The sequence below is a fragment of the Lepus europaeus genome, chromosome 3 (assembly GCF_033115175.1).
Source record: "Lepus europaeus isolate LE1 chromosome 3, mLepTim1.pri, whole genome shotgun sequence".
Lineage (NCBI taxonomy): Eukaryota > Metazoa > Chordata > Mammalia > Lagomorpha > Leporidae > Lepus > Lepus europaeus.
Window position 1 is genome coordinate 121477493 of NC_084829.1, and position 72089 is coordinate 121549581.

Consider the following 72089-nt stretch of genomic DNA (forward strand, 5'->3'; position numbering starts at 1 on the left):
TCAGGTTTTTCGAAGACTTACTCAAGAATTTTATTTTTTTCATCAATGAAAAGTCCTAAAAAAATTTATATACAAAATAACAAAGCAAGCAATCTTGGTAGAAATGTTAACTTAATTCTTTAAACTTCAGAATTATGGTTTTTTTTATGCTGTATCAGTTGGTAACTCAGTTTTCAAATTTGTTGAGACAAAATTAGAAACCACTTAAATTGCAAAAAGAATTTTTCTTTTATTGAGTTAATACTGTTTTTCTCACCAGTATTTTGAAATGTCTCTTTACTGAATGTTTAGGTTTGGTTTTTTTTTAGTGTCTTTGGATAAGATTCAGGATGAATATTTGTTTTATTAAGTAGCAAAGAGTAATTGATTAAAAAAAAGTGAAACCTTGTTCTGAGGCCTCTTTTTAGGCTGATCAATATTAGGAAAGAGTACAGATCTGGAAATAGATGCCTTTTAAGGTAATCTAACTTGCATTTCCCAGAGGAAGTATGCCATATACGGTCTAGGAAACAAGTTCCACCGTTTGAAGACAATTAACTTACAGGCTAATGCCTTCCTTAGCCCTTAGCCTAATCAGTACATTACAAGGGCTATGATTTGGCACAGCACAGCAGGTTAAAAGCTAGGGCACTCAACTCTGTAGACTAGTGACAATCCTCTTATATTCTCTCCTCCCCTGAGAGGAAGTACATACCCACTGCAGCCAAGGGCTAGCCCAGCAGCAGATTCCTCTGCAAGTCTGTTTCAGTTTCAGTTTCAGTGGACACAGGTGGTTGTGCTCATCTGCCTGAAAGCCCCACCACAGCTCCCTTCCTAATCCCACCCCAATTTAGTAGGTACAGGTAGCTGTGCAGACATGCCTGTTATGCTAATTAACCTTCCTGGCTTTGATGGGTACCTGGGACTACTCTAGCTCCACTGACTCCCTCAGTAAATCTTACATCAGTAAGACTTCCCAAAAGGCAAACAACACTCCTTTATACCTTACACAAAAATCAACTCAAAATGGATCAAGGATCTAAATCTAGGAGCTGACGCTGTGGCATAGTGTGTAAAGCTGCTTCCTTCAGGGCTGGAATCCCATATGGCTACCGATTTTGAGTCCTGGCTGCTCCATTTCCAATCTAGCTCTCTGCTATGGCCTGAGAAAGCAGTAGGAGATGGTCCAACACCTTGAGCCCCTGCATTTACATGGAAGACCCAGAAGAAGCTCCTGGCTTTGGCAGCCCAGCTCTGGCTGTTGTGGCCATTTGGGGAGTGAACCAGTGGATGGAAGCCTCCTTCTCCCCACCCCCCAACCTATGCCTATCTGTAACCCTGCCTTTCAAATAAATAAATCTTTAAAAAAATGATCTAGATATATGACCTGATACCTTAAAATTATTAGAGGAGAACATTGAGGAAACTCTACAACACACTGGCATAGGCAAAGACTTGCTAGAGAAGACCTCAGAAGTACAGACCATCAAAGCAGAAATAGAAAAATGGGATTACATCAAGCTAAGATGCTTCTACACTGCAAAGAAAACACTTAACCAACAGAATGGGAGAAAATATTTGCAAACTGCAACTGATAAGGGATTAATATCCAGAATCTATAAAGAGTTCACAGACCTCAACAACAACCAAATAATCCAGTTAAGGAATGGGCAAAGGATTTGAACAGGCATTTTTCAAAATAGGAAATCTAAATGGCCAATGCCACACGAAAAAATGCTCAGGATCACTAGCCATCAGGGAAATGCAAGTCAAGATCACAATGAGGCTTCACCTCACCTATTAGAATGGCTCTCGGTCGGGGTGCCAGCGCTGTGGTGCAGCAGGTTAAAGCCCTGGCCTGCAGAGCCACCATCCCATGTGGGCGCTGGTTTGAGTCCCAGCTGCTCTGCTTACCATCCTGCTTACCTGCTAATGCACCTGGGAAAAAAAGAAGTAGGAGATGGCCCAAGTCTTTGGACCTCTGCACCCGCATCAGAGACCCGGAAGAAGCTCCTGACTCCTGGCTTCAGATCAGCTCAGCTCTGGCCATGCGGTCATTTGGGGAGTGAACCAGCGGATGGAAGACATTCTCTCTCTCTCTCTGGCCATGCAGTCATTTGGGGAGTGAACCAGCAGATGGAAGACTGTCTCTGTCTCTCCCCCCCCCCCCGCCTCTGCCTCTCTCTGTAACTCTTTAAAATAAATAAATCTTTAAAAAAAAAAAAAACAGCTCTCATACAGAAATCAACAAACAATAACTGCTGGCAAGATTGTGGAGGAAAAGGTTCCTTAATCCACTGTTGCTGGGAATACAAGGTAGTACAGTCATTGTGGAAGGCAGTATGGAGATTCCTCAGAAATTTGAAAATAGATCTATCATATGATCCAGCCATCTTACTCCTGGGAATTAACTCAAAAAGAATTGGCATCAGCACATGAAAGAGTTATCTGTACCCCCTGCTTATTGCAGCTGAATTCAGAATAGCTAAGATCAATCAATGCAACTGCCCATCAGCCTGTGACTGGATTAAAAAAATGTGGCATATATACACTATGGAATGTTACTTAGCCTGTCTTTTGCAACAAAATGGATGCAACTAGAAACCATTAGACTTCGTTTAATAAGCCAGCCCCAAAAAGACAAATACCATGTTTTCCCTAAACTGTGGTAACTAATAGAATATAAAAAAATGTAATGTATAATTATTTGCATTGTGATTTGAATAAAATTACTCCTGTGCATAAACTGTAGAGAAGAAATGGCTTAAAGTCTAAATGAACTTTATTATCTTGTAACCACATGGGAAATATTTAGACGTTACACTGCCATTGGTTCAATTTCATTGGAAAATAATAAATGACTATTTGACCAAAAGAAAAACAAACCCACCCGTATATGGGTGAAGTGATTTTTTTTTCCCATTCAATTACAGTTTATAGCCATTGTCTATATTCCCATTAAACTGGGGTAATGTTGCTTTTTACTTGTTAAACTTGGTACTCAAGTATTAAGCCTTTGTACTGCTATGTAAGTTTAAGTCATGTTATTTCAAAAACTAAGAAGGAAGGAAGGGGTTATCATTATTTTTTTTAAAGAGCTATTTATTTTACTTGAAAGAGTTGCACAGAGAGGGAAGAGGCAAAGAAAGAGAGGTCTTCTATCCGATGGTTCACTCCCCAATTGGCTGCAACAGCTGGAGCTGCACCGAACCGAAGCCAGGAGCCAGGAGCTTCCTCCGGGTCTCCCATGTGGGTGCAGGGACCCAAGGACTTGGGCCATTCTCCACTGCCCTACCAGGCCACAGCAGAGAGCCGGATCAGAAGAGGAGCAGCGGGACCAGAACCCACACCCATATGGGATGCCGGCGCTTCAGGCCAGGGCGTTAACCTGCTGCGCCACAGCACCGGCCTCCATTATGTTCTTAGACTTGTATCTACAAATCACTGAATATTAAAAATTTAAAAATGAAATTGAAGACAAATTGTAAAAAGTATCAGTCTGGGCCGGCGCCGTGGCTCAACAGGCTAATCCTCCTCCTTGGGACAAATATTTTGACATGTCACCTCTCTCTCTCTCTCTCTCTCTCTCTCTCTCTCTCTCTCTCTCTTACACACACACACAAATATATACATCTTAAACCCAAGAACAAACCAAACCTAAAGCCACTAGAAGGAAAGAAATAACAAAAGACAAGGCAGAAATCAATGAAATAGAAACTCAAACACTACAAAAGATCAATGAAAACTGGCTTCTTTCAAATTATAAAACTGAAAAACATGTAGACTAAAAAAAAAGAAGAAATAAGAATCAATAATGAACTTTCTAAGCACACAAATGACCTATTCCAGATGGGTTCACTGAAGAATTCTACCAAACAAAACAGAGAAGAAACTATGATTATCTACAGTCTCCTTCAAAATCAGAGAAAATTCTTCCTAACTCATTCTATGAAACCATCATCACTTTAATACCAAACCAGACAAAAATACTACTAGAAAACTACAGGCCAGCATCTTTTGTGAAGATAGATGTGAAAACTCCCCAAGAAATATTAGTAAACTAGGGGGCAGGCGTAACAGGTAAAGCTGCTGCCTGCAACACTGGCATCCCTTTTGGGGGCAGGTTCATGTCCTACTGCTCCACTTCAGGTACAGCTCCCTGGTAATGGCCTAGAAAAGCAACAGAAGATGACCCCTGCCACCCATATGGAAGACCTGGAATAAGCTCCTGACTCCTGACTATTCCAGCACTGGTTGTAGTGGCTATTTTGGGAGTGAACCAGCAGATGGATGATATCTCCCCCCCCCCCTCAGATAAGTAAGTAAACCTTTAAACAACAACAAAATATTTGTAAACTGGATCAAACAATGTATAAACGAATTATAGCAGGATCAAGTGGGATTTATCCCAGATACACAGAGGTAGTTCAACCACTAACAATCAAAAACCATATTACCAAACTAAGAATAAAAGCCACAAGATCTTATCAATAGATTACTGGACAAAATCCAAAACTCATTCATGATTAAAACTTACGAATGGAAGGGAAATTTCCCTAAAAGAATAGAAGGGAAATTTCCCAACTTGATGGAATATTTACAAAAAATCTCCTGCAACTAACGTCATATATGGTGAGAAATTGGCAGCTTTCCTACTAAGAAACTTTACCTACTGGAAGAAGGGAAAGATGTTCCTTAACCACTTCTTTTAAACATTGTCATTTAAGTCTTAGCTAATGGAGTAAGTAAAGGAAATAAAACAGAAGATGACATGATAATCTATCTATAGAATCCCAAAGAACAGATTAAAAAAAATTCTGGAACTCTTAAGCAATTATAGCAAGATGAAAGGATCCAAGTTTAATATACAAAAAGTCAACTGTTTTCTTATATACCAGCTATGAATAGTAGATGTGTGACTAAAAAACCCAGTACCATTTATATTAGTACACTTCCCCCTCAAAACGAAATACAAAAGCATAAAATCTAACAATGTATACAAGATCTACATAAAGAAATACCAAAATTCTGAATAAATAAATAAATGGAGGAATATTCCATGTTCGTTGATAGGAAAACTCAGTATTACAAGATGTCAGTTCTTTCAGCTTGATCTGAAGATTCAATGAAAATCCCAATCAAAATTCCAGCAATAATTTGTGGATATTGATATTGATTCTAAAGTTTATATAGAAAGGTAAACAACCAACAACAGCCAACATGATACTGAAGGAGAAAAACCAACACTGGAGAACTGACAATACTCATCTTAATGACTTAAAATTACAGTAGGCAAGAGAGTGTGGTACTGGTGAAAGAATAGACAAATGGAACAGAACAGGAAACTCAGAAATAGGCCCACATAAATATAGTTAACTTATCTCTGACAGAGGGAAACGGAATACAATAGAGCAAAGAACAGCTTACACAGTAAATGGTGCTGTAACAACTGGACATCCATATGCAGAAAATCAATGTAGACACAGATCTTACATCCTTCACAAAAATTAAATGGATCACAGACCTCAGTGAAAAGCACAGAAATATAAAAATCCTAGACTTAATTACAGGAAACATCTAGATGAATTTGGGTTTGATGATTACTTTTTATATACAATACTAAAGACACAGTCCATGAAGTAAAGAATTGATAAACTGAACTTCTTTAAAATTAAACATTTCTGTCCTGTAAAATTCAGTCAAGAGAATGAAAAGACAAATTATAGACAGGAAGAAAATATTTACAAAAGACATACCTGGTAAAGGAATGTTCTTCAAAATATACAAAGAACTCTTAAATAAATTCAGTAACAGCCTACTAAGTGGACTTATATCATTATCAGATACCTTATTATAGAAGATACACATATGAGAAGATACTCCACATGCCATCAAGAAAGTGCATATGAAAACAGATTCAACTATATAGATTCAGCATCTATGAGGATGGCCAAAATCCAACACTAACACCACTAAATACTGGCAAAGAGGCAAACAGGAAGTTCTTGTATATGGCCTCTTTGTAAATAGTTGACAGTTTAATACTATCCAACAATTGAACTCTTTGGTATTTGTACAAAGGAGTTGAAAATTTAGTCAACACTACAACTTGCACATGGATGTGTATACCAGCTTACTCATTAACTGCCAAAATGGAAAGAATCAGGATGTTCTTCAGCAGGTCAATAGATCAACAGTGGTACATCTAGATAATGGAATAAAATTACAGTCCTAAAAAGAAAGGAGCTATCAAGCCATAAAGATATGGAGAAAATTTATGTGCACAACACCAATGAAAAGAAGCAAATCTCAAAAGACAACAGACGCTGGTGTTTGATGGAACAATTAAGATGCTGCTTGGAATATCCACCTCTTATCTGAGCACCTGGGTTTCAGTCTTGGCTCCACTTCAGAGTCCAGCTTCCTGCTAATGCACACCCTAAGAGGTATTAGGTGGGGACCAGCACTGTGGAACAGGTTAATCCTCCACCTTCAGCACCAGCATCCCATATAGGGACCGGTTCTAATGTCAGCTGCTCTTCCCATCCAGCTCTCTGCTATGGCCAGGGAAAACAGTGGAGGATGGTCCAAGTGCTTGGGCCCCTGCTCGGGTGTGGGAGACCTGGAAGAAGCTCCTGGCTCCAGGTTTCAGATCAGCTCAGCTCTGGCCATTGCAGCCATTTGGGGAGTGAACTAGTGGATGGAAGACGTTTCTCTCTGTCTCTTCCTCTCACTGTCTGTAATTCTATCTTACCTCTCAAAAAAAAAAAAAAAAAAAAAAAAAAAGGTACTAAGTGATGGCTCCAGTATTTGGGTCTCTGCCACCAATATGGGAGATCCAGACTGAGTTCCAGGCTCCTAGATTTGGCCTGGCTCAGCCTTGGCTGTAGGTATTTGGAGAGTGAACCAGTAAATGGAATATCTTTCTCTGTGCCTTTCAAGCCAATAAAAACTAAAGGCAAAAATAACCAAATGGTATAAAGATTAGTGGTTAGAAGAAATGATGAATAGACACAGAGGATAACATAGAATCTTTAGGGCAGTGGAATTGTTTTGCGTGTTACTGACAGTACATATCAGTCGTACACCTGTCCAAACTCATGGTGTGTATGAAATCAAGTAATGTCTGATAATAAACTTCTAGACTTTAGATAATGATGATGTATTAATTTAGGTTCATGAAGTCTATCATTTCTCACCCTGGTGTACAATGCTGACAATGAGGGAGAGGGTGATGCCATGTAGGGGCAGGAAATAAAATAGCCAATCTCTGTACACATGACCCATTCATAATGATCCCTAGCCCAAACAACCACAGATCGATTCTGTTTCAATAATTACAAGGGTATCATATAAATGTAATTACACTGTATGGGATCTTTTCAGATTGTCTTTTATGACTATTCATTTGAATTGCTGCATATACCAATAGGTCAATGCCCTTTAAAAAAATATTTTATTTGAAAGGCAGAGCTACAGAGAGAGGTAGATACAGATCCAGAGATATTTTCATTCCCCAAATGCCAGCATGTCGGGCCTGGGACAGGCCAAAGCCAGGAGCCAGAAGCTTTATCCGAGTCTCCCATATGGTTGCAAGCAGTTGGGCCACCCTTCTGCTTTCCCAGGCACATTAGCAGGGAGCTGGATCAAAGTGGAGCACTTAGGACTTGAGGCTGGCGCTGTGGCTTAACAGGCTAATCCTCTGCCTTGCGGCGCCGGCACACCGGGTTCTAGTCCCGGTTGGGGCGCCGGATTCTATCCCGGTTGCCCCTCTTCCAGGCCAGTATCTAGGACTTGAACCAGCATCATAGGATGTTAGTTATTCAACAGTGTTTAACCAGTCACGCACTAAAGGATATCTCAGTTGTTTTCAGTTCTGGCTGTTACAAATAAAGCTGCTATGAACACTCATGTACAGGTGTTAACACTTAAATTTTATTTAACTTTGATAAACCCCAAGAGTCTTACAGGTAGTGCCTATAATACTGGAAAAACTCAGGCCATTTCCAAATACTTAATAAAATACACTGAAGTTTGAAGAAGTATTTTAGCACTAGGACTACGTGCCTACTTTTTTTTTTTCCCCTTAAGGAAGAACTTTTATACTATCTTAAATGTCAGTGAAAGAAAAGAAGCATTAGTTGGCAATCAGAAAAAAACGGCTCAAGGATACATCAGGTGTAGAATAGCTACTGAAGGAATTAAATATACTCTCCAAACCAACTAGTTCCATGTACTGAAGGCTCTCTAGTGGGACAATACCACTTTACCTTTGATATCCAAGTTCAGGGGTCATTTACAGGCAACCAAATAAAAATCACCTTCAAAACAATTCAATTATCAAGACAGAAAATGGGCAGTTAACCCTCTAGTGTCAGGTTCTTTCTTATACAAGAAAAAAGTAGGATTGAGTATTACAGCCACTTAAATTTGAGTGGCTGAATAATTAAGACAATATACACGTTCTCTGAATTCATTTATTTAGAGATAGAACACAGCCATTCAAAATTGTGGAATACAATATCAATATACAGAATAAGGCTGGGGAATTAAGTTGAGTTGTTATATATTTTTAAAGAAGCAAATGTAGATTTTAAAAGCTTCATTATACACTAATAACACATAAAACAACTAAGATTTTCTGTCATACTACTTGATTTTCAGGTTGAAAGAGTATAATAATCTATATATTTCAATTTCATGGCAGGAAAAACAAAAGCAAACCTTTTGAATTATGTAATCTATTAACTGGAGTTTTATTCTACAACTTTCTGTCATTCTCCTGACCTCGATGAGTAAAAAGCATCATGGACACCAGCAATCCATATCACTTAATTATGCACCTCTAACAAGGTTTAAAATCATCAATTCGAATGTATTTTGAATACAAACTATTTTTCAATGTCAGAGAATGCTAGCTATTTTTAGAAGGCTTGGAATTCCCTAGCTTTGCCACTAAATTAGCTATTTAAGCCTGTACTTCAGCTTCTTCACCTTTAAAATGAGAGAGCTGGACTAGATTTTACCTAAGTACTTACTAAAGCTTCACATTTGCAGTTTCTTCTTGCCCTGAACAAACCCAACTTTCAAAATAATTTTCAACAACTTCCTTCTAAATCCATGATTATCCTGTACAAAATCCTCATCTAAATCTTTCAAAATTTCTAGCATATGTGTCGAGCACATACTTTTGTACAGGTTTATAATGACCCAAACAATGTTTTTCAGTGAAGGCCATCTCTACTCAGATTACAGTCTCACTGGGTATTTAATTTAGTACCCAACCACCAATGATCTTTCTTTGAAGGCTCTATGCTTCAACCTCTGTCCATAACCTACAGTGTTTTCCATCAAACATTCCCTTTCTATTTAAGTTCCTACCTTCATTTCAAAGGAAAAATCTGACAAGATTTTTTAGACAACTGGTACTTACTTAAATAGCTATACTCTTTGCCATCTTCTATGAGGCAACACACCAAATGCAAGGATACCTCAAAAAGTTCATGGAAAAAGAAATTAAAGATAGGTTTATTTTGGTACATAAAAATTCTGAAATCCATCCATGTTTTCATAATACATATTTTCCATAAATGCTTTGAAGATCCCTTGTACTTCAAAAGGCAGCCAAACATTTATATTTTCTAAAAGTTTAAGATCTAACACAACTGTAAAATCAAACTGACAATTTTTTTACTTTTACCTTTAATTTCACAGGTACAAAGCAGAGATTAAATAAACCTACTGATGTCCACTTTTCTAACTTACTACCATACTCACAATGCACTTGGCAAGAAAATAATAAATAAAATGGCAAGCAGTAAAATTTAATTCATGCCAGAACAACACTGGGGAAGTTACATGGGAAGCACATGCGTGCACACACACATACACACACACCTTTTAGAAAAAGTTGGGAATACTGTTAATTAATTTCAAATAAGCACAGATCAAAGTGGGACCCGCATGCCAGAAGTCCCATTCAGTCAAAATCACGATTTGTAAGAACAAGTGGTGCCACCAATGTCCAAACATATAGCACGATGCCAATCCAACTGGAAGAGATTTTCACCCAGACAGCTGTCCACTGACTTTTCATCTCACGAGAGGGTTCATACCTAAAATGTGGTGGAAAATAAGAAAAGGGTAGGGGACAAGGGTTAGATTATCAGCCATCAGTTAGTAAGTTTCATTAATACAGAGTATTCTTTGTAGGTTATTTGTGATACCAAAATATAGTTGCTGCCTCTAATCTGTCTTGCTTTCCATACTGATAATAATAGCTAGTGTAAAGATAAAATTCAAGAATTTCCTTTAATGGAGTAAAATACATGGGCCTCTGAAATAATTCCTTTGCACCTTGCTCTGAAGCACTATATGTATTTGTGGCATTTTTATTAGAAAGAAATGGATTATGACCTCTAGATAACATGTTACAATTACATAAAAGACAGTTGAAAGTATACATGGGGACCCACTTTACCTCCACTATCCCTGCCCTCTCAGATTAAGAGACTAGAAAATAAACATATCCCAAATTTAGCTGTTGTTTGCATTACTGAAAAAAATCTTTTTATCTAAAATTTTAACATTTATCATTATCTGACAGCCAAAATTTCTGAATTATTGTGAACTACTGCATTCTCACAGCTTAATATGCTGCAATATAGGGATTTTTTATAATATATATTTTAATAATAAATACCAATAAAAGCTGCTCATAAAAATGCAGTGAAGAGTAATGTTTTTCTTCATTTTTTGAGGCTACTGAAAGAATCTTAGTTTAAGGGTGGAGCCAATATTGTGGCATAGCAGATAAAGCCTCCACCTGCAATGCTGTCGTCCCATATGGGCGCAAGTTCAAGTCCAGGCTGTTCTATTTCGGATCCAGCTCCTTGCTAGTGAGCTGTCTCTCTCAGTAACTGTGCCTTTTAAATAACCAAAATAAATCTTGGGGCCTAATATTGTAATAGGTTAAGCTGCTACCTGCAATGCTGGCATCCCATTTGGAGGCTGGTTGGAGTCCCAGCTCCCACTTCCGATCCAGCTCCCTTCTACTGCACCTGGGAAAGCAGCAGAGGTTGCCCCAAGTCCTTGGGCCCCTGCACCTAAGTGGGAGACCCAGATAAAGCTTCTGATGTCGACCTGGCCTATCCCTGAATATTGTGGCAATTTAGGGAGTGAACCTGGCAATGCAAGCTTGCTCACTCACCCTCCTCCATCTGTTAACACTGCTTTTCAAATAAATAAAACAAATCTTTAAAAAAAATACAAGTTGTTTAAGGATATTAAAATTTAACAAAAGAACTGCCCAAAGCATATAGTTCAACTTAAGTTTTACAGCAAATCATTCAATAATTACTTAAAATCGGCCGGCGCCGTGGCTCAACAGGCTAATCCTCCGCCTTGCGGCGCCGGCACACCGGGTTCTAGTCCCGGTCGGGGCACCGATCCTGTCCCGGTTGCCCCTCTTCCAGGCCAGCTCTCTGCTGTGGCCAGGGAGTGCAGTGGAGGATGGCCCAAGTGCTTGGGCTCTGCACCCCATGGGAGACCAGGAGAAGCACCTGGCTCCTGCCATTGGAACAGCGTGGTGCGCCGGCCGCAGCGCCCTACCGCAGCGGCCATTGGAGGGTGAACCAACAGCAAAAGGAAGACCTTTCTCTCTTTCTCTCACTGTCCACTCTGCCTGTCAAAAATAAAAATAAAAATAAAATAAATAAATAAATAAAAATAAAATTTAAAAAAAATTACTTAAAATCAAATTTTAAAAAATTGTCTTCCTCTTACCAGAAGAGATTAGTTCTGAAATGATAAAAAGAGCATAAATTATTGAATTCTAAGGATCCATCTGCATTAATATAATCAAACTCAATTTAAAAATTTTCAACATTTAATAAAGTTCAAACAAGAGAAGAAAAAAGCTATCTTTTACTGTCTATGTTGAGAACAGGTTTACAGTACTAAAAAAGTAGAATTGTTGTGTTAGGTCAACTATAAACATGAATTTCTGTCAAAAAAATTCTCATGACTTCAACATCTAGAACCATTTCAATGTTTCTATTACTAAATCAAGGAAATTAAGTATGCATTTTTCACACTGGTTTCACTGTGTAAATATTTAGCTGTAAATTTTGAAATACATTAAAGTGTAAAAGTATTTCACAGCACATCATGTTCTATGAAAGAACCATGTAAAAGCCATCAGAAATTCCCTTATCCAAAGTTTCTGTGAAATGTAAGTACCTGTACCAGTTGGTAAGAGTCATCATGATATAAAGTGAAGCCAGGAAAAGCATAAAGTGAAAGAAGGAGTAGCTGTAAGTGACACCATCTCTTTCATTATCCACGGCTCGGTGAACATCATCACCATCCTCCAGTGATCCATCACTTCTGGCTCCACCATCTTCTATTAATGTTGATTCATCACTCGTGAGTGTCAGTTTATTAACCTGACTATTGTTCGAAGTACGAATGCTACATGAAAGAGAGTTCAGGAAGAGAGAAAAATGTATTTTTAAAGAAATGATTTCTAAAACAGATGGAGTTGTTTAAAAAAAAAAATCACAGCTTTATATATATATTTTTTTACCTTGAATAAAACACACACAATAAAAAGAGGATTAGTCCTACAATTCCTTGAGCATGCCACCACTGGACAGACTGCCCATCCTTTGGGATGCTGCTTGTTGTATTGAAGCCAATTATACTTAACAGACTTGGGTTGCAATTTGTTTCTGTAACATAAATTAAGGTGAAATTAAAATGTCAGAATAATATAATAAATTTAATATTTTAGGGCATAATTAGAGCTGTTTAATTTAATTCTTGGTATCCTTGAAAATTCAGACATTTTGCTGGGAAACGTACAAGGCAACTTGTATTTATTAATGATATCTTTATGATATTTTTGTTGTTGTTATTAATCTTTTTAAACTTTATACTGCTGGGTACTTTTATAGAAGTCCATGCAAAGGTCAATCAATCATTCTATTTTCAACCCCATGTTAGAGCTGAAAGATACATGACATTTTAACTCCTCAGAAAAAAATCTAAAATTCAGATGACCTCCCTAAAGTCAGTAAAATTCCATGAAGTTAGATATAAAATGCAGATGGTTCTAATGTACTAGTTTTTCTTTTTCTTTCTTTTCTTTTTTTTTTGACAGGGAGAGTGGACAGTGAGAGAGAGAGACAGAGAGAAAGGTTTTCCTTTTCCGTTGGTTCATCTCCTAATGGCCGCTGTGGCCGGTGCACCGCGCTGATCTGATGGCAGGAGCCAGGTGCTTCTCCTGGTCTCCCATGCGGGTGCAGGGCCCAAGGACTTGGGCCATCTTCCACTGCACTCCCGGGCCACAGCAGAGAGCTGGACTGGAAGAGGAGCAACCAGGACAGAATCTGGCGCCCTGACCGGGACTAGAACCCGGTGTGCTGGCGCCGCAGGCGGAGGATTAGCCTATTGAGCCACGGCGCCAGCCACTAGTTTTTCTATCACATTTTATGAGGAGTCAGTAACTGGCTTTATATTAAATTTGTCAAAGTTCAATGTTCCAAAAAAAAAAAATATATATATATATATATATGTATATGTATATATATATATATATATATATATATATATATATATATATATATATAGCTTAACATAGAAAACCATTTGTGGAAATTACCAAGCAAGGCCTCAGGACATAATGCTTATTTTTTTTGTATGTATTTTAAAAAATTTATCTATTTTCATTTATTTGAAAGGCAGGGAGACAGAGAATAATCTTCAATCTGCTGCTTCACTCCCAGATGCCTGTAACAGCTAGGACTGGCCTGGTGATGGAAGGCAGAAGCCTGCAACCTAATGCAGGGTGACAGGGGCCCAGGTACTTACGCCATCACCTGCTGCTTCCCAGGGTGCTTATTAGCAGGAAGCTGGAATTGGAAGTGAAGCTGGGACTTAAATTCAAAGTACTCCAATATGAGTACTTTGCACAAGTTAGGCAACCTCTAAGCCAAATGCCTGCCCTGGACCTAATGTTCTTTGTTCTTTTCTAAGCACAGAAGCAACATTAGTTAAATATTCAGCAAAGTGTCTGAAATAAGTATTTTTTCCTTTTTCAAAGCCAGATCTCTCAAACTCCATCTTATTAGTGAAAATGGTTAAGACTACTCTCTAAAATAATTTATCAATAATTATTTTTTAAATCAGTTATTTGGAAAAAAATTGAATCATTTAATATACTAAAAATAGAAACCCCTATCTTTCTCCATTAACTGATTAAAGCACCTACGGTGCTTGTAAACTCACTGAAATGAGATTCAGGTAAGACAGTTTATAATTATTTTTCTTTAGGAAAAGAGATCATTTTCGTCCTTTTCTAAAAACACTTATTACCTTTTCTCCTCCCAAATAAAATGTATTTGTTTCTGTATTTATAGAATGCAACAAAACTGGCCTAAAAAGAGATTTATGACAAAGCTTATTTATCAGGGGTGGTATCTAGCCCAGGGATTAAAACACCATTTGGAAAGCTCACATCCCCATATCATTCAGAGTGCCTATGTGCGAGTCCTGGCTCCACCTTAGATTCCAGCCTCCTGCTAATGCACACCGGAGGAGGCAGATGATGAATCATGTACTTGAGTGACTGCCACCCATGTGGGAGACTTGGATTGAAGATTTCTATTTGCTTTTCAAATAAACATGGAAGGCCGGTGCCGTGGCTCACTTGGCTAATCCTCCGTCTGTGGCACCGGCACCCTGGGGGGTTCTAGTCCCGGATGGGGCGCCGGGTACTAGTCCCGGTTACTCCTCTTCCAGTCCAGCTCTCTGCTGTGGCCCAGGAGGGCAGTGGAGGATGGCCCAGGTGCTTGGGTCCCTGCACCTGCATGGAAGATTGGGAGGAAGCACCCAGCTCCTGGCTTCAGATCAGCATAGCTCCGGCCATAGCAGCCATTTGGGGGGTGAACCAACGGAAGGAAGACCTTTCTCTCACTATGTATAACTCTCTGTCTCTCTCACTGTCTAACTCTGCCTGGCAAAAAAAAAAAAAAAAAAACATGGAAAAAGAAAGGTCAAATTATATTCAATTACCAGCAGTCAGAGGAAAAAATAATATGAAAAAATTGTTTAAAACATACAAATAATCATTTGAGGAGCTTTTATTTCTTTATGTAACTATCTTATGCACTGTGAAAATTAGATATAGTTTTTGAAATTTTCATGTAATTTCCTAAAGCATTCAGACAACTGTTAGTGAAGGAAGAAATGAAGTGGAAAAAGATATATTAATACTTCAAAGATGAAAATGCTATACTATTTTATTCCTACAGCAGGCTACTTTTAAGTAGCTTAATCTCACAAAACGATCATCTTTGAATAAAAATACTGCAGAACTCATTAAAAACAAATACGAACAAAACAAACCTGGTTCATTGGTCATAGCAGACCATGTCAAATACATTGTGTAGACTGTAATTACTGATGACTGTAATAAACCAGATCTTGGTTGTGACTCCTACAAAAGAAAAATATTAAGCAACACAGATAAATATTGACACCATTCAAGATTTACGAAAATTTAGAAAGGCATAAATTTCAGAGAAACTAATATGATGAACGGCATACCTGGATTTTTGGCAGTATAGACATTACAGAAGCACCAATACACAGGAGCATGTTGACACTGATAAATGCCTTATTTTCTGAACAACCAGCTGGATGAGTGTAGTACACAAAGAATAAGACGATAGCAACTAAAGACAGCAGATAATTCAGAGCTGTTGCTGATAATAAGGCTGTAAAAGAAACACAATGGAAAAATAAGATGTTACAATTATTAGGAATTAGACATGTTTTAAAACAGTTTTAAAACAGTCATTTTATCAAAATATATTTTAAGTAACTAGCATTATCAGTGTTAGGCAAACTATACAAGCAGGAAAGAAAATTCTGAACATGACTCTTTAAGGATTCTAGTTTTTTCACACAGCTCACTATTTTCAAGAACAGTTAAGTTAGTAATAGACTTTTAATTATCTGTATTATACAGCTTACAAACCATCTACGTGTCAGTCATTTTTTAAATAAAAATAACTAGAATTATTTCTTAGTGTTAGAAAAAATAATCATTTAATTGTAAAGAAAGGCATTAAGAAACTAAATCATTTTCATTGTTAATGTTAAGCCCTCAAAATAATGCTTTTCCTAATCAATTAAAACCTTAAAAATATATTATACAAAAGTAATTATTATTTAATAAGATAACCTAAGTCACTTCTATGTAAACTTCAATATACACAACATGGTTTTTAGTCTTTGTGCTAATTCATGTTCAACATAGAAGTACTTAAATAGATTTGCCTCACTGTTGGGGGAATCCTATCCAACAGCTATTTTTGAATGCCTAAAATGTCCTAGGACACATATGGCGAAAACAAAACAGATAAAAACCCTTGTATTAGATTAACATTTAGTTAAGCTATTTGGGTTCTTTTGAATTCTTTCCTAATTCTTGGTATATTCCCAGTTAATCTGTCAACAGATCTCTCAATGTACTAAGTTGCTGATACAAATGTGGTATGATGCTGCTCAACTAAAATCTCCTCATTACAGAAGACAGACAAAAATTTTAAGTAACTTCCCTAGATGGTACATATTTGTTCAGAACCCAACTATCTTGATGTTTTGTGAGATAGAAGCTTACCTGCATACCAACATCTTGAATTCCCTTCTTCCATTTTTTCAACCCACGATTCATTCCATGAATGGGCAAAATCAATAAGTAAGACTAATTGTATAAGAATGAAGCAAAAGGCACCTGCCATGCCTACATAAAACCACACTGAAAGGAAAAAAAGCATACATACAAATCAAAGGCTGGTTTAGTTTTCGTTATTCACTTTTCTTTTTACAACCTCAGTATACACACACACACACACACAACACAACTTTATATATGCCTCAACTCAATCTGAACACAGTGTTGATTACTAGAGGCTAGGAGAGATGAGAAGGGTAAAAGGAGTTTTGATTAAAAAATACAGGGGAAGCTGGATATGGTTCATTGAGACAAAGATACTAATATTATGTTAATAGGAGAAATGGGATGAAGGGTATGAGAGAACTCTGTGTAAGCACCCCAAAAACTCTGATTTGTGAATTTAAAACTATTCTGAAAAAAAAAGAAAGAAAAGGAAAATTGGGAAAGAAACAAGCAGGCTCATGGTCCCAGGCAACAATTGTGTCAGTGTTTTATAAACCATCAACATCAAATAATTTAAAAAACAAAAAAAAAGATTTCTTACCAGTTGTAAAAGTTCCTTCTGGAATAAAGAATGCCCCAATAATAATTGCAATCGCTGCAGCAAATTTAAAGAACCAGAATCTAAAAACAAAAATATAATTTTTAAATGAATAAATGTAACTTCAACAAATAATTTCATATATGAAATCTTTAAAGAGTGTCGAGGAACAACTTACTATTTTATTCCTTTTAGTATTATTTTGTTCTACTTAATACCATTGGTTTAACTCTTTAATTAACACACAATTATTCTTAGGTGTTTAAATTTAACTGAAAAGTGATCCCTGTTAAATTTAAGAGTGGGAATAAGAGAGGGAGGAGATGTACAGTTCAGCACATGCTCAATCGGACTTGCCCCAAATGGCAGAGTTAGAAATGTGCCAGGAGATTCCAATTCAATCCTATCAAGGTGGCATGTACCAATGCCATATCACTACTCAAAGTGATCAGTTTCAGTTCATAATTGATCATAATAATAGGATTAAGTGTCAAAGGGATCACATAAACAAGAGTAGTGTCTGCTAGTAATAACTGATAGAATTAAAAAGGAGAAATCGATCCAATATGGGAAGCGGGATTCACAGCAACTCATAGAATGGCAGAAGTCCTAAACAACACTCTGGCCTCAGAATCAGCCCTTAAGGCATTCAGATCTGACTAAAAAGCCCATGAGAGTATTTCAGGCATGGAAAGCCAAGACACTCTGGAAAAAAAAAAAAAAAAAACTAAATGAAAGATCTCTGTGAGATCCCAGCAGAAAGAATGGGCCATCAAAGAAGGAGGTACCTTTCTCTGAAGGGGGAGAGAACTTCCACTTTGACTATGGCCTTGTCTAAATAAGATCAGAGTTGGCAAACTCAAGAGGTTTCCATAGCCTTGGCAGCTCATGATAAGCGCCTCAGGTGATTACTGATGTCATAAATAAGAGTGTCAATTGTTAAATCAACAACAGGAGTCACTGTACACTTACTCCCCAAGTAGGATTTCTGTCCTTAATGTGTTGTACTATGTGATTTACCAGTAAAACTATTACTCAAACAGTACTTTATACTTTGTGTTTCTATGTGGGTGGAAACTGTTGAAATCCTTACTTAGTTCACTAATTCATTATGATAAAATGAGATTATAATAAGTGGGATAGTATGTCAAAATATAAGGTACAGTATACAAAGGAATAGTTTTAATAAACACATGAAAAATGCCTCAATTCAAATGTTTAATAATGTAAACAACCAATAGCTAAGGAGACAAAATTAAAGAAAATCTACCTGTCACACCAAATTTTCCCATTACTAGTTATATTCCATTAGCTTGTGCCTCCTGTCTTTGGTGGCACATGTAATTAGATAAGCAACAGCAGATACTTTTTAAAAATTTAACTAGTTGGTGGGGAAATAAAAACAGGTAAAATAAAACATAAAATTCCCAGCATTCAAGTGGAGTACCAAATGTATAACTCTATGTTAAGGGAAATTGATAAAGTGAGCTCAGAAGTTTCATTCTGGGTTCTCCAAGGCAATTAATCATTTTTTAAAAATCAATACCCTTTTTACTGTTAAAGTTTTTTACTTTGGCTGCACTGTAAGTCTAAGAAACAGAGTTCTACGTAGTGGAACTCATCCACAAAAAGTTAAAAGGAGATACAGAAACAGCTCTTCTTTTAATAGTTACAGATGTACAGATCCTCTATTTAGTATGAAAATACAAAGCAATATGAACCAGAGGTTATGTTAACAAATTATCTAAGCTATTATTTAATATCGAGTCTGACATTCTTTGGTAGAGAAAGAAATGATCTTACCTTGTCATTCATGGACAAAAAGTATTTATTAGACCTTAAAATTTTGGGGGGCAGACTCAAATTTACTAAGCGTCTGTTCAGACTTCTGTATTGAAATTTACCCAAAAACTTACCCATTGTGTACTGCAGCTCTAGGATCACTGCTGCTCTTCACTTTGATCATTAGTAAAGAAAGGAGAAGATAGAACATAGCCAAGCCAAAGCACAAACGGTATACAGCTTTATAGCCAACCAGAATATTACAAGGGACAACACCTTTCTCATTCTCACAAAATCCAGGAATCTAGAGAAACAAAGAAAGAGCTTATGATCCATGTTTTTTCATTAAATAAAACTGAAAAATCCTATGCAGAAAGTTTAAAGTTTTGTTTAACATTTGAAAAATGAAGTGTACATTACAGTGTATAATGAATACACAATCAAGACAAGTCTGGTAAGTTTTAATAATAAAATGAAAAGAAGAGTTAAATTTCCATATAAGCAAATAATAAACTACCAATGTCATCCTAAACTATATGTTTACTCTGGGCTATAGATTCATTCTAAATTTTTAAATCTTATACTCTTTTGTGCTAAATTGTATATCTAAAAAGAGAAAGTCAGTAAGTTTAAAGGATCCTAGAATAAGTCGGTTTCTAAGCACCAAGGAAAATAATAATGGCTTTTAAAAAGTCAATGCTACTTAAATATATTTTGGGTTTTGATCCCTATTCTACAAGTGCTATTTTCAATTTTAAATGCCCTTGGCTAAATGGCATATGAGCTGGTAGTAGTTCTATATTTTGAGTCAGAATCCTGTAAAGGACTAGTGACCATTTCAGAAAGTCACATTGTAATCAGAATGCAAAACAGATTTTTTTCTGTGTGTGAAATAAGTAGGAATACTGTTCAAAACTTACATGCTATTCATATGTATGAGACGTAATTATTTTTTTTCCATTCCTTCCAGCCCCAGCACTTTAAAGAAACTATTTTTATGGGATACTAGTTGTCAAATACAAAGGCTAATTAACTCTCACAAAGTTCTTTATTTCTTTTTTATACAGACACTACACCATTATTCTTAAAACTCTTTCCCTAAAGACTGTATGTTCTCTTGATTCTTTGTTTCCCAATAATTCTTCAGGTTTCCCTTTCTCCACCAACTCTCATTAACGGAAAGGCTTTGGCAAAGTTCTAGCACTGTGTACTCTGAATGGCCTTCAGTGTAAACTTCTACTGTTTCAAACTTTCACTCACTCCCAAAGACCGTTACTAGCTCTGATTTCTCTTTGAGTTACATATATGTTTTCTACTTCCTGCTGGAGTACTTTTATGACTTTATGTTTGTATCAAATCAAAATTTATATGTAACCTAACCCACAGTGTGATGGTATTAGGAAGTGGGGCCTTTAGGAGTTAATTAGATCATGAGAACAGAGTTCCTACTAGAAGAGGGGGAGAAAGCTTGCTTCTTTTTCTCTCTTTCTGCCATGTGAGGAGACAAGAAAAGATGGCCATCTGTAAGCCAGGAAGAGGACCCTAACCAGAACTTGACCATGCTGGCATCCTGACCTCAGACATCTAGGCTTCAGAATTATGAGAAGTAAATTTCTGTTGTTTAAATCACTCAATCTAAGACATAATACAAGTATATGAAGCCATACTTCCAAGTCAACATGTTAGACATTTAATTTATTTTCCCTAATTTATTTTGCAACCTGATTCCCTTGGGGAGGGGGGGGGGGACCAAATAAAACAAAAACAAAACTCTCAAATTTTTCTTTTTGTTTCAACAATACTTTCCTTCCAGTTTTCAAGAATCAAAACCTGCCTTTTACTTATGATTCCATGACTGCCAATTTTTAAAAACCAGACTCAGTCAATTCTACATCCAGAAAAACCTATTTCAAGTCCTTTATACTTTTTTTGATTACCACTGCAACAGCCTCTACATTTAACTGCCTGACTTCTATTCTTTCTTAACTATTAAATTAATCTTCCTAAAACACAGATGCTCTGTTCAAAAAGCTTTTTCATATTCTTAGTGCTTCCTAGATTCCAATCTCTACATACAAAAATTCTACTCATTTGTAAAATATCTTTTTCCATTTGAGAACTACTAAGATTATGCCATTTGCTGAGTTAGAATTACTTCTTTTCTTGTATTACCACATTTTCTGTAAGTTTCTATAAGTTAACAAGATTTATGTTTCCTTGTCTTTCATAAAAGATTGAGCTATTAATATTGGGATTACATACCATCTTTTTACATTATCCTCTCTTCAATACCTAAGAATTAGTTTAACACAGACACACACACACACACCCCACTTATTCAATAAATAAGAAGAAAGACTAACCTTATTCAGTTGTTCTTCCATTCCTGGTATTAACATTACACAAGCCACACACACTCCAACTAGCAAGAAAAGTGCATAGATCAATCTAGTTACGGTGGAGTTGTTTCCACTAGGACAGCATCGGCACAGCAAACATGGTGCACTACCACACAAACAAGGTATCTGGGGAAAACAGTATTAAAAAATCAGTACAATATAAAATGATGCAACAAAATCTACATTCTACTTCTTCAAAAAAGAAAAAAAAAAAGACTGAAAATAATTAACAGCCAAAAATATTTGCTTCATATATGTTATCTACAAACTAAAAAACAGTAATTTCTGAGCAAAGTTGGAAGAAAGGTAAACACTAAAAGCTCTTGCCCTCTATACCAAGCAAAATAAAGTTAAAACAAGAGAAGAAAAAAACAAGAGCAAAGTTTAACTAAAAACGTGGAGAATTTATGATTAGCACAGCTGCTAAGCCCACCTCCAAATCCTGTCCCCTTGCTCCCAGATACAATAAAGGTAAATCTACAGAATTCTGACGATGTCAGCAGAGGAATAAAAAATGAGTTGATATCCTATCTCTTCTGACTTGGTGGTGATAATAATGAAAACTCCAACTGTAGTCAAGCTACAAAGGATAAGTGAACAGTATGGATCATCTACTTTCTCTAATGAACGCCACACTAATGAGTGAAATACATCACAGGAATTAGGATATCTTTCTGTCCAGGAAGGTAAGTATTGGTACAGGTTATTTAACAATAAATATCTCAGAAAAGCAAAATACCAAGTATTCTCCTTAGGGTTGATCACAACGTGGGAAGAGACTAAACACACTGCCAGACTTCAGAAAGGTGGACCATCTGTTTCAGTGCTATACTCCACATATTTAAGGAGGCAGAGTATATCTACAGCATGGTAAAGGAAATACAATTTATAAGGCCGATATCAAACAGAAAAATAAAATATATGAATCCCTTATACACTAGTAAATCAGCAGAAAGTGAATTAATCTGAACACAGCAACAGACATGATCCAAAATGAAAGCAAGTGAAATGAAAAATAAAGAATCAGAGTATTGTGACATAACTTCAAGCAGCTTAGTAAGTGACACTGTAGTCGTGAGGAAGAAAAAAAGAGGTTATTTTGAGGAATTAACTGCCAAGATTTCTGCTAAATTTAATGAAAGATATAAATTCACAGATCCAAGCAGCTCTATGAAGTCAAGCCAAATAAAGATGATGAAAACTTCACCAGGTCACTCATGATAATTACTTAAAAACAGTGATAGTCAGAAAAATCACTTAAAGTTCAAAAGTCAATTCGTAAAGGAAAACAGAACTTTTTATTCAATGGAAATATCTTTCAAAACCTAAGAGAAAATAAAGATATCTTCAGGCACAGAAAAGACAAAAGAATATAACTAGTGATCTAAACTACCAGAAATATCAAAGGAAAACCTTCAAGTAGAAAGAAAATTACACCAAATATAAATCTAGTTCTACACACACAAAAGAATGGAGATAATGAAAATGGTAAATATATTTTCTTCTTATTTAAGATATGTGTCACAATTATTAATACTAAATACAAATATATAAAAACAACAGGTCAATACTCCTCATGAATATGAGGTAACTTCAGAGGATTCGCGGAATATTGGAATAAAGGCCGGCGCCGCGGCTCACTAGGCTAATCCTCCGCCTTGCGGCGCCGGCACACCGGGTTCTAGTCCCGGTCGGGGCACTGATCCTGTCCTGGTTGCCCCTCTTCCAGGCCAGCTCTCTGCTGTGGCCAGGGAGTGCAGTGGAGGATGGCCCAAGTGCTTGGGCCCTGCACCCCATGGGAGACCAGGAGAAGCACCTGGCTCCTGCCATCGGATCAGCGCGGTGCGCCGGCTGCAGCGGCCATTGGAGGGTGAACCAACGGCAAAAGGAAGACCTTTCTCTCTGTCTCTCTCTCACTGTCCACTCTGCCTGTCAAAAATAAAAAAAAAATAAAAAAAATTTAAAAAAAAAGAATATTGGAATAAAATAGTTTGATGCTAAAGAAAAGTGAAATTCAGGCACATGAGTCCTCAGGAAGATCTTGGAAAAATGTGTGTTATGAAAAAACAACAGCTTTCATAATTTTTTTGCTCCAAAATAAGCATTTTGGAGCAATAAACTTCTTTTTAAACATAAACTTTTAAAAGTATCTTTGTATAAACATAAGAATTCCCAACAAAATTCAGTAAGTCAAAAACAGTAATATAAAATGGACAGGTTAAGCATCCCTAATCCAAAAATCCAAAATGTTCTGAGATTTTGGAGCATTTAAAATTTTGTATTTTCCAATTAGGGATGCCTAACCTGTAGAATCTATGCAAATACCCCCAAACCTAAAAAATTTCAAGATCTAAAACACTTTGGTTTCTGAGTATTTTAAATAAGGTATACTTAACCTATAAAAAACTATGATGAGGCCAGCGCCGTGGCTCAATAGGCTAATCCTCCGCCTTGCGGCGCCGGCACACCAGGTTCTAGTCCCAGTTGCCCCTCTTCCAGACCCGCTCTCTGCTATGGCCCGGGAGTGCAGTGGAGGATGGCCCAAGTGCTTGGGCCCTGCACCCCATGGGAGACCAGGAGAAGCACCTGGCTCCTGCCTTCAGATCAGCGCAGTGCGCCGGTCGCAGCATGCCAGCCGCGGCGGCCATGGGAGGGTGAACCAATGGCAAAAGGAAGACCTTTCTCTCTGTCTCTCTCTCTCACTATCCACTCTGCCTGTCAAAAAAAAAAATAAATAAATAAACAAAAACAAAACAAAAAAAAACTATGATGAAGTGGAGTTAAGTCTTGGAAAGCATTATCAATTTCTGAAAATTAAATTCAATACCATAATAACAGAGGAAAGAAAAATCCCTATGGTCATCTCAATATATGTAGAAAAATCATTTGAAAAAATTCCATACCATTTATGATCAAAGATTTCAGCAAACAAGGAAGAGAACATCTCTGTTGGTAAATGGAAGTGATAAAGGATATTTACAAGTTATTTACAGCTTTTTTCCATATTTAAGTCTGAATGATTTCCTCCTAAGATCTGAAACAAAGCAAGGATATCTGTTCTTGCCATTTGTATTCAGTTTTACACTTAGGATCCTAGCAAATACAATGAATCAGGCAAGAAATAGAAAACACCAATTGGAAGAGAAGATACAAAACTGCACAACTGACATATAACACAAACTGTCCACACACAAAGTCCAAAGAACTTACAAAAAATGCACAACACCAAGTTTTGTAAGGCCACAGGATACAAGGTCAATAATCACATTAAAAGAAATATACATATACACACATGTCACTTCCATATGCCAGCTAAAAACAACTGGAAACTGAAATTGAACATAACAAGAAGTATTTAGGTATAAATTTCACAAAATATGTATGAGATGCCAAATGATGAAAAAAGTACAAAACACTGACTCAGTGGCCTAAGTAACTGTCAAGACACACTGGATCTATGGACTGGAGGACTCAATTTTTTTTTTTTTTTGACAGAGTTATAGACTATGAGAGAAAGAGTGTCAGAGAGAAAGAGTGTCAGAGAGAAAGGTCTTCCTTCCCTTGGTTCACCCCCCAGATGGCTGCTTCGACCGGCGCGCTGCACCAATCCAAAGCCAGGAGCCAGGTGCTTTCTCCTGGTCTCCCATGCAGGTACAGGTGCCCAAGCACTTGGGCCATCCTTCACTGCCCTCCCAGGCTACAGCAGAGAGCTAGACCGGAAGAGGAGCAGCCGGACTAGAATCCAGCATCCATATGGGATGCCCGTGCCGCAGGCGGAGGATTAACCAAGTGAGCCATGGTGCCGGCCTAAGGACTCAATATTTTTTTTTTTCATTTATTAAACTTTTATTTAATGAATATAAATTTCCAAAGTACAGCTTTTGGGTTACAATGGCTTCCCCCCTCCCATAACTTCCCTCCCACCCGCAACCCTCCCCTTTCCCGCTCCCTCTCCCCTTCCATTCACATCAAGATTCATTTTCAATTCTCTTTATATACAGAAGATCAGTTTAGTATATTAGGTAAAGATTTCAACAGTTTGCCCCATATAGCAACATAAAGTGAAAAAACTACCATTGGAGTACTAATTATAGCATTAAATAACAATGTTCAGCACATTAAAGACAGAGATCCTACATAATATTTTTTTTTAATTAATTAATTTTCTATGCCATTTCCAATTTAACACCAGGTTGTTTTTTTTCATTTCCAATTCTCTTTATATACAGAAGATCGATTCAGTATATAATTAGTAAAGATTTCATCAGTTTGTACCCACGCAGAAACACAAAGTGTAAATATACTGTTTCAGTACTAGTTATAGCATCACTTCACATTAGACAACACATTAAGGACAGATCCCACATGGGGTGTAGGTACACAGTGACTCCTGTTGCTGACTTAACAATTTGACACTCCTGTTCATGGCGTCAGTAATCTCCCTAGGCTCTAGTCATGAGTTGCCAGGGCTATGGAAGCCTTTAGAGTTCGCTGACTTTTCTTTCAAGATCGATCTACAGATTCACCTAATTCTAATTACAATCCCAGCAACAGTTTACAGAAATAAAAATAAAATTTTATGTAGAAAGGCAAAGAACTAGATAGAATAGTTCAAGCAGTCTGAAGGGTGAAGCTGGAAGACTCCTATTACCTAATTTTAAGACTAATTTAAAATCTATAGTTACCAAAAGAGAGTGCTATAGGCAAAAGGGTGGACACATAAAATAAAATGTTCAAAAAGAGACAAACACAGTCAAGGAAATTTTGTCAAAGTGGTCAAAGTATTTGAATAGAATCTTCTGAAATAATGGGGCCAAAATAATGCGTTGTATTTTAAAACAATAAACCTTAAGCCATTATCAAGTCACGTATGAAAAGTAACTTGATTGCCTAGCCATAATACATTACAATAAATAAATAAATAAATCTTAAAAAAGAGCTTAATAGGAATTTTCAAATACAAAGAACTCGGGAATTTTAGTACCCATGAAGTCTTCTTGAAAAATCTACTAGACGACAAAATGTGATCAATTAAGAGATAAATTACTGTTCTAAAATTAGCAAAAACCTATGGTAAAAAGGATTGGCGATGTGAATCAACCTACGTTTATAGTAGTGGTTCTTAAATTATAGCTGCCGTAGTATTATCTGAAAGGCTTATTAAAATACAATTCTGGGCTCCAGTCAGTGTTTCTTGTAAGTTTTCAGGTGTGCTGATGATACTGGGTCCAAGGAAAACACTTTAAAAATGAATGGTGGGGCCAGCACTGTGGTGTAGTGCTTAAAACCACTACCCTATATGGGCGCTGGTTCGAGACCCAGCTGCTCCACTTCTGATCCAGCTCTCTGCTATGGCCGGGGAAAGCAGCAGAAGTCCTTGGGCCCCTTCACCTGCATGGGAGACCCAGAAGAAGCTCCTGGCGCCTGGCTTCAGATCAGTGCAGCTCCAGCCGTTGCAGCCATTTGGAGAGTAAATCTTCAGATGGAAGACCTCTCTCTTTCTCTCTCTGCCTCTCCTTCTATCTCTGTGTAACTCTGACTTTCAAATAAATAAATAAATCTTAAAAAAAAAAAAATGAATGAATGGTATTTGAATTAGGGCTACAAGACATAATGGCAACATTAAAATAATAGTATGCAGGGCTTCTGATTAAAGACCGCAGACTGAATATACAAATTTATCTCTGTTCCAAAAAAATGAAAAAAAAAAAAAAAAAAAAAAAAAAACCAAAACAAAAACAAAGGAACTTTACTTATTTATTAGCTATTTGCAAGGCAGAGAGAGAGAGACTGACATGTTAAGGGAGCTCCTCCCATCCATTTGCTCTCTTGCCAAATGCCTGTAACTTACCAGGGCAGGCCAGAGCCAGAGCAAGGAACTCCACTCAGTTCTCTCATAAGGCTAGCAGGGACCAACTACCCAAACCATTACCTGCTCAAGGGTGTACATTAGCGGGAAGTTGGAATGGAGCTGGGACTTGAACTCAGGTAATCTAGTATGAGATACAGGCATTTGCCTGCCCCCAAAAGGGATCTTTTTTTCTTTTTTAAGATTTATTTTATTTATTTGAAAGAGTTACAGACAGAGGTAAAAACAGAGAAAGAGAGGTCTTCATCTGCTGGTTCACTACCCAAATGGCCGAAATGACTTTAGCTGAGCCGATCCAAAGCCAGGAGCTTCTTCCAGGTCTCCAACACAGATGCAGGGGCCCAAGGACTTGGGCCATCTTTCACTCCTTTCCCAGGTGCATTAGCAGGGAGCTGGACAGGAAATAGAGCAGCTGGGACTTGAACCAGTGCCCAAAAGGGATGCCAGTGCTGCAGGCCGAGGTTTTAACCAGCTGCACCACAGTACTGCCACACCCCCAACCCTTTTCTGAAGATTTATTTATTTGAAAGAGTTACAGAGATGGGGAGAGACAGAGGGGCCCCAAAGGGATCTTTCTAAAAGAAGGAAGAAAATTAAAAGGTTACAAAGACTACAAGAACAAATCTGGAGGGTGTAAAGCACAAAGTACTAAACACCATAAGAGTACAAGAAAGTTGAATTCTAAGCAATCAAAGGAGAAAATTAAGAAACATCATTTGTTCAGCAGAATCCCTAAACACTGTATCAGGAACTGGTGGCACAAAGCACCTCCACGCAGTGACACTCAAGGTAGAAATGGAAATAGGTATGATTGGCTGAATGTCTTTCCAAAGAGCAGTTAAGATCCAAAGACTTCATTCTATTTCTTATTCTAGTTAACTGAAAAGAATAAACAGAGGGGTCTTAACAGATAATACCGAGTGGAAAGCAGGGGCATCATATTATAAAAATTAAATTAAATCAAACTTTATAGACTGAATGTGTCCCCATTTGGTTGCCAGAATGCAGGTATGTTCTCCAGGCAGGAGACTAGGACTTTGCTGTGGATACATCAGTAGCCCTGGATATGCTTCTACAAATGGCACAGCTAGATTATGTCACTGTAATGTCAAACTGACAAGTCCTACCAAACTCTTTAGTGTCCGAATCCTAAATATGAACAGCCAGCCAAGGACAACTGGACACCAACAGGAACTCTAACATGAACAAAAAGAAATATTAGGGAGGGGATCTAAAGGAAACAAACTATAAAGAGAAATAAAAGCATAAAAAATTCATATTTTATTATAAAGTAACATGATGTAATTAAAATGGAATAGAGAACAAGAAAAATTCTTTCAGTGGAAAAATAGCCAATAAGATCAAAAATAGGAAAAGAGAAACCTAAAGGTTGAGTCCAAGAAGCACAAGAAACAAAACAGAGAAAACACAGGTAAGAAAATAATTAAATAATTCAAGAAAGGTAATCACCTGGTGGGGGCGTGGGAGAAAAAAGATGAAAAGGTCACACTGAAAAGTTTTATATATATGACTTCAAATCCCCAAAAGCCATACTGGAACACTGCAAATCAATTTGCAAAGGAGCAATTCCTTAAAAATCTGATGGAAAATGACTTCCAATCTAGAATTCTATACCCATCCAAAGTGTATACCCTATAATCTTTCCTCAAGGAGCCCTACTTCAAAAGATGAATATAAACTAAAAAAAAAAAAGGAAGGAAATGCAGAAAAAAATTATTTCAGCCCAATACAGAGGCAATACACATGCTCAACTGAGACTGAAGTGAGACCCTGGATGAAACAGTGAGTACTAGGGGCTGGCGCTGTGGCATAGCGGGTAAAGCTGCCACCTGCAGTGCCGGCATCACATATGGATATCAGTTGGTATCCTGGCTGCTCCACTTCCAATCCAGCTCTGCTATGGCCTGGGAAAGCAGCAGATGGCCCAAGTCCTTGGGCCCCTGCACCCATGTGGGAGACCCAGAAGAAGCTCCTGGCTTCGGATTAGCACAGCTCTGGCTATTGCAGCCAAATGGGGAGAGAACCAGAAGATGGAAGATATCTATCTCTCTTTCTGACTCTCCTTCTCTGTGTAACTCTTTCAAATGAAAGAGAGAAAGAGAGAGAAAAAGAAAAAGAAAAGAAGAAACGAAACAAAACGAAAAGACAAGAAAAACAGTCAGTACTAATACAGACTAGAGCAGGTCTGAAGACGAGAGAGAACCTTCACTGTTAGATTAATCATCACATGCATAAATGTACTGAGATATGTACACTGTTGGAAAAAAGTTTGGAATTAAATTACATAGTAAACAAAGCAAGCAATAATTTCAATGAATACAAAAATTGTGTTTGCAAGGAAAAAATCACTATACATTTATTATATGGTCTGAGTGAAGAGTATTACATAGTAATAAAAGCAATAAAGACAGGCAGACATTTGGCTTAGTAGTTAAAGATGCTTGCATGCCAGACAGGAGTGCCTAGGTTCCAGTTTCAGCTGTTTCTGAGTCCAGATTCCCACTAATGTACACGCTGTGTGGCAGAAGTAATGGCTCAAATACTTGAGTCCCTGCCACTCACATGCGAGACCAAGATTTAACTCCTAGCACCCATCTTCAGCTAGGCCCAAAACAGGCTGTTGTAGATACCTGAGGTGTAAACCAGAAGAAGAAAGCTCTCTCTCTCTTTCCGCCTCTTAAATCACTGAAAATGAAAATAATACTTAAGTGCTTACAATTTTTTTAGTAATATAAACTCACTTAAATAAAAACAATAATGGTCATTTAACCAAACCTGTAAGTTTTATACAAAGGTAAGAGGTAATCATGAGTGTGATTTGTGCGGATGTGGGGGATGAGAGCCAGCTGAGATCAACCAACACATGCTAAATCTTCATCTTCTCTGGTTAATAGACAATATTGGGCCAGTGCTGTGGCGCAGCAGGTAAGGCCACTGCCTGCAGTGCGAGCATCCCATATGGGTGCCAGTTTGGGTCCCATCTGCCCCACTTCTGATCCAGCTCTCTGCCATGGCCTGGGAAAGCAGTGGAAGATGGCCCAAGTTCTTGGGCCCTTGTACCCACATGGGAAACCCGGGGGAAGCTCCTGGCATCGGATCGGCACAGCTCCAGCAGTTGCAGCCATCTGGGGAGTGAACCAGCAGATGGAAGACCTCTCTCTCTCTCTCTCTCTCTCTCAGCCTCTGCCTCCCTATAAATCTGCCTTTCAAATAAATAAATAAATCTTAAAAAAAAAAAAACATTTAAACCAAATAAAAAATTATGAACAAAAAAAAAAAATCAAGAATAGACTATATGAATTTTATTTAGAAATATAAATACTTAAAGGAACACTGCCCCAAAGAGCAGAAATGGGAATGGAGTATAGTTTTCCTTAAGTTACATAGAACCATGTGTATGCTGAATTTTGATTTCAAAACAATTTGATAAATGGGAGCCAGCACTGTGGCACAGCAGGTTAAGCCACTGTCTGCAATGCAGGCATCTGATATGGGTGCCAGTTCAAGTTCTGGCTACTCCACTTCCAATCCAGCTGCCTGCTAATATGCATGGGAAAGCAGAGGAGGGTGACCCAACTTCTTGGGTCCCTGCACCCATGTGGGAGACCCAGATGAAGCTCCTGGATCCTGGCTTTGGTCTGGCCCAGCCCTGGCTAATATAGCCATTTGGAGGGTGACCAGCAGATGGAAGATTTTGTCTCTCCCTCCCTAACTTTGCTTTCCAAGTAAGTAGATAAATCTTTAAAAAAATCTAGGAACTAAAAACATCCTATACAATTACAGGTTGGATGAAAGAGCATGGGAGAACATTAACTTCTTCCACCTTTCATAGCAGTCAATCTAAAATTAAAATGTCCTTAAAAATTTAATTTCATGTTAAACTTAATCTTTAAACTTAAAACAGGATTTCTAAACCACAGCACTATACCATTTTGGATTGAATACTTTTTTGTTGTTGGGGGCTACCTGTACATTAAAGAATGATTAATAGCATCCCTGGCAGCTACCCACTAGATGCTAGTGGTGCCCTCACCCAAACTGTGACAATGAGAAATATATGCAGACATTCCAAATATCCATTGGTAGGCAAAATCATGCCCAGTTGAAAACTACCTGCAATAAATACACATTCTTAGGGGTATCATTATAGCAAACTCTCCCAATGAAGAAATGTTTACTACATTCAGAAATTTATTTTTCCTTTGTTAAAATCAAGATAAATTAGGCTTAATTACTTGTTTATGCTGTTCATGATTACGTTTAGCATGCAACTAACTCTAAGAATATTTTTGTTCATCCATCCATCCATTTATATACATACATTGAGACAGAAGAAATATTAGTGGTGCTGGGATTTTTTTGGTGGCATTTTCTTTCTTTTTTCTTTTTTTTTATTTGAAAGGCAGAGCTTCAGAGAAAGGGAGAGAGAGACAGAAAAAGAGATCTTCCAACCACTGGTTCACTCCTGAAATGGCAGCAACAGCTGGAGCTGGTCCAGTCCAAAGCCAGGAGCTAGGAGCTTCCTCCAGGTCTCCCATGTGGGTGCAGGGACTCAAGCACTTGGGCCATCCTCTGCTGCTTTCCCAGGCATATGATCAGGGAACTGGATCAGAAATGGAGCAGTGGGGACCCAAAACAGCACCTATATGGGATGCTGGCATCTCAGGCAGCAGCTTTACCCACTATACCACAGCGCTGGCCAGCCCCTGGAGACATTTTCTTTTTTTGTACTATGCACTACTTCACTGTTTATAACTATGAATCATTTCTACAAAAACAAGTCATTGTATTAAAAAATGAAAACCTAGCAGAGGCTGGCACAAGAAAGGCACTAAGTAATTACTAGCTATTTCTTAACAACATTAAATGTCTTGGAAAAAGAAATGATGGTTACTATATTCAAGGTCCACTTATTTTTAAAAAATCAACTCTATTCACTAATACCAATATAGAGATTGGCATAGGGAAAAACACATAAGTAGTTATAAATGGCTAGTAATGTAGTTATAGCACTAAGTATGAAGTCCAGAGATGTCCATGATATTCTTAGTAATCATTCATCAACAAGACATAACAATGTATCAGTTAAAAGTGATACTGTCATCAGCCAAGGATTATGATCAGCCTATCAGTTTAATTCTGGGCATCTTAATAGTGAATAAAAAAAAAATTAACACCCCAACCTCTGCATAGTGGCATTACATAGAATTCTTCTCTTGTTTCTCTCATTGGGAATTCTCTACAATTATCTTATAAATGAAAATTTTTATTAAATAAGCCTGCAAATTTTTTATTTGTACTTTTTCATTTTATTTACAGAGAAAAACAGACAGACCCTCCCCACATCCACTGATTCACTCTTCAAACACCCCCAACAGAACAGGCTATGCCAGGTGTAAGCTAGAAGCCCAGAACTAGATCTGGATCTCCCACATGGGTGGCAGGGGCCCAAGTAGTTAAGCCATGACTTTTGCCTCCCAGAGTATACATTAGCAAGAAGCTGGAATCAGGATCAGCCCTGGAACTCAAACCCAGGCACTCCAATTTGGGATGCAGGTGTCCAAAGCTGCTTCTTGACCACTGTGCCAAATGCCCATCCCCCTGGTTTATTTTTAACTCTGGCTTACCTGCTCTAATTTAATGATCTGAATGCTACTTCTGAAAATGTAAAAGACTTTTTAATTTGTCCAAACCACTAGATCAATGAAAGAACATAATGGCTGATAAGAATGTGGAAGAGATAGATTTGTACATCAGAAGGCAAATTCTTTCATTAGTATCCACCTGCACTAAAAGTAAGATAGGAGCACAAGAAGAAAAGGGAAAAAAGGATGACTCAAAGTGCATGCTATAAAACAAATACTTTCAGATCAGTCAAGCAACCTAGAAGCATGATGAGCAACCTTGGCCACCAAGCTTTCCTATCTGTCAGAGATCGAACATCAGAAGATGGAAAAACAGCTTTGTTGTTAGTAACTTTCTAAAGCATTTTAGTACGAAGAGCAATTAAAAGTGTCAATTTTATCATGAACATTTCTAGTTAATAAAAATGGGACCCTGAATTATAAAAATGTAAGAATGTAATTTTTGCCCATGATGTTCCCTATGAACACTGAAACACACACATACATACAAAACAACTAAAAAACTACTAAAAAATTAATTTTAAACCATCATTGTCCTTGACACAAAAAAGGTTGCTCATAACTGGGGAATGAGAACAAATAGAAGATATGCATCCCTTCTTTCAAATCTCTACAATATTTGAGAAATACAGCACATCCACTTGATAACTGGGCAAATTCTGACATACAAACTAAATTACATAACAAGTTCCAAAAAATAAAAACAATCGTAACAACTGTTATGCATTCTTAATGCTTTTTTATTTTTTACTCTAAATTTGCCTCTTTTGTATAAAACAGTCTGCATATTCAAGCCTCTTTTGTCTAAAACAGTCCATATATTCTCTAAAGCTTTTTGAGATAAAATATGTCAGGTTTCCAGGCTTAGTTACAGTAAGAAATACAATACAGTCAAGAGAATGGCATGGCTGGAGTAATAACCTCCACAAATTTGATTAAAATACGTTGGTTAATATACACATGTGCAAAATGGTATCAAGTGGGATGTCAGACAAGCAATTGTTAAAAGTAGAATTTACAATTCACAGATGAAAGAAATATGATCTGGAGTCAGCACTGAGGCAGAACCAGGTAAATTGTCACTGGGGTGTCAGCAACCCATAGGAGAGTGCTGATTTGAATCCTGGCTGCTCTGCTTTCTGATCCAGCTTCAAGCTAATGAGCCTGAGAAAGAAGATGGCTTAAGTACCTGGGCCCCTGCCACCCATGTAGGAGATCAGTATGGAGTTCCTGGCTCCTACCTTCACCCTGACCTAGACCTGGTTGTCGCAGCCATTTGGGAATAAACCAGAAGATGAAAACATACCTCTCGGTCTCTTACTCTATCACTCTGCCTTTCAAATAAATAAATAAGTCTTCAGAAAATTATTTGAGCCTAAATCAATCACTCCAAATTACAAATATTTATTAACTATCTTGTCAGTGTTTTTTCTATTTTTTTTGGAAGGAGAGATTATCTTCAATAAATTGAAGTTTAAATGTGCCACCTGAATCAAGAAATCTTGCCACTATAATGAAAATGGTTTCACTCCAACAACTCTGTATCTTATCAAAACACAGTACAAACCTAATTAAGCATCGAATTTCAGATAACACACATTCTGTATGTCAAGACACATGATATTTAACATCACAGAAATAATCAGCTTTTCCAAGTATTTAAATTATGGCTGGAGAAGTAAAGCCAAAAAAAAAAAAAATTAAAAAATCCCCGATACCATTAAAGGTGAACACCTATAGGTAAAGCTAGGGCTTCTTATTTCAAGAAACAATTTTTCAACATTAATAATACTGTCAGGCTGTCCCAAATAAAGGGCGCTTCTTAATCAGCATCTGCATAATCAGAACAATGAGGCCGACAGGCCTCCAGGGAAAGCAATGCTGTAGCCTGAGGTCGCAGGGAAAAAAGGTGGAGAGGGGGTGCCCCACGGAAGGAAAGGGCTGAAGACCGTGGCAGAGACGGCCTATGCAGCTACAAAAGGAAACAGCCAGACGGGACCTGGAAGAACGGTACGCAGCATTCAGAAAGGGGGAGCGAGGCGGGGATGCCCGCTGCTTCGCCTCTTTCGTTCCAGTCAGGCTCACATTCCCACCGCACCCCCACCGCATCACAATCACTCTTTCGCAATCCCCAAGGCCCCGAAGCTGAGTCAGAGTCACCAGAGAAAACAGGAAGAAAATGGGCACAGAAGGCCCCTGCTGGGTGGAGTATCACGTCCCCACCAGGCCATACCCAGGAGTATACGATTCGCTTTCTTTTCCCATTCTCATGCTAGCGCCCTAAACCCGCAAAAAAACAAACACCTTACCCAGCTCGCCATAGAGCAGAGCCCCAGGACGCCCCCCATCTTCACAACGTCGCCAGAGAAGGAGATGCCAACAAGATGGAGACAGCGCCTTCTCTGCCTTTCGAGACTTATTTACTATCCAGAAGACACTTCCGGCGCAGAGCTCACCCCGCCCTGCAAGCCGTGCGTCACTTCCTCCGAGGGCAGTGGCTGGAGCGACCAAGGGCTCAGCTGATATTGCGCATGCGTGTGCCTGGGATTGTGCGACATTCTGTGTTCTAGCGAATTTTTCCCAGATTGCTGGCCGGAAAACTACGGTATAACGGCGAGTCGACTCCAGTTTGCCAAATTAAGAAAGCGCTGTGAGAAAAAAAAAAAGCCTTTACTTACTTTAATTTGAGCATTAGTAAAGTTGAGGTAATGGTTGACCTTTTGCCCCCCTGAATCAGAGAAACCTCTCAACTACTCTTTGAAGGGTTGCTGCTGCTGCTTAGTGATTATCTGTCCACCTCCACCTATTTCCCATTTTCCCCATATGTGCATCTGTTTTTCCACTTACACTCGCACTTTGTTCCTGCAGACCACTGGTTGGGACAAGCTTGTGATGTTTACATTCATCTGGTTGCTTTTTCTGTTTTGTTTGCTGTTGATTCACATTTTGATTTCATCTCCCAAGATGTTACAAGAAGTTTGAATATTCAAAATTTTAAATTAGACAAGACATGTAAATTATAAAGCTTAAACATTAATGACTTTATTGACTGTCAGGAGCTGTTTAGACATAGGGAGAAACCCTTGTTTCTTAGATGATAATGGCCATCTGCAGGTAATGTATTTATATAAAGATCCTAGTTCTTATTTTTAAAAAATAGTGATTGGGGCCGGCGCCGCGGCTCACTAGGCTAATCCTCCACCTTGCGGCGCCGGCACACCAGGTTCTAGTCCCGGTTGGGGCACCGGATTCTGTCCCGGTTGCCTCTCTTCCAGGCCAGCTCTCTGCTGTGGCCAGGGAGTGCAGTGGAGGATGGCCCAGGTCCTTGGGCCCTGCACCCGCATGGGAGACCAGGAGAAGCACCTGGCTCCTGCCATCGGATCAGCGCGGTGTGCCGGCCGCAGCGTGCCAGCCGTGGCGGCCATTGGAGGGTGAACCAACGGCAAAGGAAGACCTTTCTCTCTGTCTCTCTCACTGTCCACTCTGCCTGTCAAAAAAAAAAAAAAAAGAAAAAAGAAAGAAGGAAAGAAGGAAAGAAGGAAAGAAAGAAAATAGTGATTGGTCCAGGAGAAAAATTTGGCCTACATACACAACCTAAACCCGAAATAGTCATTGCTGTAACTAGTAATAAGTTTCTTGCAAAATCTAACAAAATTGCCAGGGTGGATGGAGACAATAACACCTAGGAATCTACTGTCAACTGATAGGAAGCAAAAAGGAAGAAATAGATCCAACTTGAACATGTTGAATTGAATTCTGTGAAATTTTACCCATCAGCACCTGGACCTACAAGCTTGAAAATCAGGAGTTAGATCCAAAACATTAAAATAATTTATGTGGCAGTTATAATTAAAGATAACAGGATTAAGGAAGATAACCAAAGAGAAATGTTGTAGAGTTATAAAAATCTTTAATACAGAACCGAACTTTCTAACACTGGCAGAATTAATAAGTGGGGAAAATCTATTGACTTAGCTTTTTCTTCTCACTTTGGTTGTTGATGTCATCTCTCACACCCCTTACCTCAAGTTTTACAGAATCTCAGTATCCACTTGAATAGCATAAAGTTAAATAACTAAGGATTAAATAATGTGACATGCTGTTAAATAGCACCATGTAAAGAATGCTGTGAACAATCAATATAGGCAAGTTTCCTTCTCTTTTTCCCAGGCTAAGACTAACTTTTGTGACTTGTCGACCTAGCAGATACATATCCTCAACGAAGGGCTCAAATGATTTCCCCAGGTTCCCTAATATTTCCTGTTCTGTATCCTAGGGGAGGAGATAATCTTGTGACTCATAAAGCAGAAGTTTGTTTTCCAGACACTTCAATTTCACAAGTGAGGACTATATAGCATTTAATCTCTGTTAATCTCGGCATCCCCTATTCATTTTCATTCCGTGATCTAGGAGAGATTTTTTTTCCTCAGGAAGAACTATAGTAATCTATATGAGACTGCATTTTCTAAACAGACCCAATAGTAGAATAACATCTGAACTATAAAAAATTATGGCTTCTTTTTTTTCTTATTAGAACTTTAATGTTTTGTGTTTTTAACAGATTCAATATACTTCATAGATTATAATTCTAAGAATATAATAACTTTCCTCCTTTTATTTTTTTGGTTCTATTTTAATTTTAATTTACATTACATTTTACATTACATTTTAATTTACATTACATTTTAATTTACATTACAGTCAAGGGCTTAATTATTCATCAAATAAAGAGGTCAACATGTAAAAAGTAAACTGATTCTAGTTTAACAAGAATATAGGCAGGAACTATAAACAAGAGTCAATTGTAAAGATGACCATTTTAACCATATATAGTAAATTTTAAAATAATCACAAATCATTAGAACTATAGTAGTGTAACATTCTTTTTTTTTTTAAATTTAGATTTACTTATTTGTTTAGTAAGAGTTACAGAGAGGGAGATACAGAAAAAAAGAGAGATCTTTCATCCACTGGTTCATTCCCCAGATGGCTTCAAAGGCCAGCTGTGGATCAGGCCAAAGCTAGGAGTCAAGAGCTTCATCCAGGTCTCCCACGTGGCAGGTGCCCAAAAGCTTGGACCATCTTCTGCTGCTTTTTGCCAGTCCCTTAGCAGGGAGCTAGATCAGAAGTAGAAAGGCTGAGACATCAACTGGCATCCATATGGGATGCTGGTGTCACAGGCAGCAACTTTACCCATTATGTTACAATGCTGGCCCTTAGTATAACATTCTTAAACATTGGTTTGACAAAGTATGAAACAAAGTTTGACAGACTATATTTGCAGCAATACTGATGCACACAGCATTTCTTTCTTCTTCTTCTTTTTTTAATCATAGCATCTGTGCACAAGTTTATTCCATCACACAAGTCTTGGAAAGACATTTTGGGGAATCTGCAATTATGAGATACCAGAAGAAGCTCTACCAAAGAAAAGAAGGAGTAGTAAGTCTACAGTAGAAAATTTCAAGAAAGTGTTCCAGACCCACATTTGCTTCTCCATAAGGATAATCATCTAGATGCTTAATGTGCACTTACATGTAACATGTCAAAAAGTGACCTGTGTAATCACCTGTTGAAATTTGAAACATTTAGGACTATAAAAAGGTAAGGATAGTATTACAGCCGTGAAGTTTTCACTGTCTTCAAGATATAAAACCTTAAAAGTAGAATTGCTTGTGATTGAATTGCTCCTGCCTCACTTCCCCAAGATATGATCATGGTGAATTAATATTAAGTACCAGTGAACAGTCTGTGCACAATGCCTTTAATTTGCTGGCCGTAAATTTCAAAATGGTTTTCCCAATATATACTTTCTCCAGCAGTGTTTGAGAGTTGCTCAAAATATTTGCACCTGCTATGCCACAATGCCAGTCCCTTTAGGGTATCTTTTGATGAAACCTCCAGTATAGTTTAAAAACCATTGTCATTGGAGTGAATGTTTAGTCTAGTGGGTAAGATACCAGTTAACATGTCAGTTAGGATGAGTTTAATTCTCTGCTCTGGTTCCTGATTCTGGCTTCTTGCTAATGTTGACCACCTGGATGGCAGCAGGTAAATAGCTCAAATAACTGGGTTTGTGCCACCTATATGGGATACCTGGATTGAGTTTCTGGACCCTGGTTTTAACTTCAGCAGAGTCACAGCTATTGCAGTCATTTAGGGAGTGAACCATAGAGCATATAGCAGCTCTCTTCTCTCTCAAATATATTTTTTAAAAGCATTATATAATTGGATTTAGCAAACTTATCTCTTAATTTACTTTATTTGTTGTTGAGAATTTCTTCCAAGTCCCCAAATTTAGAGATACTATCCTTCATGGTTTTTTTTCCTAAGTCTCTCTCTCTTATTTTTTTTAAGATTTATTTTATTTATTTGAAAGGTAGAATTAGAGAAACAGAGAAAGAGGTCTTCCATCTGCTGGTTCACTCCCCAAATGGCCACAATGACCAGGGCTGGGTTAGAGCTTCAGCCCAGTCTCCCATGTGGGCGAAGGGGCCCAAGCACTTGGGCCATCTTCTGCTGCTTTCCCAGGTGCATTAGCAGGTAGCTGAATCTCCAACCCCTTTTCCTATGTCTTAAAGTTTGTTTTCACACTTATACTTTTAATCTATTTAAACTAATTTTGGGGTGGGCTGGCTATGTGGCATAGCATATTAAGCCATTGCCTGCAGTTCTGGCATCAAATAAAGGTGCCAGTTCGAGTCCCAGCTGCTCCTCTTCCAATCCAGCTCTCAGCTAATGCACATGGGGAAGCAGCAGAAGATGGCCCAACTGCCTGGGCCGCTGCACCCATGTGGGAGACTATGATGAAGCTCCTGGCTCCTGGCTTCTGTCTCTCCCAGCCCTGGTCATTACATCCATTTGGGGAATGAACCAGCAGATGGAAGACCTCGCTCTCTCTCTCTGCCTCTGCCTCTCCCTCTCCAAAACTCTACTTTTCAAATAAATAAATAAATCTTTTTAAAAAGGCAACTGATTTTTGTGTATGACATGAGATAGAAATGTAATCACTGTTGTGCTGACAAACTGGCTCTGGTGAGGCAAGGGATTCCCAATATTTAGTAGCATTTGCTGATATCCGTTGTATAAATACTTCTACCATGGCTGATTCCTGGGATATCAATGATTTGTTTATTTATTTTTAAAGATTTATTTATTTATTTATTTATTTGAAAGTCAGAGTTAGAGAGAGAAGGAGAGGCAGGGAGAGAGAGAGAGAGAGAGAGAGAGAGAGAGAGAGAGAGAGAGAGTGTCTTCCATCTGCTGGTTCACTCCTAAGATGGCTGCAATGGCTGGAACTGCACTGATCTGATGCTAGGAGCCAGGAGCTTCTTCTGGGTCTCCCAAGTGGGTGCAGGGGCTCAAGGACTTAGGCCATCTTCCACCGCTTTCCCAGGCCATAGCAGAGAGTTATGCCACAGCGCCAGTCCCAGATCGTTTATCCTTAAGTCTCTCACACATAGTTTTAATTATAGCTGCTTTCAAATAAATCTTGATAATCTGGAAAATATCCGAGTTTTTCTATATATATATATATAAATGTATTTTAAAAGATTTACTTGTGTATTTAAAATAAATAAGAATGATAGGGAGGTAGAGAAGGAAAGAAATAGATCCATCTTCCATCGATTGGTTCACTTTCCAAATGCCTGCAACAACCAGGGCTGGGCCAGGCTAAAGCCAGGAGTTAGAAACTCCATCTAGATCTCCCACTTAGGTAGCTAGTAGTTGTACCATTTTCTGCTGCCTGTCAGGTGATTAACAAAAAGTTGGATTGGAAGTGCAGAGGAGCCAGGTCTCAAAGTGTTATGGAATATGGTCATCCCATGCAGCTGGCACTATGTTTTATTCTTCTCTTTATACTTGTTTTTCTGTTTTTGCTCCTTTGTTCTCCCATAAAAATTGAAATGTCAAGTTTGATTAATTATATGGTCATTGTAATCATATGAGACTGTGCTCATATTTTAGAGTATCTCCTAAATTTGACTATGACCTTGTATTTCTCAATGAGGATATTTTTAACTGGACAATATTTTATTAGGTCAGATTCTATTATAAGAGGCAGATAGGACAGCAATCTTGACCCCCACCCCTTCACTAAATGCCATAATTGTCTTTTTTTTTTAAGACTTTATTTATTTATTTTGGAGGTAGAGTTACAGAGACAGGCAGAGGCAGAAAGAGAAGTCTTCTATCCTCTCTCTGGTTTACTCCCCAGATGGCCCCAATGGCTGGAGCTGAGCTGATCCCGGGTCAGGAGACAGGAGCTTTTTCTGGGTCTCCCACATGGGTGCAGGGGTCCAGGCACTTGGGCAATCTTCCACTGCTTTCCCAGGCCATGGCAGGAAGCTGGATTGGAAGAGGAGCAGGACTAGAACTGGTGCCCATATGGGATTCTGGTGCTGCAGGCGGAGGCTTAGCCTACTATGCCACATTGCTGGCCCCATAATTGTCTTTTTTTTTTTTTTTTTTTACAGGCAGAGTGGATAGTGAGAGCGAGAGAGACAGAGAGAGAAAGGTCTTCCTTTTTTTTTTGCCGTTGGTTCACCCTCCAATGGCCACTGTGGCCGGCGCATCTCGCTGATCCGAAGCCAGGAGCCAGGTGCTTCTCCTGGTCTCCCATGCGGGTGCAGGGCCCAAGGACTTGGGCCATCCTCCACTGCCTTCCCGGGCCATAGCAGAGAGCTGGCCTGGAAGAGGGGCAACCGGGATAGAATCCGGCGCCCCGACCTGGACTAGAACTAGCAAGGCGGAGGATTAGCCTGTTAAGCCACGGCGCCGGGCCCCATAATTGTCTTTTAATTATTGAGATTTCCCTTTAGGGGGAATCTTGCTTCTTGCTTCATTCTTTGTTTTATCAGTGATTTATTTATAAGAAACATTGGTTGCGGACCACTAACAGAGCAAAAAAAGAAGCAGGTATTAGTTATAATTAATAAAGCATACTTTAGATAAATAGGTAGAAATGAAAAGTACAAAACTTGTTTAATACATTATTTGTGGGGAAAAGGATTATTTTATGTCATATACTTAAAATTTTCAAAGTACAAGAAAAGGTGATAAAAATATTTATATGATAGTAACTTTAGAATTGTTCCTTACCTAACATTTCTAAAGTTAGTTGACCTTGGAAAACTTCTTTTCCATAAAAAACATGTTTAAATATATAACAGAATTAAAATTCTATGTCATATGATTTACAACATTCTTATGGAGGGAAGCATGGACTGCATAACCTTCTGGCAATCCACCTAGAATATCCTTTTTTCATAACCACACTTGTGACCAAAATGTGGCATCAGAGTGCACAAGCTTATATTCTTGGGCCAGTATCTGACCATGAATGCTTTATATTGCTAATTAAGGGCAAAATACAAACTTTAGCATTGAAACAAAGAGTTAAATTAATAGTCTTTTAGGGAAACCTAGGAGTTGGAATAGGCATGCACAGAAGTTGGCTGAGAAAATTCTGGAGTACTATGGGCATTTAATATTTTCCTCAGAAAACAGCCTGGGTTCATTCTCACACATGAATTAATTCAAGAATCAAAAGTTCTTAAGAGGGCTCCAGCACCGTGGCATAGTAGGTAAAACTGCCACCTTCAGTGCCAGCACCCCATAGGAGTGGCGGTTTGAGTCCCGACTACTTCACTTCTGAGCCAGCTCCCAGCTAATGCACCTGGGAAAGCACAGAAGATGGCCCAAGTGTTTAGGCCCGTGCATTCTAGTGGAAGACCTGGAAGAAGCTCCTGACTTTGGATTCACCCTGCTCCATTGTGTCCATTTGTTGAGTGAACCAGTGGATGGAAGATCTATATCTCTCTCTGTCTCTGTAACTCTGCCTTTAAAATAAATGAATAGATCTTAAAAAAAAAAAAACAAAAAAAATACAAAAAAAAAAAAAACAAACAACTAAAGAAGAGCATGGTTGTGATCATTTTAACTGAGAAAAATGTAAAGCAGCATTGCCAAGTTTTCCTAGTCATATTAAGAATTTCAGTAATGCATTCATAAAAATCAATATTAACTAATGGGGCGGCACTGTTCAGTAGTGGGTAAAGCCATCGCCTGCAGTGCCAGCATCCCACATGGGCACTGGTTCAAGTCCGGGCTGCTCCACTTCGACCCAGCTCTCTGCTATGGCCTGGGAAAGCAGTAGAAAATGGCCCAAGTCCTTGGGCTCCTGCACCTGCATGGGAGACCCGGGAGAAGCTCCTGGCTCCTGGCTTTGGATCAGCTAAGCTTCGGCTGTTGTGACCATTTGAGAGGTGAACCAGCGGATGGAAGACCTCTTTCTCTGCCTCTGCCTCTCTGTAATTCTGCTTTTCAAATAAAATGAATAAATCTTTGAAAAAATATTAACCAATATAATCATCAGGATTATTGTGATATAAAATTTAGATTTATGTGACTAAATAAATCATTCTGAAATAGCCAGTTTTTGTCTTCAGTCACTTAAATGTTGAGAGAATATCTATCAAAAATAACTTAGATTTCAGAATTTACCTGCATGGCAATAAAACCACAGCTTCAACATAAAGGAAAATAAGAGCCTGGAACCTTCCGCCTACCCCTGTAATACCTTGTCCAAATCCGTGAGGAAATGACTTAGAGTCTTACATATTACATTAAAAATTCCCAGTTTAACTTAGAATCAAAATCCTGTACCAAGGATAATCAAAAGTAGACTCACTCTTGGTCCCATAATCCTTCCTGCCTTTATACAGATCTCTATATAAGCACTAAAATTAACATTTTAATTGATATGAAACATTGTGAAAATGGGTCGGTTTTTTAAGGAAATAATCAGGATGTATATTTTTAGAAATAAGAAACTACACCACATAATTCCCTTGTCCTCAGTAGATCAACAGTGAAACTAATGAGGGCTAAACCATCTTAGACCCCCTAAAATATATTGTCAAAGGTTGAATAAAATTTGTGTTAGTGTTGTATAACTGTGAGAGCTGGCGTTGTGGCGTAATGAGAAAATCCACATCCCATATGGGTGCTGGTTCGTGTCCTGGATTCTTCGTTTCTGATCCAGCTCTGTGCCAATGACCTGGGAAAAGCAGCAGAAAATGTCCCAAGTACTTGGGCCCCTGCCACCCACGTGGGAGACCTGGATGAAGCTCCGGGTTCCTGGCTTCGGCCTGACTCAGTCAGCCCTGCCTGTGGCAGCCATCTGGGAAGTGAACCAGAGGGTGGAAGATATCAGTCTCTCTTTCTGTTAATTCCTCTCCCTCCACGTCTTTCTCTGTAACTCTGACTTTCAAAATGGATAAACCTTTTAAAAGAAGTATCTTATGGCTTCCATCCTAAAATGATTAAATCCTAAATGTAAACATATTTAACCAAATGTTCTGTGAGCATAAGCCAGGATTAGATCAGGGGTTTAAAAGTAATTAATCAGAAATATATAAGTAACCTATGCAATGAAAAGTATGTTTAGTTGTTTAACTCATATCACCTGGATAATTACCTTAATATTCTCCTTCAGTGTTTAGGCCTGCATTGACCAAGATGGGAGCTATTGAGAACTTCCATTGTGGCTGATCTGAATTGAGATGTTTTGATGAATTGAGACCCATAGGGGTCAGTATAAACTTAGAATTGGAAACAGCTATACCCTGATTAAAGACATGCTTTCATCAATGAAGACAAGCTTTAATATTTTTGAAAAAAAATTCAAAAACTAAAATATAGTGTCAAATGTAGAAAAAAACTTTCCTGAATTATTACCTTAATGTTAAAATAGCAAATAAACAATGTTTTTCCCACACATATTTTCTTTTGCTAAGATCTAAGCCAGTATGTCTGCTAAAATATATTTATTTCATGTTGTACATGCATAAATTTAGGAAAAATTGTGAATTTGCCGTGCAAATAATAAAGTGGGTAGAGAATTCAAGTATGTTTATAATGTTTAATCTCCTGTTGTATAATCCTTAACAAGGGAGTACTTGAAAAAGGAAAGCTAAAGCTAACATTTTGTTTCTTAAGTTCAATTAGCTAAAATAGTTTAACATTTGTTGATCTCTCATAGGAGTTGATAAAATATAATGGAATTGTGTATTAAAGAACTTCTATTTAAAAAACAAGCATACACCTAAAATGTTATTTATTATGCTACAGACATTAATCAGCTACTACTTTGGTACTCATCAGTTTTTTAAATTTTTAACGTGTTGTCTTTTTTTTTTAAGGTTTATTTATTTATTTAAAAGTCAGAGTTACACAGAGAGAGAAATAGGTCTTCCATCCTCTGGTTCACTCCCCAATTGGCAGCAAAGGCTGGAGCTGTGCCGATCCGAAGCCAGGAGCCAGGAGCCTCTTCTGGGCCTGCCATGCAGGTACAGGGGCCCAAATACCTTGTGCCATCTTCTACTGCTTTTCCAGGCCATAGCAGAGAGCTGGATCAGAAGAGGAGCAGCCAGGACTAGAACCGGAGCCCATGTGGGATACCGGCACTTCATGCCAGGGTGTTAACCCGCTGAGCCATAGCGCCGGCCCCTTAATGTGTTGTTAAAGCAGTATCTAAGTACTTTTCTTTCTTCTTCTTCTTTTTTTTTTTTTTTTTAAATTATTTGTTTGACAGAGTTAGTGAGAGAGACAGAGAGAAAGGTCTTCTTTCCATTGGTTTACCCCCCAGATGGCCACTACAGCCGGAGCTACGCCGATCCAAAGCCAGGAGCCAGGTGCTTCCTCCAGGTCTCCCATGCCGGTACAGGGGCCCAAGCACTTGGGCCATCCTCCACTGCCTTTCTGGGCCACAGCAGAGAGCTGGACTGGAAGAGTAGCAACCGAGACTAGAACCCAGCGCCCATATGGGATGCCGGCGCTGCAGGTGGAGGATTAACCAAGTGAGCCACGGCGCTGGCCCTAAGTACTTTTCAATAGAAATTAAGTGTAAGCCACATTTATGATATAAAATTTTCTAGTAGTCACAGAAAAATGAAAAAAAACATTCAAAATTAATTTTAATGCTATATTTAGCCTACGCATCAAAATATTATAATTTCAGTATTACATTAATATAAAATTATTAATGAACTGTTTTCCATTATATTTAATACTAAGTCTTTTAAATAAGTTTGTATTGCTCATTTAACAGCACAACTCAATTTGGTTCAGCCATATTACAAATTCTCAAGAGCTCCCATATTGGTCAGTGCAGGTATAAATGAGAAGATTAAGGCAATTATCTAGATGCTACAAGCTAAACAAATAAGCAGATATACTTATCTTCACACAAGTTATTTAGATATTTTGAATCAAGGAGTTTTAAATCCTTGCATTTGCATAAAGTGTGGAATATAATTCTTAATTGATTTTAATTTTTTCATTTATACAATTAAGTATTTTGTTTATTTATTTTATTTATTTGGTGGAGCAAGCTCTTCAATCTAGTGGTTCATTCTCCAAATGCCTGTGACAGCCTGAGATGGGCCAGGGCAAATCCAGGAACTCGGATTCAGTCTAGGATTCCCACGTGTGTGAAAGGACCCAACTACTTGAGCCATCTCCTGCTGCCTTCCAAGATTACATTAGCAGAAGCTGGATTGGGAGTGGAGTGGAGCTGAGATTCTAACCCAAGAACTCTAAATGGGATGCAGGTGTTCCAAACTGCCTCTTGACTGCTGCACCAAATGCCTGCCACTAATTTGTCTTTTTGTATAGAAGTCAGTTTAAAAATATTGTAACAAGGGTAAATATTATGTTCATAAATTTGATCCTTCTATCATAGCACCATTTTCTAAGCATGAAATTTGCCTGGTTTGATTTTATTTTCAACTACTCCAAATACTCTAGAATGCTAACTTAGCCAATGTATCCTAAAGTTTAAAAAAGTCATCTGAGTTTCTATGGAATTAGCTCTCTCCACTCCAGAATTAGTTCTAACAACAGGATGGTTGCTAAAAACTCAGACATTTTAAGCAGTCTTATCTCAGGCAACTCCAGAGTGATTATGGATTTTCACCCAGTTCTCTAAGCATCATTCTATAGCTCATACAGTATTTTCCATTATTGCATAAGACTTTTGCCAAAATTGTGTATTAATTTTCTTTCTGATGAATGTTCAAGAACTTGGGGCACTTTTTCCTCATTTTTTTTATCCTGTTGAAGAGCTGCATTAATTTCAAAAATGATAAAAACTGAAAGTGTGAACACCCTTCCAGTTTTTACCCAACCCATTAAGTAACCAGCAATATCTTAATTTCTCCATAGAGCACCCCAGTGTTTTCTAGTATTAAGGTCTTTGTATCCTCGAACCATTCTGCATCACCAGAAAAAATTCTAAGCTTAGCTCCTTGGTAGAATCCATCCATGTCATTTATTCTCTTATTTGCCCCAAACTTTCATTCAAAGTCCTGGTATAGCTAGGGCTGGCCTCCGCCAGTTCCACTATTATTGCTCACAGATCTGCCACTCCACCCTTCTCCAGAAACAGTCCTATCCTCTTTTTTAAAAAGTATTTATTTTTATTTATTTCAAAGACAGAATTACAGAGAGAGGCAGAGCCAGAGAGTGAGAGAGAGAGAGAGAGAGAGAGGAGAAAGGTCTTCCATCTGCTGGTTCACTCCCCAGTTGGCCACAATGGCTGAAGCTGGGCTGATCCGAAGTCAGGAACCAGGAGCTTCCTCCCAGTCTCCCACACAGGTGTTTTCCCATGCCATAGAGAGAGCTGGATCAGAAGTGGAGCAGCCAGCCGGGACTCAAATCGGCATCCAAATGGGATGCTGTCACTGCACGCCAGGGATTTAACCTGCTGCACCACAGTATCGGCCCCAGTCCTATCCTTTTTAAAGGTTTAGTATCAGATGAAATTCTTATATATACCAACTACTGCCATCTTCTACTGAATCTCCCAAAGGGAATTTCCTGCTTCCATTATCCTTATATTTTGTAGCAGAGTCCAGTCTTTTGGAAAACTGTCTAGTTTTTGATATCTCAGGGGCAGTAAAGCTGGGAGCAGAGCTTTCTCTGCCTAGTTTCTCTGCCGTCGAGAGAGCATTCCCAACAGCTTTAATGTAAAATCTGCACATTTCCACTTCCCAGCAATACTCATCCAGCAGTTTAGATACCATCGAAGGGCACACTTTGGTTTGATTTTATGATCTTCATTGATCCAGAAGTCTCTGGACACTGCACTGAAGTTCAAAAATTCTAAATGCTAGTCTTTACTAAAGACAAAACATAGTCAAGAGTCAGTCAACAATAATTCATGGGAATTAAGTCTCAAGAAGTAGGTTGCATAAAAAATGAAGTCCAGAAGATGAACTTTTCTTATTGGATCTCTATGCTGAGACAGCCTTGAATTCAGTGTTAGCACAGGGAAGTGTTTTGGAGACATGCTGAAAGCTAGAGTAAGCATGTCAGTGCTCAAACGCAGCTTCACTTCCAATTGACTGTGTAATCTTGGACAAATTCTCTTTTCTATGCTTCAAATTTCTCAACTTTACATTTTTTGAAAAAAAATGTTTAATATGGTCTTTAATTTTTAATTTTTAAAAGTATTTAAATGGACATAAAATTATAAATACATGGTATCATGAGATGTTTTGGTATATGCATTCATTATGTAATGTCCAATCACAGAAAATACATTTATCTCCTCAAACATTTAGCTTTTCTTTATATTGAAAAAATAAAAAATCCTATCTTTTAGGTTTTTTTTTAGTAGAGAAATGTGTAGTAAATTAACATTTTCTTTGGTCACCCAACTGTGTAATAGAATCCGAAAAATTCTTACTCCTACTTTTCTGTGACCTAGTACCCATTAACCAACCTTTCTCCATCTCTCCCTTCCTTCTTCCCTGTCCAGCTTCTCACAACCACCATGATGATCCATGATCTCACTTTCACATAAGAGTGAAATCATGTAATACCTGTCTTTATGTGCTTAGCTTATTTCACTTAACATAATGACCTCCTATTCCATCTGTATTGTTACAAATGACAAGACTTCATCTTATTGCATAGTATACCACTGTGTATATGTACCACATTTTCTTTAATCATTCATCAGTGAATGGTCACATAAGTTGTTTGTGTTTCTTGGCTATCTTGAACAGTGCTGCAATAAACATGATATCTCTTTGACAGATTCCATTTTCTTCTAATGTATGCCCAAAAGTGATGTTGCTGGAACATATAGTAAATGGATTTTTTTTTTTTTTTAGTTTTATGAGGAAGTGCTGTACTGTTTTCTACAGTGAGGAAGAGTAGATTCTTTATACTGTTTCTGTGAAGGGTAAATGAAAGCAAGTAAAATTCATGGAATAGTGTCTGATCCATGGTAAGAACTCAATAAGTGTGAAACTTAGTTATTGTGGCTACATATTGAGGATTTCTCTTTGATCTCTTTGTTTTTTAATCCCCTCAAAATTTCTTAGTCTTTTAAGTTCTGTTCCAAGGTCTCAATTCTGTGTCCGATGAGTTTTTGCCTAGCTAAAACTGAAAGTGGAGTAGGATAGGGGTTTCAGATCCATCTAAGTGAAACAGCCCTTTCTTGTTTGTATTAGCTCATCAAAGTATACACATTGTTGAGAGAATATTTCTTTTTTAAAAATTGTGCCAGAGGCTCCATCTCGAGGGGAGATGAAGGTGGAGGTGTGCAGAGCCTATCCTGAAGGGATGGCGTTTCTGAGAATGGCTAATTGAAGCATAATAATTTTGACAGAAATAAGAGAAACTATTTTCCCACAAATCCTCTTTTCCATTGTGAGGAAAACCTTTCCCAAAAATACTGCCACTGCCCTCTAACAATCAGTCTTTTGGGGGCCCAGCGCCGTGGCTGACTTGGTTAATCCTCTACCTGTAGCACCGGCATCCCATATGGGTGCCAGGTTCTAGTCCCAGTTGCTCCTCTTCCAGTCCAGCTCTCTGCTGAGGCTCGGGAGGGCAACGGAGGATGGCCCAAGTGCTTGGGACCCTGCACCCGCATGGGAAAGCAGGAAGAAACACCTGGCTCCTGGATTCGGATTGGCACAGCGCCGGCCACCATTTGGGGAGTGAACCAACGGAAGGAAGACCTTTCTCTCTCTCTCACTGTCTGTAACTCTACCTGTGAAATAAAAAAAAAAAAAAAAATCAATCTCTTCTTCAGCCACATTGCCAGAATTGTGTTATGTGTCTTTGCTTAAAACAACTCCTGGGAAAGGGACAGAGACTGTGATAGGCTTAATTATCAGTATTCTCAAATAGACCCCTGAAGAACATGGCTTTGGATCATAACTGAGCCAAATTTGAGTCCTGTAACCTGTAGTTTAGAAACCATTCTTCAAGAAAATTTTTAAAAATCTGGTTTATTTCTTATTTCTCAGTAATAAAAATTATAATAAAAGTCATTCTATATAAATTATACAAAAGATGCTAAAAACAAAATTTGAGTACTCATAATAATAAGGAACTCAAGTCACTATGATTTGGTAAATAGTAATAATGCAGTTACTTTTCCAGGAAATGAAATTCTTTAGAAAGTGTCAAACTAATTTGCTTCAAGTTTTTTTCATTTTTAACAGAAATGATTGCTAGGTTTGATGGTCTAATTGATGATCAAACTGATATTGTACACCTTAACTAATTAATAATCTTTAATTTTTAGAAGTTGTTTTCTCTACTGGCAGATAACAATGGCAAAGTTAGATGTGACATGAAAGCTATAAAAGTCTTTGGAACTAGGACTAAATGTAGTGTCTTCTTTCAAGAGAAGTCATAGGTCAGTTATTGGAAACACTCTTCTTGCATATTCTGAAATAGTTCGATACACAAGTATACAAGCCATGTTAAAAAAAAAAAGATATTTACTGGGGCCAGTGTTGTGGCATAGGTGGTTAAGCCACCTGCAATGCCAGTATCCCGTATGGGCCCTGGTTTGAATTCCCAGCTGCTCCACTTCTGATCCAGCTCCCTACTAATGTGCCTGGGAGCACAGTGGAGGATAACCCAAGTGCTTGGGCCCCTGCCACCCATGTGGGAGACCCAGTTGAAGCTTGGATTCAACCTGGCCCAGCCCTGACAGTTGGGGCCATTTGGGGAATAAACCAGAAGATGGAATATTTTCTTTCTCTCTCTCTCTCTCTCCTTCTCCCTCTGTAACTCTGTCTTTCAAATAAATAAATAAGTCTCTTAAGAAAGATATTTACCACCATCATTTTGAAATATAACAAGTTTGCTAAGTTAACTAACAAGTTTACTAGGATAAGACTTTTCAGTCTAATAAGGTAGAAAATAAATATTCAAATTGTGCATTATTATAGTTAATCATATTTACAATATGATTTTTAAATGTTCCAATTGATAAAGATGCCTACGATTTGAATCATGTTTCCTTAAGTGAGGGACCCCTGTATAGTACCCTCCTAAAGCCATACTCTGTAGTGAAGAACTTTGGAGATAATGGCTTTTGGCTGGATAACGAAGAATGCCTATTACTTAGCATGTAAGCTGGCAGCCCACAAATTGGGGAAAAAAAAATAAACATCATTAAGAGAGACACTACATTTTCTCTGCTCTATAAGCTTAACAATACTTCATTGTATCTCAGTAGCTTCAAATGTTTATATCACATTGAGGTCATATTAATTTACTACCCTTTGTTTAAAAAATGAAATTGAGGGCCAGAGCTGTTGGAACAGCGGGTAAAGCTGCTGGCTGCAGTGCTGGTATCCCATATGGGCATGGTTCAAGTCTTGGCTGCGCCACTTCTGGTCCAGCTCTCTGCTATGGCCTGAGAAAGCAGTAGAAGATGGCCTAAGTCCTTGGGCCCCTGCACCTGTAGGGGAGACCTAGAAGAAGCTTCTCGGCTATGGTTTTGGATGGGACCAGCTCCAGCCATTACGGCCATTTGAGGAGTAAACCAGCAGATGAAAGACCTCTCTCCCTCTCCCTCTGCATCTCTATAACTCTGCCATTCAAATAAATAAATCTTTAAAAAAATAATAAGATAAAATAAAATAAGAAGTTGAATGTGTTGTGGAGCTCATCTCCCTGTGTCTCCAGTTTCCTCTCTGCATTTCTGAATATTTAAATCACTTATTTTTCTCACAAATATTTAAAATTTCTTAACATAAATACATACTACTTTTATTTTTATTTTTCTACTTTAATAATGAAGACATCAAGCAATATATTTTTTCTCTGAATAACACTTTCCATTCCCTGTAGATATTAATGTGACAACTTCTCCCTTTCATTATTTTCTGTGACACAGTTATGATTTCCTTTAAAATTCCATTTTTAAGATGAACATGTTCAACTGAACTGATATTTCTTAAATTTGAAATAGTAAAGAATTTTCTAATAGTATGACTAGAAAAATGCTATGCAATCTATTTTTATTAATTTGTGACTAAGTATCTGATGGTTTTTTCTAAATGCTGCACTTCTATAAAAGAGGAAAATAAAATACTATCTATTGGAGGAACATAAAGATCATAAATCTGTTAATTCAGTCTTATTATTTCTTTTTTTTTTTTATTTGACAGATAGAATTAAACAGTGAGAGAGAGAGACAAAGAGGAAGGTCTTCCTTCTGTTGGTTCACCCCCAAAATGGCCGCTACGGCCAGTGCACTGCGCCGATCCAAAGCCAGGATGGAGCCAGGTACTTCCTCCTGGTCTCCCATGCGGGTGCAGGGCCCAAGCACTTGGGCCATCCTCCACTGCCTTCCTGAGCCACAGCAGAGAGCTGGCCTGGAAGAGGAGCAACTGGGACTATAACCCGGCACCCATATGGGATGCCAGCGCTGCAGGCAGAGGATTAACCAAGTCAGCCACAGCACTGGCCCCTCAGGCTTATTATTTCTACTATTCAATTCCTCTATCCATTGTTTTACTAGATAAATCTAGTTGTAAATAAGGTCTGTTGCATATCTCACAAAGAGCTTTTAAATTTGTAAATTATTTTTATTTATTTGGAAGGCAGCATGCTAGAGAGAGAGATATATATTGATCTTCCATTTGCTGATTTACTCCCTAAATACCTGTAATAGCTAAGTCTGGGCCAGGCTAAAGTCAGGAGCATGGAACTCCATTCAGGTCTCCCATGTCGGGGACAAGGACCCAAATACTTGATGCCTTTCTTACTGCCTCCCAGGGTGTGCATTAGCAGGAAACTGGATCCAGTGCAGAGCTGGGAATAGAATCCAGGCACTCTCATGTGGGATGTGGGTGTCCCAAGCTGTGGCTTAACTGCTGTGCCACAACTGCCACCCCTCACCATAACCAGGTTTTAAAATTACATTCTTTCTGTACTTCTTATAGTATTTACTTTGTAGTTAACTGCAATTTTCTTGTTGTATTCAAGTTTATACTTATGTTAATCTCTTCATCTATGAGTTTTATTATTATACTGCCACCACCTTTATTCTGCAAAGTATAGAATAAAGAAGTTATTATATACCTTCTCCAGTATTTATGTTACTTTTCCTGGTTTCTCTTTGTTTTAAATGGTTTTATTTGATCTTCTGCTATTTTAAGTAGAGAATCAGTATCCTTCCACTTCTTAATCTTCCTGCCTGTGTTTTTGTTATTTAGCCATGTCTAAAGTATAAGGGAATGTAACATTTACATTCTCTTCTGATCCTCTTACCTCTGTTTGAATATTAGTTCTATCATAAAATATAGTCAATAGTTACCTCTCGTATTTTGTTCTATTTTCTTGAGTAATCTATGAGTTAGGTAAGGTTCTTCACTGTAGAAGACTCGTAAGTTTCCTTGACTTCTTACTTGTTTGAAACTATTCTTTGCCTTTGTATTTGAACAGTAGTTTGGAAATAAAATTTCTGGACTGCCTTCTCTTTTCTTGAGGATTTTAAACAGGATTCCCAATAGTCTTCTCTTAAAACTAAACATTTCTTTGGAGAAGTCTGTCACTCTGATTTTATTCCTCTTATAAGTAATCTAATTTTTTAAAAGATACTTTTAAAAAGTTTGTTTATTTATTTACTTATTTAAATCAGCTTGAAAGATGTGGTAAGAGAAAGAGACAGAGACAGATCTATAGATCTTCCTTCCTCGGATTCACTCCAAATTCCTGCATTACCCAGGGTGTAGCCAGGCTGAAGGCAGGAGCCCAAGCACTTGAGCCATCAGGTGCTGCCTCCCAGGTTGGATTAGCAGGAAGCTAACAGAGTATCTGTGACTTGAACTCTCACTCTGATATTGGATACGGGTGTGTTCCAAGTTGTGGTTTAACCTGCTGTAGCACAATGCCCACCCTGAGTAATTAATTTATTAAATCTGCATTTCCAAATCATCATTTTATTAATCTCAAGCCCAAAAACTTTATTTAGCTGCTTCTTGATATTAATGATGATAGGCAAGCTTTTCCTAGAGCATACAGAAACCTTTCGTGGGTAGATCCAAATTTAATTTCTTTCAGGAAAATTGTTTTGTATCATATCTTTATTTGCTTTTTTATTATTTTTGTTTTTTAGAAACACCAACCATTTATATATTGGATCTATTATCTTTGATAAATACTCCTTTATAATCTTTCAAAAGTTTAATTCATTTTATTTTACTTTGCTATTTTCTTCCCCTTCTTGATTGACTCTTACTAATTTGGACTTCCTCTCTTTCTATTATTTCCTCATCTTATTACTATTTTTTAAGTCTATCTCTGTTTCATGCTATTGCATCACAGATGCTAACTTAATTAAGATTATAGTTAACTGTTTCTATCTGATATATGGCATTGTTTTCCTCATCCATGGTCACCATCTCCATCTGTCTTTTTAAAAATTTCTTTTATCACTTACTCCTTATAATATTTGATTTCTCATATTTGAATGGTGACTTTTTCCAGGACTTGGTAATTAAAGGTGATTTGTGTGAAGAAATGGCCATGATTATGTTCCACCCTTTTAAAACTTTCCTTTTGACCTATGCTTTTTTTTTTTGAGTGTAATCATTTATATTTTATTTCTCTAGCAAGTGAAAAATTCCACTGAAGGCTTTTTTTTTTAAAGATTTATTTATTTTTACTTGAAAGTCAGAGTTACACACACACACACACACACACAGAGAGTCTTTCATCTGCTGGTTCAATCCCCAGTTGGCCACAATGGCTGGAGCTGCGCCGTTCCAAAGCCAAGAGCTTCTTCAAGGTCTCCCACACAGGTGCAGGGGCCCAAGGGCTTGGGCCATCTTCTACTGCTTTCTGCTTTCCCAGGCCATAGCAGAGAACTAGATAGGAAGTGGAGCAGCCAGGACTGGAACCGGCGCCCATATGAGATGCTGGCACTGTGGGCTGCAGCTCTACCTGCAATGCCACAGTGCCAGTCCATTCCCTGAAGTTTCGATTTCTTGTCTTCTTTCTTTTTTTTTTTTTAAGGTTTATTTATTTATTTGAAAGTCAGAGTTACACACACACACACACACAGAGAGAGAGAGAGAAAGAGAGAGAGAGAATCTTCCATCCGATGGTTCACTCTCCAATTGGCTGCAATGGCCGGAGCTGTGCTAATCCGAAGCCAGGAGCCAGGAGCTTCTTCTGGGTCTCCCACACGGGTGCAGGGGCCCAAGGACTTGGGCCATCTTCTACTGGTTTCCCAGGCCATAGCAGAGAGCTGGATCAGAAGTGGAGCATCCGGGACTAGAACCGGCACCCATGTGGGATGCTGGCACTTCAGGCCAGGGTGTTAACCCACTGTGCACAGCGCCAGCCCCTCTTCTTTTCTTTTTACTCTTTTCTACTACCATAGCTTCCTTCCTCATAAATAACTTATTTTCATAATACTTCAGTTAAGCCTGTCTCTGTTTTTCATATACAAATCAGGTCCAGAGAAGTTTTTTAACCATTACTCACTCTTGTTTTTTACCACTGCAAATCAAGATTTTATATTTGCACTTTAAGATGTGCCCTCTATCCTTGACACATGAATGTTGCCTTTTTTCCCTAGGATCCACAGTCAAAAAATGCTCTCCCAAATGTACCCTTAATTTATCTTCAATAATTTTTGTCAGTCTATTCTCCACATTTATCTAGCATTTAGCTGTCTCCTTATTTTTCTGAAAAAGATATTATGTAGTTTTTTTCCCCTTTGTTCTCCTCATTCTGTTTGAATGATTTCCAGGAATAGAATAGGGGACATGGCAATTTCCACTTCAGTCTTGGCCTTGGAAGCCCAGCATGGTGACTTGCATTTCATTCTGTTCTTCATTCACTCTACCCTGCTTGGAGTCTACGTAGCACATCATGACTTTCATCTTCCTGTCTTTGCTTGTGTATATATTTCTACCTGACACAATCCCAATATTCCCTTGCCCTCATTAGTGCTTTTATCTAATATCTGTTTGTTCACAAAATTCTTCTTAGTTGTGTTTCCTCTAAGAAATTTCCTTGAATCCTGCTTTTTTCAAACTTGGCTTATCTCTAGCAGTAACTTTTATTACTTATCCACTCTCTATGTGACTTGTACAGTTTTGTATGACTGAACTTACATTATTGTCTTGCTTATATATTTGTTTACACATCACAAACCAAACTAAGCATTTAGATGACAGTGACAGTGTCTCCCATGCATTTTTATATTTTCATTAGGCCTATGAGAGGGAATCAATGAAACTAGTTCAATAAATAAATGAATTACTTAGAAAAAAAAAACACTAAAAGTCAGGCTAGTGTTATGGCTCAGCGGACATCCCATCTCAGAGTGCATGTTTAAATCCTGGCTGCCTTGTTTCTGATATAGGTCCATGATAATGTGCCTCAGGAGGCAGCAGAGAATGGCCCAGGTGCTTGTGCCCTACCATCCATGTGGAAGACCCCCATGGAGTTCCAGGCTCCTGGCTTTGGCCTATCCAAACAAACTCTAGCCATTACTACCATTTGAAGAGTGAACTAGTGAATGGAGGCTCTCTTTGTTTCTCCCTCAGTCTGTATCACTCTGCCTTTAGAATAAATAAATAAGTCCTTTAAATGCACACACACACACACACACACATTGGGGCCAGTGTTTTGATATGGTGGGTTAAGCTGCCACCTGCAATGCCAGCATCGTTTATGAATAGCAGTTCAAGTCCTGGCTGCTCTACTTCTGATCAAGCTCCCTGCTAATGTATCTGTGACCCAGTAGATGGCAGATCTCTCTCCCTCTCTTTCCTTCTTTCCATACCTCTGCCTTTCAAATAAATAAATGAGTCTTTAAAAATGAAATGAAATGAAATAATAGTATTTTCAATTGGGATAGGCATTTGGCCAAGTAGTTAACTATCAGTGTCTGGCACCGAGGCACAGTAGTAGGTTAAGCATCCGCCTGCAGCACAGGCATCCCAAATGGGCACCAGTGCAAATCCTGACTCCTCCACTTCCACTACAGCTCCCTGCTGAAGGCCTGAGAGAGCAGTAGAGGATGGCCCAAGTGCTTGGGCCCCTGCACCCTTGTGGGAGACCCAGAAGAAGCTCCTGGCTCCTGGTTTTGGATTGGTGCAGCTCCGGCCATTGCAGCCATTTGGGGAATGAATCAGGCGATGGAAGACCTCTTTCTTTGTATTCCCGCTCTCTGTAACTATGTCTCTCAAGTAAAATAAATCAATCTTTACAAATAAATAAATAAAAACTATCAGTTGGGATGTCTACATCTCCTATCAGAAGGTTGGGGTTTGAGTCTTGGCTCTGCTCCCAATTTTAGCTTCTTGTTGCTGCAACATCCTAGGAGTTAGCAGGTGATGGCTCAGGTAATTTGGTCCCTGCAACCCACAGAGGAGGTCCAGATTGGGTCTCCCTCCTACTTCAGCCTGGCTCACTGCTATTCTGGGCATTTGAGGAATGAATCATGGGATGGAAGATCTCTGTCTCTCAAATTAAAAAAAATTTCAAATTGATTGTAAATCAGTAACATCTCATTCCTAAACATAAAAGTATACATTTATTTAGCATAAATAGTTTTATACATATTTGTAAATAGTTGTATTGAGTGTAAATCAGTAATCTTACTCTTGAGCATTAAAGTATACATTTATTTGCATAAATAGTTTTATGCATATTTATAAATACTTGTATAAATATAACTTAAAATAACAGTTCAGATGAAGAGGTATAGGTTTGTATGAATAAGATTTTGAGTGGATCTTTTATTTTCTCAGAGATTTCTATAGCAAGTTTGTCTGCTGTTCATGGTGAAATGTGATTTTTGTTTCTTCAGTTAACCCATACCCCATTTGTGATCTGTCAGCAAGTAGTGCTATTTCTGTCTTTTCCATCCTCATCAGTAACAATTACTGCAATTTGAGCTTCAGTGAGAGTTCTCATTCTGCTGTGTAAGAAAAACACCATTATTCTTTCTGCAATTTAGTTTTTTTAAAAAAGCAAATATTACTCTCACATAATCTAGCATTATATGTCTTAGTGTTAAACTTATAAAATATAATGTAACATAAATAACATAAATCCGACATATATCTTCCTCAGTTGTATATGAGCAAAACTGCACTGAACTTCTTTTTTTTTATAATTATTTATTTATCTGAAAGGCAGATATACAGAGAGAGAAGGATGGGGAGAGAGATTACTAGGGTCATCTTCTACTGCTTTTCTCAGGTACATTAGCAGGGAGCTAGATCAGAAGTGAAGCAGCCGGAGCTTGAACCGGAGCCCATGTGGGATGCCAGTGCTGTAGGTAGACGCTTAACCTTCTACACCACAGCACTGGTCCCCTAAACTTTGTTCTTTAATTGATCTTTAAACTTTATAAATAAAGGAAAGCATATGAAAAAAAGATGCATATAAGTTTTTTGCTTTGTTTTGAGTGGAAGGCAGTGCTAAAGATGTTGTATACTAAGATAGTGACCATGAAGAGCATATCTTAACTAATTAAATACATGCTTAGTTATAAGAATAATAAAAACATTATGTTGCATGATAGTTATAAATGGCAAAAAGTTACGATATGCTTTCAGGTACGTTATTTATTTTTTGTGAGGATAAATAGAAGAGAAACATGTTGGTGTTTTACAGAATGTTTGACGAAGTACTTAGTGTGCCTAAACAGGAACTTATCAAGATACAGGCTTGAAAATATTTTTATACTTTACTCCTAGAAATATTGAGTCTTCAATAAAGAAGTCAGTTAAGAAGAATTCTACTGTAATGTGAAACTGATATATTTAGTTTGCTCTAACAATTCTTTGTGTTTTTTTTTTTTCTTAATTGATTTGAAAGGCAGAGTTACAGAGAGAGGAGGAGAGACAGAGACAGAGATATCTTTCAGCCGTTAGTTTATTCTCCAAATGACTGCAATGGCCAGGGCTGGGCAGGCTGAAGCCAGGAGCCTGGAGCTTCCTCTGGGTCTCTCATGTGGGTGCAAGGGCTCAAGAACTTGGGCCATCTTCCACTGCTTTCCCAGGTGCATTAGCAGGGAGATGAATCAGAAGTAGAGCAGCTGGGTCTTGAACTCCTGCCCATACGGGATGCCAACATTGCAGATGGAGGCTTAACCTGCTATACCACAATGCTGGCCCCTCTTTGTGGTTTTTAAACAATGCCATCTCCCAAATAGCTCTGGATTTATTAACCATTTAATCTTTAGCTTTTAAAATATCATTTACATATGGTGGTGGCTGGTGGTCATGGTTCAATTCAAAGAGAAAGGAGACAATGATGGACACTTCACCAAATTTCCAGAAGTAAAATAAATTGAAAATATTGGAAATGGGATATAGCCATTGAGAATAAACAAAAGCAATTACATTTATTGTGAAATTCAAGCTGTCACTCAAATATACAATAGCGTAAACATACAACGTTTTCATCAAGGTGCAAAATGAAGTCCAAAGAAAACTATGAGTGTTTTAGTAGAACTCTTTAATAATCGAGTTGCTGCTAGGCTAGTATCTTGTTTCATATACGTACATTAACTTGCTTGGGCATGAGGAAATGTGCTGATGACTAAGCATTCAGATTGACAGCATTACAATCATCCTTTATTTCAGGAGGTGTCAGTCCTAATATAAAATTAAAATGTTAAAAATTGTTATGAGGAAAAAAACTGGACTAAAGGGATAGAGAAGGCTTGAAGTTTTTAGAAAAACAATGTCTGCTATAACAACCAAACCTAGAAGATGCTTTTAGTCACTGAGGAGAGAAGCAGAAGACTAAACTACACTGAAAAGGTAAGGCTTCCTTGTGAATATTATGTAAGTGAAAAAAAAAAGAAACACTTCACTGTCACTTTATTACAAATAATTCCAAGAAGGTTAACACATCTGTCATTTGTTATTCTCAAAAACCCAGGGAATTTTTAACTTGGTTTTTACTTAGAAGTAAAAATAAGAATTTTCTAGAACATTTCCTACCTCTTCAAAAAATGCCTGCAGCAAGTGTTAGTTGCAGATGTATTGATTTTTGATTCTTTTTAAGAGCTTTTCTGTGTTTCTTTGATAATATGGTCTTTGGCTCTGGCCATAGAACAATAAAACAAATTATTTTGGCTTTCACAGCTTGACCTTCCTTTTGCATTTAAAGCCAGAATGTAGGCTTCATAAAAAGCAGGCTTTATAATGCTTGAGAGATTTGTGTAGGTATTATTTATGCCAGCCAATAAATGTGGTAGTTTTTATACAAATAAAACCAATGCTTTAAGAAAGTAGAACAGCTGAACAGTAGAATAGCTCTTGTAAAAAAATAGGTTGTTGAATCTAAAAATAGTTAGCTTTGAATTAGTAGTTTAGTTCCATAAGAATTTTATTCTGTGTGTATGTCCAAAGTTTATCTTGAAAGTGTACATTTAAATACTTGGAAGTTGGATCAGAATGTTTAAGCATCCTAATTTATTTTATGAGGTTATTGATTATGTCACAGGGTAGAGGGGAAATATATAGAGTTCAAAATCAACCTGCAATTTAAAAGGCATTGTGTAGAGTGTATCTTCTCTGCAGTACTAATGGTTTAGTCCTGCCAAGGTATGGTGATGATATATTCTCTAATAGACGCTCTTTCAAAATCTTATGATTTTAATCTAAATCATGACTTTTGTAATCAGATTTTCTTTGTTAAAACACCATCTAGGTAGTTCTTTAATTAAAAATAGTAATTTTGTCTCCATTAATGACACTGATCTTTTGTAATATATATTTTAAAACTCAATTTGAATATTAAGAGAGTAATATACCTGGATGATATTCTATTTCAAAAGTAAAAGTCAGCACTGGCACTGTAGCATAGTGGGTAAAGCTGGCATCCCTTATGGGCATGGGTTTGAATCCTGGCTGCTCTACTTCCAATCCAGCTTCCTACTAATGGGCCTGGAAAACCAGTAGAGGATGGTCCCAGTAAGTGGACCCCTGCACCCTTGGGGGAGACCTGGAAGAAGCTCCTGGCTTCTGGCTTCAGACCAGTCCAACTCCAGCCATTGTGGCCATGTGGGGAGTGAACCAGTGGATAGATGGTCTCTCTTGCTCTCTCTCTGTAACTCTTTCAAACAAATAACTAGATCTTAAAAAAAAAAAAGTCAACAAGAATGTTTTACATGACTATTTATGCATCGTTCAAGTTTGTCTCTTCCTTTTTTATTTAATTTGGAGACACTGGCAATTTTTCAGGGTTGGAAAAATAACCACCTAGCCCATTCTCTTCTGTATTATGCAATACCTATGCCATTTGCCAGCAATTATAATTACTTGCATGTATTTTCTTTTCTTTCTTTCTTTTTTTTTTGACAGGCAGAGTGGACAGTGAGAGAGAGAGAGACAGAGAGAAAGGTCTTCCTTTTGCCGTTGGTTCACCCCCCAATGGCCGCTGCGGCCAGCGTACTGTGGCCGGCGCACCGTGCTGATCCAAAGCCAGGAGCCAGGTGCTTCTCCTGGTCTCCCATGCAGGTGCAGAACTCAAGCACTTGAGCCATCCTCCACTGTCTTCCCAGGCCACAGCAGAGAGCTGGACTAGAAGTGGAGCAACCGGGACAGAATCTGGTGTGCCAGCGCCGCAGGAGGAGGATTAGCCTATTGAGCCGTGGTGCCGGCCATTTGCATGTATTTTCATCCTCATCACAGAACTTTAAGGAAAATATTAGTAGTATTCCTATCTTACAGGAATCTGGAGACTGGAGAAATTAAATGACTGTCTAATAAGGCTACCCAAACAGTTAGTGGTAGCTGCAAGTAGCCACAATCATAACTACTACCTTTTTTTTTTTCTTAATGTTTATTTTTTATTTGAAATAGAAAGGGAGGGAGAAAGAGAGAGAGAGGTATTTGATATACTGCTTCACTCCCTAAATGCTGGCAACAACCATAGTTGGGCCTGGTTGAAACCAGGAGCCCAGAACTTGCTCCAGATCTTCCACATGAGTGGCAGGGACAAAGCACATGACCACTATTAGAATAAATCTTGGGGCCAGCGCTGTGGCACAGTGGGTTAATGCCTTGTCCTGAAGTGCCAGCATTCCATATGGGTGCCAGTTCGAGACCCGGCTGCTCCACTTCCAATCCAGCTCTCTGCTATGGCCTGGGAAAGCAGTACAGGATGGCCCAAGTCCTTGGGCTCCTGCACCCACGTGGGAGACCTGGAAGAAGTTCCTGGCTCCTGATTTTGGATCGGTGCAGCTCTGGCCATTGCGGCCATCTAGGGAGTGAACCATCGGATGGAAGACCTCTCTCTCTGCCTCTGCTTCTCTCTGTGTAACTCTGACTTTCAAATAAATAAATAAAGAATAAATCTTATGTTACTACATGAGAATTTGCTGTTATATAATTGTTTTTTCTGGTAATTGTTACAGTAATTCAGTCATGCTCAGATTTGTCAGGTTTGTATTTATCGTTGTTATAGAAACTCACAATTGTGAGTCACTTGTGCTTACATATGTACATTAGTATGCCAACAATTGTGAATGCCTAGACTATTTGGGTTATGATGAAGACAATTTGTGCATCTTCAAAGACTTTGATTCAAATAAAAGGGTTCTTCAAACAATTCCTAAAAAATAAAATTAAGACCTAAGTTTCTTTTTACTAAAAAAAAAATTGAATTCTCTGTAAAGTTTTCTCATAATACTTATTTTATGAACCTTATGAAGACCTCTGGATTTACAAAAATGTAGTACAAGAATAAACTTATTTTTTAACTTCATTTTCCATAGCTTTTTGAAGTTCTCTCATATTTGGAGGAACTAAAAATGATTAAGTGATTGTCCCTACCCTCAGTGAGTTGCTATTATATCTGCTTTTAGAATTTAGAGGTAAGGAGATCTAGTGGATGGTGCCACCCTTAAATAAAGTCTGAATTTCTTTTTTCATTTTTTTTCAAGATTTGTTTTATTTTTTTGAAAGTCAGAGTTACACGGAAGAGAGAAGGAGATACAGAGAGAAAGAGAGGTCTTCCATCTGCTGGTTCACTCCCCATTTGGCCCCAACAGCCAGAGCTGCATGGATCTGAAGCCAGGAGCCAGGAGCTTCCTCCAGGTCTTCCCATGTGGGTGCAGGGGCCCAAGGACTTGGGTCATCTTCTACTGCTTTCCCAGGCCATAGCAGAGAGCTGAATAGGAAGTGGAGCAGCCGGGACTAGAACTGGCTCCAGTATGGGATGCTGGCACTACAGGCGGCGGCTTTACCTGCTATACCACAGCACCAGCCCCAATTTTTTTTTTTCATTTTTATTTCAAGCTCAATTAACTTTTATCAGATTCACTATGATCTGTAGATTCAAGTCCAAGAACATAATAAAATTCCCTTCCTCTCTCCCTCCCTTCCATCCACCTTCTACCTTTCTTTTATTTTTTTTTTTGTTTTTGAGATAACATATTTTAAATTTACATTGTAGTAAAAAGGCTTACTATTTCACCAAATAAGAAGTTTAAGAAGTAAAAAGCAAAAAGACCTGAGTTTAGTGGGAATATTGACAATGGCTATAAACAATAATTGAATGGAAAAATTCACCATATACAATTTTTTTGCCAATTAGTTATTCATAATTTATTTCAATGAAATAGAACCAATTACAATGTAACATCTAAATATTTCCCATGTGATTACAAGATAATAATTAAGTTCATTTAGATCTTAAACCATTTTCTCTCAACAATTTATGCACAGGAATAATTTTATGCAGATTGCAATGCAAATAATTATACATTACATTTTTTTGTATTCTATTAGTTACCACAGATGAGGGAAAACATACGGTATTTGTCTTTTGGGGACTGGCTTATTTGACTAAGTATGAATGTATCCAGTTACATCCATTTTGTTGCAAAAGACAGAATTTCATTCTGTTTTATGATTGAGTAAAATTCCATAGTGTATATATACCACATTTTCTTTAGGCAGTCATCAGTTGATAGGCATCTGGGTTGATTCCATATCTTAGCTATTGTGAATTGAGCTGCAATAAGCATGGAGACAATATAACTCTTTCATATGCTGATTTCATTTCCTTGGTATAAATTCCCAGGAGTGGGATGACTCTGGCAGCTCTATTTTCAGCTTTCTCAGGAATCTCCATATTGTCTTCCACGGTGGCTGTACAAGTTTGTGTTACCAAAAACAGTGGATTAGGGAACCTTTTCCTCTGCAAGCTCGCCAGCATTTATTGTTTGTTGATTTCTCTATGAGAGCCATTCTAACTGGGGTGAGGTGAAAACTTTGTTGCAATTTTCATTTTCATTTCTTTGATGGCTAGTGATCCTGAGTATTTTTTCATGTGTCTGTTGACCATTTGAATTTTATCTCTTGAAAAGTATAAATATTTTACTAAAGATTTAAATGTGATAATTAAGTTATATTAAATCATAACTTAGAGTTTTTCATTTATTAATACCCTTCCTCACTCAGAATCATGACACTCTCCCTCTCATTAATATTTTTTAAATTATTTATTTATTTATTTGCAAGTCAGAGTTACACAGAGAGAGGACAGGCAGAGAGAGACAGAAAGAGAGAGGTCTTCCATCCGATGGTTCACTCTCCAATTGGCTGCAATGGCTGGAGCTGCGCCAATCCGAAGCCAGGAGCCTGAAGCCTCTTCCTGTTCTCCCATGCAGGTGCAGGGCCCAAGGAGTTGGGCCATCTTCTGCTTTCCCAGGCCATAGCAGAGAGCTGGATTGGAAGTGGAGCAGCCAGGACTCATTCCAGCACCATATGGAACACTGTGCCACAATGCTGGCCCCTCATCTGCTTTATTCTTTATTTAATCCTCTCTTGCTGACATGTCATGCTTTCAATAAATTTTGATTGCATGATGTTATTAAGGAGGGAGGAAGGAAATATGATTATATTCTTAGAATTATATTTGCAAACCATATTGAATCTATTAAAACTAATTAAAAATTAAAATAAAAATCATATATATAAAAACTTTGAAAATTCTTCTTCTTGTATTAGAAGCATAGCTAAAGTAAAATGTAAGCTTAATTTTAAAAGGCTTTGAAAATTAATGTAGGGGGTCCAGCGCTGTGGTGCAGAGGGTTAAAAACCTGGCCTTTGGCGCTGGCATCCCATATGGGTGCTGGTTCTAGTCCCAGCTGCTCTACTTCCGATCCTATGGCCTGGGATAGCAGTAGAAGATGTCCCAAGTCCTTGGGCCCCCGCATCCTCATGGGAGACCCAGAGGAAACTCCTGGCTTCTGGCTTTGGATCAGCACAGCTCCGGTTGTTGCAGCCATCTGGGGAGTGAACCAGCGGATGAAAGAGCCCTCTCTCTGTCTCTACCTCTCTCTGTGACTCTGTTTTTCAAATAAATAAAATAAATCTTAAAAAAAATGAAAGAAAAGTAATGTAGGGGCTAGCTTTATGGCACAGTGGTTAAGGTCCTACCTAAAACACTGGCATCCCAAATAAGTCTCGACTGCTCCATGTCCAATCCAGCTCTTTGCTAATGTGCCGGGGAAAGCAGTGGAGGATGGCCCAAGTAGTTGGGCCCCTGTCATCCAAATAAGACTGGATGGAGCTACTGGGTCCTGATTTTGGCCTGGCCCAGCCCAGGCCTTTGTGCTTTGTGGCCTCTCTCTCTATGTGTGTGTGTGTGTGTGTGTCTGTAACTCTGTCTTTCAAATAATAAAATAAATCTTAAAAAAAAAAAAAAAAAGAAAAGTAATACAGACCTTTACTGAAGTCTTATGGAGGATGCCTCAAAGGGAAAATTGCATCAAACAACACAAAGCAGTAATTCCTAAATTTCTCTTCACTCATCTGTCTTCTAGTTTCTTACAAGAGCAACTCTAACTTCCTCCCCTTACCCCTTATGCCATTATGGTTCTTCTCTCCTCCTTACTCTCCTAAAGTCGCTGGATAAATTTGCCAGATACAAAGTTCCTAGTTAAATTTGAATTTCAGAAAAATAATGAGGGTTTTTTTTTTTTTTGTATAAGAATATCCCGTGCAGTATTTGGGATATATTTATAGTATTAAAGAATTATAAGAAATTAAAATTTAATTTTCATTTGAAAGCTTTTAGACTCAAATACATTAAATATTTTCCATGAAAGACATTCACAAATAGTTCTACATGTGATGTAGTCTTTATTAAAACTAATTATATAACTTTTAGTACAGCCCACTTTACCATGTTAAAGAAATTTCCAAAACTTTAAAGTTGAAGTTAGAACTCAAAGATGATTTAAACTTTTTAAATATAAAAGAAAATTGTTCAGGTTATATTTCTCAGTTAATAATCACAGCATCCAGAAAACTATAATAGAATTTTGCTGAATTGCTGTGGAGTACAGAAGTTAAAAACTAAAGGTGAGGCCGGCGACGTAGCTTAACAGGCTAATCCGGCGACGTAGCTTAACAGGCTAATCCTCCGCCTTGTGGCGCCGGCACACCGGGTTCTAGTCCCGGTTGGGGCGCCAGATTCTATCCCGGTTGCCCCTCTTCCAGGCCAGCTCTCTGCTATAGCCTGGGAAGGCAGTGGAGGATGGCCCAGGTGCTTGGGCCCTGCACCCGCATGGGAGACCGGGAGAAGCACCTGGCTCCTGGCTTCAGATCAGCGCGATGCACCGGCTGCAGCGGCCATTGGAGGGTGAACCAACAGCAAAAAGGAAGACCTTTCTCTCTGTGTCTCTCTCTCACTATCCACTCTGCCTGTCAAAAAAAAAAACAAAAACAAAAACTAAAGGTGAATACAGCGGAATACTAGAATTCACCAAATAGCTTCACAGTACATATACAAATATATATATAATATACATATTATCTATGTGTATATATAATATATACATATTACCTATGTATATATAAGTTTTACCTCATATATATTCTACATATAAAAATGACTATAAGCATTCTATCTGTGCATAGAAGCCCCCATGTTTGTATACTATGTTTTCTTTTATGAAAAAATGTAAAGCTAAATATCCCTCCATATTTAAGGACTCTTACTACATTTTACAAACCAAAATTCACAGCTCAGCATATTACATTTTACAATTGAAAATTAAAGACTCATTATTAGTAGATTTATATGGAAATAAGCAAGATATCAGTGTTCTAAAATATTCAACATGTTTCAAAAGAAAAAAATTAACATAGTACAGTGTTTCTATTTCTCAGTTTGTACTTTTCAGTTTCAAATTTTTTTTAATTAAACTTTTATTTAATGAATATAAATTTCCAAAGTACAGCTTATGGGTTACAATGGCTTCCCCCTCCCAAAACTTCCCTCCCACCCACAACCCTCCCCTTTCCCGCTCCCTCTCCCCTTCCAATCACATCATCATTCATTTTCAATTCTCTTTATATACAGAAGATCAGTTTAGTATATATTAAGTAAAGATTTCAACAGTTTGCCCCCATATAGCAACACAAAGTGAAAAAAAAAATACTGTTGGAGTACTAGTTATATCATTAAATAAGAGTGTACAGCACATTAAAGACAGAGATCCTACATAATATTTTTTTAAAAAATTAATTAATTTTCTATGCCATTTCCAATTTAACACCAGGTTGTTTTTTTTTTTCATTTCCAATTATCTTTATATACAGAAGATTGATTCAGTATATAATTAGTAAAGATCTCATCAGTTTGTACCCACGCAGAAACACAAAGTGTAAAAATACTGTTTCAGTACTAGTTATAGCATCACTGCACATTAGACAACACATTAAGGACAGATACCACATCAATTTTTTTTTAAAGATTTATTTTATTTATTTGAAAGACAGAGTTACAGAGAGAGGTAGAGACAGAGAGAAAGGTCCTCCATCTGCTGGTTCACTCCCCAGATGGCCACAATGGCCAGAGCTGCGCCAATTCAAAGCTAGGAGCCCGGAGCATCCTCTGGGTCTCCCACATGGATGCAGGGGCCCAAGGACTTGGGCCATCCTCCACTGCCCTCCCAGGCCACAGCAGAGAGCTGGATCAGAAGAGGAGCAGCCAGGACCAGAACCCGTGCCCATATGGGATGCCGGCGCTTCAGGCCAGGGCATCAACCCTCTGCGCCACAGCGCCAGCCCCTTCAGTTTGAAATTTGATATATAACATGTAATACTACATGCTTTTGTATTATGTTATGCTGTAAAAAGAAACATTTACTTTTATTTTTGGTTGTAATTTTTCCTAAACTTATAGCTAAATCGCACATTTACCTCAATGTAGAAATTGTGTTTGTGAAAAAATAATAATTTTTGCACTTTTATTTTTGTATTATTAAAACAAATTAATGTGAAACTACTAATAAAGAACTGGGTTTTTTTTGTTTTGTTTGTTTATTTATTTATTTATTGACAGGCAGAGTGGACAGTGAGAGAGAGAGAGAGACAGAGAGAAAGGTCTTCCTTTTTGCTGTTGGTTCACCCTCCAATGGCCACTGCGGCCGGCGCATTGTGCTGGTCCGAAGCCAGGAGCCAGGTGTTTCTCCCGGTCTCCCATGCGGGTGCAGGGCCCAAGCACCTGGGCCATCCTCCACTGCCTTCCCAGGCTATAGCAGAGAGCTGGCCTGGAAGAGGGGCAACCGGGATAGAATCTGGCGCCCCAACCGGGACTAGAACCCGGTGTGCCGGCGCCACAAGGCGGAGGATTAGCCTGTTAAGCCACGGCGCCGGCCAAGAACTGTTATTTTAAAACTCCATTGCTTGATACATTAGGTAAGCCAGTTGTGGCATCCCTTATAACTTATATTTTTCTGAATAGAGCTAATTTTTTAAAAAGATTTATTTTACTTATTTGAAAGAGTTACAGAGAGAGGTAGAGACAGAGAGAGAGATCTTCCACCCGCTGATTCATTCCCCCAGATGGCCGCAATATCCGGAGGTGCACTGATCCGAAGCCAGGAGCCAGGAGCTTCCTCCTGGTCTTCCACGAGGGTACTAGGGCTCAAGAACCTGGGCCATCTTCTACTGCTTTCCCTGGCCATAGCAGAGAGCTGGATCGGAAGTGGAGCAGCTGGAACATGAACCAGAGCTCACATGGGATGGCGGCACTGCAGTCCAGGGCTTTAACTTGCTGCACCACAGTGCCGGCCCCTAGAGCTAAAATTATCATAGGTTGTAGTAACCGTGTAAGTGATTATTTTTGGAATTAAATATAAGTATCAAATCCAAAAATATTTTGAGTCAGAGAAAAAATAAAATACGAATATATTTTGATTATTATATTCCATCATCAAGTCTTTAGTATTTTAAGTAATTATACTCTACAGTGGTCATAGTTTACTTCTACTCAAACTTCCTTCTAATGTGGCTTCTTATACTGCAGAGGTTGGTAAAAAACAATTGTGTTTCCCAGATAATTGCTATTGTTCTAAAAGAGATTCAGGTTTACCATTCTGATGCTCTCTCTTTAGCCTGTAATTCAGAACTGAATTCAAGAGAACATACCTTTATTGTTTCATACCTAGTGTGTACATCTGTGCCCTAAAACCAGAAATTCTGGTGGTAGCTTCCTATTTGCCAATTGCAGCTAAGGTCATATGTTGCATAAACTGAATTCTGGTACCTGTTTCCTGGTTCCCAGATCAGGGCTAAGACTTGGAGTTCCTGAGGCTAATGATTGCTACAGGAACTCTCTGATCTCATATGAGAAATAAGGCAGCATGATCCTGAAGACAGCAACATGCAAGAGCTTCCTGACTCCTGCTGAAGGTAGCAGTTGCCATAGCTGTATGGTTCTGAGGTGGTGTTCTGAAAGCTATTCATGGTCTATCACGTCCCCAGTAATTTTGAAAGTGTCACTTTTTTTTTTTTTTTTTTTTTTCGTATTTCTTTGAAGTAACTGCAGTACTTTTTGTTACATACAACAGAATCCTGACTCAGGGAAGGGACCCAAAATGCTATTATCAGGAACAGAATTAGGGAAGCTGTGGATGAGCTATGTTTCAGTGGGTGCTAGAAAGGAGTCAAAGCTCATGGAAATTCAGCCATTCCCCTACTTTGCACAATCTTCTGAGATTTCCCTTTTGCATTTCTTTTTCTTTGAAGGATGACTTTGATGTTCAATTCAATCAGATTTTACTTTATAAAAATTTTAGGTCAAAAGAATTGTATACTTTGTTATCTCTGAGTTCTATTCACTAAAGTTAACTTTCACCCCGAAAGCCTTTTTTGCTTCCTCATGTCCCGCCCCTCACTGTGCACATTTGAGTTTTGAGGCACTGAGAGTTTACATGGAGTAGAACATTTCTGACTCTTATCTGAATTGCCTAGAGAACAACATGTAGCATTATTAATATATGCTTCAGTTCTATCAAGTAGGACCAATACTTTTCTTTCTGGTAAGATCTTTTCTTAAGGTTTAATAAACATCACAAAACAAATAACAAAGCATTTTGTTCACAAATGCTTTGAAATCACTAGCCTCCTATTTTTTTCCCTCTTTCCCAGATTTTAATATAATGCTAAAATCATGTCAACAGATCGATGGATTATGAACCCTCTTTGCCGACTATTTTATTTAAAGATCTCTTTCTGGTAGGCAGTTATTTATCAATTGTTGAATATTCTGGTAATCTCAAAAGTTTTAAGTTCTTTTGTAAACAGATGCAACAATTTCTCAAAGGATAAACACACTTTCTCAAAAGTTCCTTTTTGACTTTTTATAATGCTATAGTTTATCAGTCAATTTGAACTCAGAAACTGCAAAAATAAAGGACATTATTTGGGTTTAGGAATTGTAATTCAGAAGACAAAGGTTCAGCTAGCTGTCAATCACTTTTCCAAAGAAGGCAGGGAATATCTGGATTTATATTGGTAAGCAATGATGATTTATGGCAAAATCCTTTAATAGGAAGCTTATTTTGAAATTATGAAATGGAATTGTACATAAGTTCTGCTTCCTAGTGGTCTTTTGGCTCCATTTTGAAAAGATCTTTCAATGTTGATTCCATAATAATTTTCCTTTTATTTTCACAAGTTACAATACTTGAAAGAGCTTATTTCTGAAACAAATGAACATTGAAAAGAAAACTGTATTTATAAAAGGAAATGAACTTACTGCTATTTTGGTATGTCCTAGTAATCATGGTGAAAAATTTTAATAAAAATACAAACCTACCAAACAAGGCTGGGGCCACGATGAAATAGAAAACCAGAACTCCACCCATGTCTCTCACGTGGAAGACACTTGGGCCATCATTCACTGCATCCAAAAATGCAATACTAGGAAGCTAGATCAGAAATATAGGTGCAAAGGCTCAAACCAATAACCTAATATGGGATACAGGCATCCCAAGCAGCATCTTAACCCCAGTGGGCCACAATGATCACACCAAGATTTTGATTTGTCAGTTTGGAGATACCTCAGAAATCTGAATATAGACCTACCATATGACCCAGCCACCACTGCTGGGAAAAAATTTACCCAACAGAAATGAAATTAGCAAATAAAAAGAGTTATCTGCACCCCCATGTTTATTGCAGCTTAGTTCACAGTAACTAAGACTTGGAATCAACCTAAATGCCTGTAAGCCATAGACCGGATAAAGAAATTATGGGATATGTATTCTGTGGAATACTACACAGTGGTAAAAAAAATGAAATCCAGTCATTTGCAACAAAATGGATGAATCTGGGAAACATCATACTTAGTGAATTAAGCCATTCCCAAAGGACAAATACCATATGTTCTCCTTGATCTGTGATAACTAATAGAGCACCTAAAATGAAATCTATAGGAATGAAATTGACACTTTGAGAAGCAATGACTTGAACAGCCCTTGTATTCACTGTCAAGGAAC

The 72089-nt window shown here is 38.1% G+C and overlaps 1 protein-coding gene across 1 annotated transcript; it reads right to left on the reverse strand.

The window, feature by feature from the left end:
• Positions 1-8438: 8438 nt before the first annotated feature.
• On the reverse strand, positions 8439-35426 carry SERINC1 (serine incorporator 1). Its single transcript, XM_062186705.1, has 10 exons — positions 35290-35426; positions 21410-21571; positions 19181-19350; positions 17268-17347; positions 16667-16804; positions 15589-15758; positions 15388-15478; positions 12566-12710; positions 12220-12450; positions 8439-10094 (listed from the first exon to the last, which is right to left on the reverse strand). The coding sequence occupies exons 1-10, from the start codon at positions 35326-35328 to the stop codon at positions 9959-9961; spliced, it is 1362 nt and encodes a 453-aa protein (XP_062042689.1). The 5' UTR covers positions 35329-35426; the 3' UTR covers positions 8439-9958.
• Positions 35427-72089: the final 36663 nt, after the last annotated feature.

Coding starts and splice junctions, on each gene's coding strand:
- SERINC1 (XM_062186705.1), bottom strand. CDS start 35,328: ATGGGGGGCGTCCTGGGGCTCTGCTCTATGGCGAGCTGG. Junction 21,572..35,289: donor TCTGCTCTATGGCGAGCTGG/GTAAGGTGTTTG, acceptor TGTTTTCCCCAG/ATACCTTGTTTGTGTGGTAG. Junction 15,479..15,588: donor CTATACTGCCAAAAATCCAG/GTATGCCGTTCA, acceptor TTTCTTTTGTAG/GAGTCACAACCAAGATCTGG.